Raw genomic sequence first — 63,544 nt, forward strand, 5'->3', positions numbered from 1 at the left:
TTGTACACACAAAAACTTTTAAAAATCTATTACCTCTGCCAAGGAGGTTATATTTGTGGTTTGGTTTGTCAGTTTGTTTATATGTTTGTTTGTTTGTCTATTAGCAGGAAGACTAGGCTACTGGGCTAAGTTTCATGAAACTTGGAGTTGGCCATGGAAAAACCCGTTGAATTTTGAGCAGATCTGAATCACAGGGCGGGTATACAAATTATGTCTCACTTTCATTTACATTGCGAGATAGGGCTTTGGTGCTGCATACATGTGGTGTCAGAATAATCGGGAAAATGAATTCCCGACTGGGAAAATTCACACTGCATTAATATTGTAAGAAAGGTCATGCTTAGGCATAGCATTTAGGTTCAGTAGTTATTGATTATTGGACAAAGTTGTTAATATATAAGTTTTATTTAATAAAAATGTCAACATTCACAATAATAGCTATAGGTAATTTACACATTGTGGCATACTCGGAGTTGTGTTTCTGGCCACCTGAGGAATGTAAGTCCAATAGTCACTCCTTTAAGCTCTGTTTTTGGTCTCTACCAAGGGTAAATATCTGTCTCTTTCGCTGCTCAATGCTCAACTATGCTTTACTTATAACAGCTTTACTTATAACAGCTGACTGCTGCGGGTGAAAACTACACTGATGGAGCGTTGAGCGTGTATCTTTGAGTATCATTGAGTTTACAAACTTTGATTAAATTAATACATCAGATTTGCTTAATCTAAACTGGCATTCCCATCCAAAATCAATACACTGAATCAGCGTGACGTCGCGCTAACATAAAACTGGATTTCGGAAAGATGAATGAAATCGACAAACTTGTTTATTTCTGTGGTCATTTTCAGCTGTAGCTTTAATGTTTTAAGATAAATAGTTGAACGCGGTGGTCTGTTAAATTGTATCTACGGAACACAGTTTTGTTTTGTTTTTTGCCTGGAAGTTATTGTAAACATTGTGAATGGGTCTATAGCAATTTGATTTCCCTAAGCTTTTCTAATTCTTAACTTTGGAAACACCCATACACAGAGAAAAAAAGATTATGTATCTTGTTCTTACACCTTGTTTTATAGCAACGAGTCATATGTATGCACTATGTTAAATAATTCACATATCAAACTCTCAATCGGAGCTGTGTGGGTTCTTTTAAATGGCCCTTGTGAGAAGCCCTCCATTAAAGAGCAGTTGGAACAAGCCAGGGGTGATGCTGCATGATTTATGGGACACCTTCATCTGGATAGGGACATCAACAGAATTACATTTGTCTTTATTCTCTGCTTGAAAGGAAGCATATGGTAATACTAACATCCCTTCAGTGTAGCATGTAAAATAGTGTTAGTAGAGTTTCAGATGATGCTCAGATTTGTGTGTCGTGATATTGCTTTAGGTTAGATGTAGTCAATAGAGGAGTATTTGTGTAAGGTGAAAATAACGAGTGCTCTAATCCACCCAGGCTGTAAGGCCATTCATTTTATTGATTTTTCTTTACCAGTATGAGACTCTGAGCAAGTAGATCAGCGGGGTACTATGCTTTTTGTTGTAAAAACATGTAAACAAAATTATATACAATTGCTTTACAAAATAATGTTCATGTACCTGTTGCATCCATTAAAACACCATGTATAAGATGGAAGAGAAGAGATACTTATAATAGATACCCACATTTTAGATAACATTTAGAACGATTGATATTGATATCATCACATTTATGAGCCCCACTGTTATTTGTAACAATACAATACAAGGTTGATTATAATTGTTTGGATGTAGCCTGAATAATTATGAAATGATCTCCAATTGCAGCATTGCAACACATTTCAGTTTGCCTTAGACCGGATAGAACAGTTAGAACAAGCTTCTGTAAACAGCACACCATGACCTATGTTAGACCACTCCATTCTGCTCAGATAATACAACATTAAAACTGCTAATGATTACACTAGAATGGTGCCCATCCCTTTAATAAAATATTCACATTTGAATGGTACTGATCCAAATCTTCTGTCTGCCAGTTGAAGGGCCAAATAACCCCTGCACAAGCAAAAAAAGGCATCTCATGAATAACAGACAAGTGTATGAGCCATGGCATATGTGGTGCTCTGATCTAATTATTTTGATTTCCCTACCTCTGCCAAGACTCTGAAGCAATCACCAGCAGAGCAAAGATTGTGGACCAAGAATGGTGCATCACGTCAAATAAGTTATTCATGCTTACTACTTAGATTGTGTTTGTTGTTTTCTGTTGTGGCACTGTCCAGTTTAGGGTAAAATCAATTTGGCTTAACTGATCAACGTGTCCCAATGCTACTTCAACATCAAATTGCAAATATATGCTGTGCATGTTCAAGGATACAATTCACATTTGTCAATTGATAATGTACAAATCAAAATAAACATTCACATGGGAAACACTACTTAAACTGACTGAGCTTTCAATACTGACAATGTCATGCCTTTTAAAGGAAGAAAAATCACTATGAATTATGGGGATGAAAATTCATTCAACTATTCAAATTGTGTCTCCGTCCACCAGGCAGTATGGATTACGTGTGAGGTCCTTAATGGTGAGTCTTCAAACCAGCCGAGCTTGGTAAGAAAGTCTGTTATTAGCCTGAGTTCCTGTAACATATATTGTTTGCCTGATAGCTGTGCAAACAATAAGAAATGTTACACTACAATAAAACTGGACAATGGCTACTTTTATTCAGGTCCTCTTTTTAATTCTGTGAAAACAACTACATAACATCTGCTAGCAGTGAAACATTTCTGTGATGATATCGTATTTGAAAAACATTTCAAACCACAGAGTTCAGCTGAAAACAGTCCACAGTGAAAAGTACAACAGCAAAGTGACTCAGCTTCAGTATTGCTCGGATACTAGTTATAGTATACTACACTTCAGTCCATTGTAAGTCATGGCTCCAGACAGTGAAAAAGTGAAAGTGGTCCTTATATTAGCATGTCACATATCAATGTTCAAGGGTTATAACAGAGATTTTACATTCTTTATTCATTCACATTCAATTTTAAAAGTCTGCTGCAGGCTGCTCGGTGATGGTTTGACATTTATTCTTGTGCCGTGGTGTGTTCAGGTGCTGTCAGAACTTCTGATCTCCCGTTCTTGGTAGATGACTGATGAAAAGCAGTGTTTTTACTAGAAGAAATTACTAAATTCACATAAACATTTCCATAATGGCCATGTTTACTAATTTTATTATTAGACTAAAGAAAGACTAGAAAATCCTGTTGATATTTTCAAGTTCACCCCACTTTTTAAACAGATCAAAATGCCATGCTTTTAGTATTTGAGTTCTTCCCCCCATGATAGCGTCACTTTTTATAAATCCTGTCTGGATTTATATGTTATATCATGTTAGGGGATTGCATTTTCCCTGTGTACACATTGTTCTTTTTTGCAAAGTGGTTTGTGATTTTAAAGGAGAATTTGACCTCCCGAAGCACGCAGTTCCTTCCTCTCTACAGTAGTTTCCTGTTGTTCTGCAATGGTTGAATACTGCCATCTAAGGATAGTCTGTAATCGGTTCCCACTGTGCTACAGACAGGCAGACTTGATCCTGCTTTTCTTTTCTTTTTCGTTGAGCTTGAAAACAATGATATGAAATGGATTAAAACAACAGAAATAATAAGAGAGGTATAGGGATTTGAGTGCAGGGATTTAATTCCAGTAACCTGGAGAAAAAAAAAGAATTGCTAAAAAAGAACACTAGGGAATCTTGGTTTTCTGTATTCACGACAGCATGTAACATATTGAACCAGAATGGTTTTCTGACAGTTGTCATTCACATTTCAGGATCTCCAGTAACCTGGAGAAAAAAAAAGAATTGCTAAAAAAGAACACTAGGGAATCTTGGTTTTCTGTATTCACGACAGCATGTAACATATTGAACCAGAATGGTTTTCTGACAGTTGTCATTCACATTTCAGGATCTTCGAGCCTATAGAGTGAATTGTGCTGCTTGTTATTCATTCAAGCATGTAAATTTGTTTTAGCTTTTGACTCTATGTATTCCAATACAACTTGACTTATGGAGACCCCTGAAGCAGTGTAAACTGTGGCAAGGGGGATCTTGCTGTTAGCCAATTTGCAGCTTAATTATGACAGTTGGTGTGGTGGATATGAAAAGACTTTGGGCTGCTGGCATTGCTGCTGGCTGAAACAAAGAGCAGGTCTGTGTGCCAGGATGTGCACAGAAAGCCACAGCCATTTAGTCCCGCTCTCTCCATCCGACCATCCTCACAGGGGAGTGATTGACAGGGGCTTTACCAAGACAATCTCACTCAGAAATCCACCTCATCCTCAAAGGGTCTTGAGCAGTTCCAATCAAGGTTGAGTGCTGTTTTTTTTACGAAAGGTATTTGCATTCTGGGCCAGCATTTGCTTGTGCTTTGTGGGTCTCTGCACTGAGCCCTTAGCTAGGAATGTCAGACTTTGAAAGCTCTTGCTAAGATTTGTGGAAACAGTGTTTGTTTTTTCCTTTTTTTTTTTTTTCACAGCGCTGGGGTCTTATGATTCCAAGAGTCAATGAACATGAAACTGACTCAACTAATGTTCAGGAAGAAATTGAACATTATAAACCATGCCAGGCAAATGTAACAGAAGGTTCTGTTATCAGCGTGGTCCAAAGGAAAATTGCAAACATCAAACATCACCTCACAGGCATCCAAAATACTTTCGCACTATGAAATATTTCCTTAAAAAGCCAGTGAGGAAGAATTAACTAATTTGTTTTTTTGTGTGAGGTTCAAAGAAGAATCAGGCAGAATAACATGTTCTTGAAAATAATGTCAAGTGCCAGATAATCCCTGATTAAAGATCAGTTCTAAGTGTCAGCGAATGATTTGCTGGTGCTGTGCTGGTGCTATAATGAGGAGAAAAGCCACTCCACCTGAGGTGCTGCTGTTATAATCTTCACAGTAAACACTTATCATGCATTCACCATTGATTAGGATGTGCCTCTCATCAATCAGCAGAGGCTCGTCTTAACAGATTAATAATTATGACATCTGCACTCAGTCAAGAGCGCTGATTAGAGGGAGGAGGGAGGCAAAAGCATCTGATAATAGTGAGCAGCGAGGTGTTCAGGAACTTCATCATATCGTCTGGTTCATTTGGTGCTCATAAGTTTGCTTGCTGACATTTCTATTAGCTGTATACAATAATACGCTGTAATCAGACCGACTGCAATACAATGTGACGTGCTGACAGAGAATATGACTATAGATACAGTACAGATTAGTGCCTGACTGCATTTTTTAGGCAGATGCCAAAATCAGTATTTAAAAAAATCTGATTAATATAGCAGCTAATATTCAATTGTTATACTTAACAGATCAAATATGTTTTTGCAATTAGCCCGTTTGTTATTTTTGGGGTCAAGGGCCCCTTACAACAGCTCAAAGACATACTTACTATTGATTTATCAGCTTGATACTTCATGACTTTTTCCTAATCATAATAGAATAGCTTATAATCATAATTACATTCTGTTTGGGGGTTTGAAGTATCCAACTGTAAAACATGGTTGAATACAATGGGCTTTTATTTGCTCTATGTCTGTAGCCTTTGAGTTAAATGTAGCCACACATCAAATGAGATGTCACATCAAGATGCTACGTCAATCATCAGCTGGAGGTTGACAGTATTCCTTTCTAATTCTCTGTGTTTTTGTGCCATATATTATCTCCTCCACCTGCCAATATCCATGTTGTCATAACCGTGCAAGTGAAATAAAGGTAAATACAAAAGACTTGGATACATTTAGTGCCTGGGACCACTGTACTACCTTTAAGAGAACATATGTCTCTTTTTCTTTTTTTCTCTTTAGTGACTTATGGTCAAAAGTGTGGCCTTTCCTTGAAGAATGTCTGTGAGTGCACTTATCTGGCAAATATTAAAAATAGATTACGGGGCCATTGGGAGGTAAGTGGTTCCATAAGCAGAATTGATGGTGCTAAGGAGTATCATGGAGACTGCCTACATCACCTTGAGGGTCTCATCCGCTTAATGATGCCATGTGCCTCATACTTTCCTCCTGAAGAATGGCAACCATTTTGCTGTGGGCTCTGACACTCCACTTAAACTGATATTCCAAGCAGTTAACAGGAGCACCAGGGCCCACATACCAGACAGCTGGAAGATGGACAACAGGGGGTAACGTGGTCGAAGAGTAAAAATGCTCAGCTTTTGCGCTCAATCAAGAACTCCAAGGGCAAATGAAATGGCTTTATTTTCCTTGAAAAGGTATACTTTGTTGTCAGTAACATTATAGATATGGGAAATCAGAGGCCAGTTGTAAAAGTTTATATATTTGAACAGGGAATACTGATTTGGAAAGTGTGCATCTTAAATACACCTTCATTAACTTCAACTGAATCATTCACATTGAATTCTCTACATAATCTCTGACATGACCTTTTATTTTTTAATGAACCTTTTTTAAACATATTTCTGTGAGTGTTTCCATTGGCAGGCAGTTTGCAAAGGAAACTGGAGTTAGCATGGAGAAAAAGAGACCATTTACAGAATCAAACTTCAGGTGAAGTTTTCTAAAACCCTTGGTTTGTGCTTCCAGCATGATTTTCATACGAGTGATGCACTCCTCTAAGCCAGCTCAAGGGAAAGGTGTGGACAGCTGCCAGTTCCGTGGGGTTTGGAGATGCCTTTTACAATTAGGTTCTTCCACCGTAAAAGACTGCCGTGCTGGTGTTGCCAGCCCCTTCCCCTGGACCCTGAGCCCCTTCTCCCAGCCAGCCCGTCAGCAGACGGGTTGAAAGGTGCCATTTGACCATGGAGATGGGGCTCCCTTCCCTGCCAGCAAGCTTCTGAGCCGATTTGAAGGTGTGTGTCCCTGGACTGGAAAATCTTCCCTATCCGAAAAGTCGATTAAAGCCAACAGCTGCGTTTCAGGCTCTGCCAGGCAACCCTACAATAGACACACACACACACACACACACACACACACACACACACACACACACACACACACACACACACACACACACACACACACACACACACATGCACACACTTTAATATCAAGAAGCATTTGGAGCTGTCAGCTGTATGCATCAACATAGCCCAAACATGAAGACAACTTTACTTGCTCAGCCTTTAAACTTTATCACTTTGTCCCATCAATTAGTGTTCTCTTGTCAGCAAGTTGTGTTCACTTTATTAACACACTTCATTGGATTCATCAGTGAGACACAACTGGCACTAGATGAAACTGCAAACATGAAATCAGCAAGCAAACACAGTGGTCAGCCATTTTTATATTGTTTTTCCTCTGCATTGTGCACTTATGAGCCCTTCTGGTGTTTAAATGGAGAAAAAGAGAGTGAAGTGAAGGGGGCAGGAATGCTTGATGACTTAGGCAAACATTTTGAAAGCATAACAAGAGAAAAGGTGTGTTTTGCTTTATTTTCTCTGTGCAGAATGAGACAGAACAATTTAGTATGCTTCAGACTTCTGTGTGAAAGATTAAAAATATTCTAAAAACAATGCAGCCATAACTGATGACTAAATGGCCTGGAGCTTAAGAGTTTGTTCTATTTTATAAAACAAAAAAAATCATGTCACATTTTCTGCAGAGCACTCACTTGCTCTGTCGAGTTTCAAGTGTTTGTGTCGGTAAATTGAGCACTGCAATGGCCCTCATTGCTCAGCAGCCACCAAATAAATTTCCATTGGGGCAAGGGAAATCAATACGCGCATTCTGCCTCTTTTAGGGTCCTTGTAGACTCTCCCTTGTGATTTTAAAAGTATGTTGATGTAATTTATTGAACCTCTTACCCTAATCACACACATTGCCTATAATTACATACCTTGACAGCTGCTGGACGTCTAATTGCTAATGCTTTTCCTGGAATTTGTCCTCTAATCCTTGTATGTAAGGACTCTTAGAAGAAAGAAAAGTGCTTTGCTGCCACTTTTAGCTGCTTCCCGACCTGCAAGGGCACCGTGGTTCAAGATGTCTCTGATGTTCCTCTAAAGAAGTGTTGGTCAGCAGGATGGAGAGCAGATATTAATAATTGCATATTACTTGTCTGATTATCAGAGGTAAACTAATTTGGATTGAAGATAACCAATCTTGAAAGATTAGATTACAGGATTACAAGTCTATATCTAGTAATGCAAAATTAAGACTTAATCTGTGCAGATAAACAGATTTTGAAATCACCTACTTTCCTTTGTTTTCCTATGACTATGAATGCCCATGAAAATTAAAAACCCAATAACACATTAGCCACAGAAAGATGTTGATATTGTGTTTTTTGCTGCAGGTTTGCCTACCAGTGGGAAGTCAAAGGCTCCCACTGTTTTTAAAATCCATTAAACAACCCTAAACTTATATGTATGTATGAGGCACAGTCCACCACTATGGAAATGCAACAAAGCGCCAGAGGCTAAAAACAACAAAACACTTTTGTCTCTCTGAGTTAGTTAGCTAAAAATGCAGTAAATACCAGATTGCCCATTATCCTTATCTGCACAATCAATACATGTTATTGTTTCATACAGAAACAAAACACTGAACCACCGCATAGCTAAGGAATTAATCCAGAATGAAGAAGGTTAATTGATTCTGGTTTATTGACTACTGTACACATGGTATTTAACAACTTCTTTAAAGATAACTAACTTACTTGTTCATTAGTGACAGACACTTAAATGTACTAAATTAATGTGAAAGAAAGTGGCTGTCAAACCGTGCTTTGAATTGCACATGTCAAAAATAGTCTATAGGAAATGTTTTACAATGTATTGTGACCTAAATTCTACACTGGGAGTTGGAAAGCCAGATTCTGAATACAATTTGTGACAGTAAGTCATGTGGTTATGACACAATCGACACAATTATAAAAACGTCTTCTACGGAGCCATAACGTGAGGTACAAGGTAATGGAGCCTTTTATAAATTGTCGTGTTTCTTTAGAAATAAACAATGGACAAATAGTCTTTAAATGCTTCAGATGTAAAGTTATTCGCTGTCAAAGTGGCGCCAAAATGAATGGCGGTCAATGGAATGCTAATGTCGGGTGATCGTTTGGTAGCATCAAAATGGCGCCATAGGAGGTTCGAGTTGTGAAGCGAAGCTTACCCCTTGCCAGCAGCTAGCTATTGCTAGCATCTCAGCGACTAGTGTTAGCATTATTTAGTTGCAGTGCATTCCATTAACAATCCTCTCCCTACTTCACACAGAAGGCCCAGTTAGTGGAGCTGGCCTCGGAGAGAAACTTAACCAGCGAGTCCATGAATGACTATTACAAATGAGACTAGTCTCTATCCACCACGTTCTGCTTCCGGGATTGCTCTGGTGCCGGCGGAAATTCCGCCTGATGTCCTTCTTTTCGGCTGGATGTCCGTAACCTTTCTGCTTTCTTTGTGTTGGAATTTAAAACTCTGGTCGATTTATGAGGACTATGGTTAACTGCTCCTCAGATCTCTGCAGGGTAAATCCAGACAGCTAGCTAGACTATCTGTCCAATCAGAGTTTTCTGTTGCATGACTAAAACAACTTTTGAACATACACACGTTCCACCAAAACAAGTTCCTTCCTGAGGCTATTTTGCAGCGGCACCTTGGCTCCGTCCGACGCTTAACGCCGCCCAAGACAATTGTGATTGGTTTAAAGAAATGCCAATAAACCAGAGCACGTTTTTCTAACAATCCCAGAATGCTGTGTGGACTAGCCAGACCCTCCGCAGCGTTGTGAAGGAAGGTCTGGCAATGCGAGACTACCATGAGGCGGTTCACACCTTTAACCACTGGTATTCCTGTGCTTTGTTGTGCTCTTGAACTATTTTTTACATCATGCATCTGTGCGTTTGGGTACTCAAGGAAAAAGTGCCTGTTGCTCTATTCAGTGTGTCTTGATGCTCATCTTGTATTCAGTTCTGGTTGGATCACCAAGCTATCTGGCAAGTCTGTTATTCAGTTTTGTGCGCATCCCTAGTGGAAGTTGAAGTTGAAGTTCATTTATTTATATAGCACATTTAAACAGCCGCTAGACAGACCAAAGTGCTTTACAGAGCAAGCATGTAAAAACATAAAACCAGCAAGACAAAGCAAAAACACGGAATAAAAACAACAAAACTAAGAGCAACCTCTCAGAAGTCTCTCAGACGTGCTGTAACACCAACACGGGTGCTTATGATTCAACCAGGAGCTGTTCCAACAGCTAATGTAATTGAATGTGGAGGAAAAAAATGAATGAGACTTTTAATTATTGAACCCCAGGCAACCGATATACTGTATCTCTGGACATTGCTCTACTCTGTTGCGTCCAGTAGTTTTTCTTTTGGGGGGGGGGGGGGGTTGTTACAGCGTTTCCTTTTAAAGGGAAACATTTTGACTTTGTCAGAGTAGGAAAAGCACAGGTGCTAAAAAATAATAATGAATTAATTGAACTGCTTCAGTTTCAGGGTCATGGTATTGTCCGTGCTGGCTCTCTGTCACTACTTACTGGGACATTGTTTATGTAGTAACACCTGTGCCTTTTCTACTATGAAAAGGCATGTGAATATTTTAACTTGAATGAGTCTTCTTATAACAGGCAAATAGTAGGATCCCCACATTATTACTGTAATGTATAGGCCTACAAAGGGAAATACATGAGATTAAGAAGATTTAAGACTACATATTTGTTTGACTAATTATATCTTACAGTCATAAAATCATTTATTTTTAACCATGGAGCAGAGAACTTTTTTTTGGTTGTAGTTGATTAAAACACTTATTTTTAAATTTATGCAATTTATGCCTATGTTACACACATGAGAATGATGAAAATACCAATGCAACTAATGATTTTTTTTGTTAATCTTCTGATTGTTTCTTAATAACTATTGTTCTAAATATCACAAAATAGTCAAACATGGCCATCGCAACTACCCTGAGCCAAGTTGACGTGTTTAAATGTCTTGTTTAGTCTGACCAACAGTCCAAAACTCAAAGATATTCAAAACTAACAGCAAATATTCAGTGTTGAGAAGCTGGAACCAGTGAATTGTTGTTGGACTATCAATTATCAAAATGATCATTATTCAAATGATCAATCCATCAACAAATTGTTTCAGCCGTAAATAAAAGCTGTCTTTTGCGAAAGCCATCCCTTATTGGTTCATGTTGAAAGTCTAGCAGCAAATCTTACTTTCAAGTTAGTCCAGATGACAAACTGATAAATGTATATTTCTAGAAAAATCTGTTGGCTGTCTGGTTTCCTAAAATCGACTTTTAGAAATCTGACTGTAACAACGACAAGACATAAACATTTGATGTTGATAATAAGCAAGTTGTCACTCGCGCTGACAAAGCCAGTCGGTTGAATATGGATTTACTGTATGTTTGACATAACTGATGGGACTGCTACGCATCACTGTGCAGGAACAGCATTCATTCATCCGCAACATTGATGAAAACAATATCCTGATTGGTGAGGATGTTTCACAACACAAAAGATACATGATAAAAAAAGACATTTTCTTCCTTCTTGAAATCTCCCCCTCAGTCCACTCACCCATGCTGAGAGGCTAATGTCATCCTCTCTGCTTTCCAAGTCTCCTCTCCCTATGTGGCCCAAAATGATCCAGCTACACAATGAAAATGATCCAATGTGAGGAACAAAAGGCTTATTTTCTCTCATAAAAACAGCAATTACACTAATTTTGCAGTACACTTTTGTGATTTGCACTCTAATACCATTATGTATATATACAGTAAGAGTACATATGTATTATCCCCAGCATTTGCATTTTTGTACATTCATTTTACTGTAAATATTCTGTTTCTGAGATGTGGTCTTTGGCAGAATTGGATGTTTGGTTTGACTCAGCAACTATTTATACCAGGTCATATTATTTGTGAATATATATTTTTGTATTCAATGTTAATTAATCTTAATGATCACTAGACCTTGGCACTTATCTGTGGAATGCAAGGAGTATGATAACTAGCGTAGTTGCAGCATTTTTTATGTACTGTTTTGTTCAGTGGAGGGAAGAAGTCACTTGAAGTGCAGAAGCCAAGCATGTAAAAAGAAAATGATAAAAAAAAAAAGAAAATCAACAAATGGCAGTTGGAAAAGTGTGTATTTTATTTATTCTTTTAATTCTGGCAAATCTTTTGTAGATTTGTCAAGCTAAAATAAATGATTTTTACCTCCAAAAAGGCAGGGAATCAACTTATCATATTGTCAGCCTGAAAAATGTAACTATAATATTACAAGCTTTGAATGTGAATGCTCAAATGCAGCATGCATGTAAATAATTGTTTGGGGACATCAGGTTGACTATAGCAGGAACAGGCAGCCCTGTGTCACTGAATGTGGAGTCAGCAGATTTCATTTGAAAATTTTTTTTTCCTTGGTTTAAAGTGGGCTGGTCAGAAAATATAACAAAGCAATGCAAAAGATTTCTCATAATTTGTATAATTAATTAGAAGTATTGATATGCAGACTTTTAATGAGCATTTAGAATTATTTCTTTGTCAAGCTGGTAGAATAATTGAGAAAAAAGCCAGAATTTTTAACAACCATCATTGAATATATGACTCTATCTCTATTGTCTGTACTTTATTGTTTTTCTGTGTCCTCTAGCCTTATTTAGGATTTCTAAGTGCAGTCTCAATCGCCTGCACATGCCCCTTTGTTAAAATTTCACAAATTGACCACTGTCATTTGCCACATCTCATGCTCCAAGCCTGTAGACATGACACAGATCGATGGTACTCTCCCATCAGTGTCTCCAGCCTGCCAGATGGCTGGTGGGCTTCTGTCCCCTGACATTCATCAGTGTCTTGCAGTCAGATGCTCCCACAGCAGTGTTCTGACCCTGGGACTGGTCCAGCAGACTAGTCTCTCTTGCTCCTCCATGGGGGCTACGAGGGCTTGGTCTAATGATGCCACCAAATGAGGTACCATCGCCTGGGAGCTGTTGGAAATTTGGCCAATATGGCACAGCTATCCCACACATCTGTGCAACTCTGTTCCCCTAGTTGGCGTGGTGAATGCATTTCACGGACAGGAAGAAATGTGTGGCCTAATGCGGATATGCTGCAAGTATTTTCAAGGCTTGCACAAACCCCATTAAGCGATTATTCTTTGTGCTCTCAGCTGCCTCGTAGCCTCAGTTGCATCACCCTTCCTATGTTATCATCATGTCATAGGTGTAAAAATGCAACAAAATATGACCACATCTTTATGACCTGGCTTGTGCGTTACCTGTAAGTGTCATGGAATATCATGTTCTTCCACCTACCACCTCTGTCCATGAGTGCTCCTTTTGAAAGGGAAAAGCAATCATCCCGCTAACTGATTTTCTATGACTCCCCGGGGTGATATAGTACACTTTGAAGCCACCCACAGGCTTGGCCCTAAAACACCCAGCAATTCACAACTGTGGCTTTGGCAAGCCAGCTTTTTTCTCAATAAGTAAGTGAAGTAAAGTCTTTTCTAATGGACCCAACACCACTACTGTAGAAACCAACAAGCCCCACGGCACCAACAAATGAGCCTTGTGCAACACTGGAGAGGGAAATAATTGTCACAAAAATGTAATTTCACCTCTCAAGTAAAGGGCTCTCCTGGCTCCCACTCTTGATACCTACTGGCATGTTATTTGTAGTGGTACAATTCCATAAAGGTTCCACATAAAATGTTAGTTCTGTTAGTTGCGCTTCAGTGCTCTGCCCAGATTGCTTGATTTGCAAATTGACTTAATACCATATTCCTTTGTTTTATATTACCAAGGATGAAATGAACATTAAAGTACTTCAGGTCTCCATAAGAGAGCTGCAGTTATTATTTTCATAATTTAGTATTCTACAGATTATTCTGATAGTCAAACAAGTAATAAGATAGAATACTGTTTTCTCTACATCTCTCTCAGCTTTAAAATAAGCATTAAAACATTTTATAGCTGTAGTGCGTAGTTTCCATGAGGAATTCTAAGTAATGACAACAAAACTGTCGGCGCGTCCACATGGTACAATCCTTCCTTGATCACGTAGGCGCCCCCACACCTCCTCCACACAGTTGCTAGTAGCCAAGGAGGATTGAGGAGAACACAGGAATAAAAAACATGATAGACTCTTCAGAAGAGGTAATTATCTTCACTCGAGTTTCTGCGCGGACAAGTCGCCGGACAACACAATCTTCTGAACATAGTCATACTGAGAAATACAGAGAGAGTTGTGAGAGCAGAGAATCAGAGAGCTGATAGTCTTAATTAGCTTTGTATCAACTCATTTAGCAATGGCTTGAATGTGACGGACGTTCATTAATATCAAAACGTTATGCACTAAAACTACTGTATAATATGATAATATTTGTTTATGTTCCTTTGCAATTGAAGGATAAGATGAAGAAAATAGTACTTCATTTAATTAAAACACAAACATGAGAACTAGGGTTGCAGTAATCCTACCTTTTCTCTCCCAGTACCTATTACAACACCCAAAATTCTGCAACTTCGGGGGAACCGATTCGATACTAGTGCTCCTCTTTTGTGGAACTCATTCAAATATGTATTAGTTAACATGAGGCCAGGTCTATCATGACTACATCAATTTAACTGATAGATGATGAGTTTTATCATGACTTGGCATCGTCGATCGGTCATTTTATGGCCAATACCGGCTACACTTCATAAGGTCAATGTTGGTGTCGATACTGTTCTGCCGTATCACATACAAGATTATAACTAATTTTTTAAAAAGCTGCAACATGTTTGTTGTTTCAGTGGCCTCTGCTATTATACTGGCATGATATTATCCCACAGCATGACACTGTGATGCATTGACACCTACCCCTAATCATTGGCAGACACCCATGCTCGTAGGCAGCTGTCATTTAGGCTCTACGGTGTCTAAGCGGACTAGCCATAGCTAAATACTACCTCTTTATATACAAATTAGCACCATGAGATAAAAGATTGCCACAGTATGGAAAACTAGAGGCCTCAATTACCGCGCTAAGAACATTTCAGTCCATAGCAGGTGCAGTAGCAGGTTTCTATCTCTCCTCACATAATTAGGAAACAGCTTACCTTGGTACTGATAATGCCAGTGCCAAGCTAATCTATAATTATCAACCAGACAGGATGTGCTGCTGTTACACTCAAAAGTGCAGGACCCATTATTTTTACCCAAAGCATCAAATAAGCTAAACAGAGGGAGAGAAAGGGGAGATATGTATTTGGTTCAAATTGATTTCATTCTTTTGTATGAATATCAAGGATTCATTCTTTCCCGTTTCTCCCCTCATTCCCCATGGTAGCGTGTATTCATTGGGACTGCTGTTCCGACCAGATAAACAGGTTTTTTTTGTTTATGGCAATTATTGCCTGAGGATTGTTTCAAATGTGACTTGACTGTCAATGAGGAGGCTGGCAAGAGGGAGGGGAGATGTGATGAGAGGGAATTTAGACCAACCACCAGAGTGCATTCTGTTGCAGCTCTATGGAACATCTGCCATGGATCTGGCTACTACATATGGAAGTTTTATAGAATGTAGAAATATACATGTTGCTTTTGTGCAGTGTGGTTCTGGTTTAATTAAAATATATCTTTAAAGAGCACAAAAAGAACTGCTTTGGAAGACCATTACCCATGGTGCAGGGCTGCTGATAAATACTATAACAAAGCAGCTTGTGTGAACAGACAGAAAGTATGTGTTAAAAATATATATACTGTATACATAAATAAAATTACCTTTTATTATGCCAACAGGAATATGTGAGACATATTGCAACGTAAAGGTTCAAGCAGAGAACACACTGAGTGTTTTATTTCTTTCCCATTAATGTCGCAAGCTTGAACTGTCAACAAAATCACTGGCGTGAGACCATCTAAATGGGATTCAGGAATTATGTTTTTTCAGCACGACAGCTTACTCACCATGATCCAACAATGGTGACTTTGTAATTTCACCACACTATTACCACGTGCTCTCATAGAGAAACCTATATAGAGGACCAAACCATCATCTAAAGGTATTGCTATTTTTTGGCCATGCAGTGCAAAGATACAATGTTTAAAAAGTAATCTTGAGTTTCTATTTGTATATTATAAAATAAATACTTTATTTAAAAAGTTATGGATGGTGGGCACTAATGCTAAAAGAGAGACAAATAATGATAAAAACATTGAAAAAGATATGCTCTATAGTGTTACTTTTCTGTAAACAGCCAGGTAATTGTCCCAAAAAGCCAGTAATTACCTTTTTATTTTTAAACATGAATGACCAGGTCCTTGTTTTGGAGAAAAATCATTAAATGAGAGTAGTAAACAGTTGTTTTCCCTGGCCATCAAAGTGGTTTTCTGCGGGCTGTATATTATCACTTCTGCAGGGAAAGGGATTGGACATTGCGAGAAGGCAGCGGCGGCCTCACCAAGGTCATGAGAGAAAGACTTCCCCCAGAGATAGAGCTGGAAGGCGTTTATGGGCCGTATTTGCATATATTAGCTTCAACATTGTGTGTGTAATTTCAGCAGCGTGGTTGTCCACTGTTTCATGTTGTAGTAAAGAGGTGGAAATGATTATGATACATTCATCTTGGTGCAGCTTTAGGATTATTTTGAGCACCATATGTCCCTATCTGTGTAAACAGGCTCAATTTTTTTTTACTTTCAATTTTTTAACTGGTGGTTTCGCCATTAAATGACCACTGACAATGCAAATGTAAGTCCCTTGATGCTCATGAGAATAACTGTGAATTCAAATTCCTAAAATAGGTCATAGGTCATTCACTGGTAGATATCATTTATATATGTCAGCGCTTGTAAGTGGAGGGTTAGGGTTAAACCAATCTAAGAGTGTAAGGGAATATAGACCTAACCTGACACGTCACATGGTTTGTTACACAGAACCATCTGAGAAACCGTCATTGTAAACTGTTTGGAAAAGGGCCGGCACTTTCAAAAAGTACTTGGCAGGTGATTGGATGAACAATGTGTGCATCAAACCCTTGTCGAAGCCAGTCGGATGAATTCTAACTGATGCTATTTCAGCATCTACGCTAATCTCTTTAGGAGCCGCCATTGTTTGGTTTCTTAACCAACAGTTGCCCAGCACAGACACCTAAACCACGGTCGTAGATTCTTGGTTTGAATAGACATGCATGCCAAAGTAAAGTCAGTCTGATGGCTGTATGTTGAATTCGAATGAGGAACCTTTGGACAGAAGTATCTTTAGTAAAACAGTCAGTGAGGTGGTGGGCTGCTATCAAAATCCTTTCTGTGGAAGGAAATATTTAGAGGCCTGACTTCTATGTCTGGGTTCTACTAGCTTCCCTGAATCTCTCCATTAATTGGACTGTTGCACTCATTCATCACCTTAAACTATTTGACCTGGCCCAAATAACACAATAGCTGATTACCACTCTACCTCCAAGGTGTGGCACTGTGCACAGTGCAGGTAAATAGAAAAAAAGACAGCATACTTTGCTTTCTCACTTTGTTTTCAAACCAGTGCATGCTCTCTTTTGGTTAGTCAAAAAAACCTTTTTAATTAGTTTTTACTTTAATTATAATAACATTTTGAAAAATGTAGCCTTTAGAGTAGCTTCCCTGACTCGTCAGCGCTGAGATCAAGACTTGTATTTATTAAATATGAATAGCTGACATTTGAAAAGTAATTTCTCAAAGCCTGTATGACATACATTAATAAATCCTTGTTATCTGGGTGCTTGTAAAGGGTTTTACACGTTTGACAAATGATCAGGAAGAGCCTTTAAACTAATTCCTGACACTCTGCAATGATTAGATAGAAAACATGTCATTAAATCAGCGTGTTTCCCCGACATTTGTCAACCTGTCAGGACACAGCGAGTGCTGTCCTAATATGCATAATGTAGAAGCCACAAACCTGCATGAGCCAATCCTGCAATCAGATGAAAAAGAAACATACTTGATGTTTTAGTTCATAATAATATTTTAAAATACCCATTCTGGAGCGTTAAGTCCTTTGTTTAAATATTTTTTTGTGTTAAAAAATCATCAATGGTTTGCATGAAACGTCCTAAAAGAAAGCAATGGAATATATGCAATAACATAATTCACTAAAAACATTGATTTGCTATTCAAATAATTGAACTGTATGTACCACAGAAGAAGACTCAAGCCACATGAATTTCCAATTGATTGCATTAAATGCAGTACTGATTCATATTCCAACACAATTACTGGTAAACTGAGTACAGAATTGCGTATTACTTTTCCCTCCATTTTTCCCCAATCTGAATGAACATAATAATGTTACATTAATGCTGTGACATTTAATCAACAAGGGGCACTTGGATAACCAGTTGCATTTCCTATTCCCCATAAAGCTGCCTGCACACCACACAAACAGTCTTGCCAATTTATATTTACAAGAACCAGTTCAATAAAGGCTGGGTAGGGAGGAGACTTGTGTTCATATTTAAACCCATTCATCTACCTCTTTGCACTCTCAGCACTCAAACACTGCTCTTATATTACTTACAGACATGTGGCCTGCTGGTTTTGCTGGTACTAGAGGAGTAGCTAACATTATTTCCTCAATCCCAAGTTTCTGGGATGCTTTGCTGGGCTTTGTGGCTGTAATGCCAGGAAGCTGAATGTGAGGCTATAGCACTCACTACTGGTTGCATTTCACCACAAGCCAGAGGCAGACCACAGGCTTTCCTTAGGGGACTTGCATCGGAAAGAATGAGTCAGGCTGGTTTGCAACCCCTGGAAGTGGCAGTAGAACAGAGAAGAAAAAGTGAAACGCTGCCATGAAAAATCTCTCACCTTACACGTTCCAATGCATGTCATACAGTTGTGCAGAAATTGCTTGTGGTCAGGAAATAGTGGCTTGCATAATGATTCCCTCTCTTTTTCTCTCGCTGCCTTATTTTCCTTTTCGTCATTCAGTCTTGCTTTCTCTCTGACTTGCTCTCCCTCTCTTCTTTTGACACACACACACACACACACACACACACACACACACACACACACACACAAACACATTTTATTTATTTTCAATGTCAGTGAAAAACAGTGTTTTTTATTAATATTATATTCCATCTTCCTGCAAAGCTGATAAAGACTGTTGACAGAGCTGCTGTTGTTGACATTTGGTGAGCAGCACAGTCCTCACTTTAATTCTGTATGTCTTTATAATGACAGTGGCAATATCACCACCAGAATGCTGACTGGTTGGTGTATGTCCACTGAGGGTGGAGGGGCATGCTATATCACCAGGAGACAGGCCAGGATCGCAGCTGCTGAGCTGCCCAGATTGCATCAGCATAGAGCGGACTAAATCCTATCAGACAAGTCAGTGAAGGGAGAGGAGTCTCCCGTCGCAGTGCTGAAGGAAGGGAAAGTGAAAGCTAATGAACAGAAATCAGGTCACAATGGTGCAGAGACAATTTACAACAGATGTGTCGAGGAAAAGGCACAGGCGAGGGTGATAGATAGGAGGAAGCAGAGAGAAGGTACACAGAGGTCAACCAGTTATTCACTGATATTGCAAAAAGTGTAGACCATTAACATTGGCAAACATTAGTCGGTTATAATGTTAATGTAACCCTTATTGATAATGTCAAACTACATTGTGTGGATGAATACTGTACACTTCTAGCACAGGATTCAACACACAGCCTGCTGCTCTGCCATGTAACATAGATACGATAACTAAGCATTCTCCTCAAAATGTCAATAAAGTGCATTCCAATTTTGGAGAGCAGAATTCAGTCAGTCATTGGTGAGTGCAATTCATTTGAATCCTGTTTTTTTTTTTATTATTATTATGGGTAATCAACACAGCAATCGTCTCAGTCAATGAGACAGGAGCAGAACCACCAACTAACTGCAGCTGTCAGTGCCAAACTGCTCAGCGGGTGCCGATTAAAACTGGCCAGGTTAATGAATGGCATTGATCAATTATGCGCTTCTCTCCTTCGCTGCACTCTCTGATGGACTAGAATACTAGTGAAAGCTCAATTTTGCTCTCTGCAACAAAAAGAAAATCAGCAGTAAAAACGACTACAATGTCATGTTGAGAAATGTGTCGGTGCAGCGAGCTTTTATTGTATTTCATTTTATTTTAAAATCAATTGGCAGTATTGAGTGTAATAATACATTGTAGTGTGCGTTTGGTCTTTCCTTCATTTGGTAAAGGCCACGACATGCTGTGCAATCGGGGACTGTCCCGCACGGAAGTGGAAAATTTTTGGTCGAAAATCCCAAATGGTGCAAAACTATCATGAACTGCAAAAATTCAGTCGAACTTGTAAGAGTATCAGAAATTAAGAACCAAATTCTCACAATATGATTGCTGCTATGTAGCCTCGTGAGACCGTCCTGATCTTGCGAGCTCCAGTTTTCCACTCGCAGATCAGTCTGGCATCTTGAGAGAGAGAAAATTTGGAGCCTTTCGCCAAACGACTGACCAATCAGCGTTGGTTTTGAGGCGGGTTTAGGTGTGACGCAATGAGAAGTGTCTATCACCAACATAGGTGGTGATAGACAGATGGTTTATCCAATCAGCTAACCAGTATTTTCAGACAGTGGTAGCCCTAATTCTGTTAGTCGCTCGCTAACGCTTTTTTCTCTTGGATCCTTCTTTTGGAATATGGACCGGGAAACTGAAATGGTGCCTTTTTATCGTAAATTCTCGTTACACAAAGGGCAAATATCCTTTACCGACATGTTGCTTGCTTGCTGAGCTAACGAGCTATGCTTTGCCTGCAGCAGCAGGGGTAGCCTGGCTTGTGGTTGTATTTTCATACGCTTCGTTGATCTGATTGGTTGATTTGGCCCGTCTATCGCCAACATAGGTGGTGATAGACAGATGGTTTATTCAGTCAGATAACCAGTATTTTCACCCCTTCCCAAAAGTTCTACTCATCAAACTTGTTCAGGAGGTATAGTAATACAGTGCGTATATGTATTTTATAACTTTCATTGTGACAGGTAGTAAGCCCCACTTTTTTTTATTATTTTTTGGGCATTTTAGGCCTTTATTTGACAGAACAGCTGAAGACATGAAAGGGGAGAGAGAGAGGGGGAACGACATGCAGCAAAGGGCCGCAGGTCGGAGTCGAACCCGGGTCCGCTGCATCGAGGAGTAAACCTCTATATATGGGCGCCCGTTCTACCAACTGAGCTATCCGGGCACCCAAGTAAGCCCCACTTTTGAATAAAGTGCTAGAGTTATGGCCAAAACTCGTTTTTAGTTAGTGACAATAAATAACGAGTTGATGATGTGGGCTTTTTGAAATTTTATTTATAGTGTTACCCTGTGATTCTTTAGGTAGTCACTGCACAATCTGGCCATTTAATTTTACAGTGTGACGTGCAATAAACCTGCAAGATTGCTGATACTGCACAGTGTATAGATTCCTTAAAGTTCATATGAGTGTATTTACTAGGCTATTCTGGCACAGTTACAGCCTCCCCATACGAACCCATTATCTATTCTCAGCAGGTTAAAATGTTCAGGTCTTAAGTTGTAAAGATTACCTCAGTTCCAGAAAGTTCCCAAGTATTCTCTTGCAACTGTTTAGAGAGGAAGAAAAAAAGTTTCACATAATGTGAGGCTACCTGAACATGCCTTTGTGTTTCTGTCGGAGAGAGAAGGAGAGAGAGAGAACAAGAGTACTGCTTAAGATGCAAAGCGTCACAATGTGGCTTGTCACTCACTCACAATCTCACAAACACTTTCATTCACTCATTCATGTCAGCAGACAGCAGATTTGTCAGTTCCACACGTGTCAACATGTGCCACATGTAGGTGAGCATAGTAACAGCTGCAGCAGTTTAAACCTGACATAAAACATGTTGATGTTGCGACCTAGAAAACAAAGACAGAAATTGCTGTTAAACTTTTGTAACACGTTACATTAGTTCATTAATATTAATCAATAAAAATCTAATATTATTAAATCACTCCATTTCCAGTTGGTATACACAAAAAATATAGAAAATATAATAAAAACAACAAATGTTGGCTTCTGAAGATTTCATCATTTGATTTAAAGTGCTCATATTATGCTTTTTGGCTTTTCCCCTTTCCTTTATTGTGTTATATATCTTTTTTGCGCACATTATAGGTTTACAAAGTGAAAAAGCCCAAAGGGACTTACCATCTCCAACAGAAAACACTGTTCATAAACTGCTCCAAACAGCTCTATTGTAGTCCAGCCTTTACTGCTGTGATGAACGTGCGTCACTTTGTAACACGTTATAATGCTCGCCTAGCTGCTAGCGTGGCACGCCCTCATGCTCTGCAACTGACTAGCTAGCAGTACTTACTGCGCATGTGCGACTCCCAACAAAGATGGTACAGAAGTGAGAGGCCTCAATCTGTAGCTAAAACAGAGAGCTCAACACACAGGGTGAAAAGAGGACCTGCAGCAATGTGCAGTACAACAAAATATAATGTTTTTTGAAAATTAAACCACATAAACCTATTCTGGTACAACATCTAAATACAATTATGAACCTGAAAATGAGCATAATATGAGCATTTTAACCATTCCATTTGTCATTCATTTATTTTCCATCCTAAACATGTACTGTGTTAGCCAGGTTTACATGAACCCTTTTCAGGCACTTGAGGGTCAGACAAGAACAAGAGTTAATATTCACCTGTTCTCGCCAACAAAAAAAAACAGCGAATGTGTTAAAATGTAATGTTTGTAGTCCAAATATTCAGTACCAAAGGAGGGATTTAGTTAACTCACATTGCTAGCTTTTGTTCTTTTAGTTGTCTTTTGGCCAAGTGCATGTGCGAGGCTGCTGGCACTGCACTTGTATGATATTGGCTGAGACTGATTTCAGGTGCTTCGCATCAATGACACTGTGTGTCCTTGTTTGCTATTGCTGCACTGCACCCGCTGCTTTCTGGATCTCATTCTCAGCATGCTAATGCTACACTGACACCAATGCCTGCACTTCAACAATGTACAATTTAAATGTATTTTGTTTTGCATCAAATAGTCACACTTTTTTTTACCATCACTGCAATGCACCCACTGGTTTGATAATATCTGTTCCAAGAATGTGACTGCCACCTATTCCTGCCCGTCAGAAATGCAGGGGTGTGAGCTAATTCTATGTAAACCACCCTGAATTCAGGATTTAATCATCTGGGAACATGTTTAAAAATAGATTTAGGGAGCACACACAGATTTGATTCAACAATATACAATGAACCCTCTTGCAACACATTTTCAATCCCATCACGTAAAATACGGACGCTTGGTCAGGTGCCTTTGGCATTGTTATTGATGCTAAAAGTCTCCTTTAGCGTCATATCTAAACACACTTTGTCTAAACACGCTTGGTCGGGACTATTAGCGTCACTTTTGACGCAGTTAGGTTAAGGAAAAGATTGTGGGTGGGCCTATAAAAGGTACGTTTCCGTGACACGCGGAACAGTTGGGTTTAGGAAAAGAAGAAAGCAACAGTTTGGTTTAGGAAACGTGATAAGCGGGACACGAAGTGAAAGTCCTGTGTTGTTTGATTATAACGGAGATTGTTCACTATTTCCATGCATTTTATAGACAAAACAATGAATCGAGAAAATGATCAGCAGCTTAATTGATAATGATAATAATCCTTTGTTGCAGCCCTAATTAAGTTTGAACTAATATAATAAAAGAAAAACATTAAATGCTGACAATTTTGTTTCAAAAATGACAAGCATTTTTATTGTCATTATCTTCAAATAATGATAGTCTTTACCTGCACAAAAGCAGTTTAGCAGTTTATGGGTTGGGATGACAAAAATATTCAGTGACAAGAACAGGAGTGCAGCCGAATATGAGTAATAAATCAATTCTGCTTCTCGTGGAGAGCAGAGCCAAGTGAACGGTCTTGTGATGGGCCCCTGGGGATGTGATGTCATCACTCAATATCCAAGTCTGATGATGAACAAGGAGTTTTCTCTCATTGCCTCTTCTGTTGATTATCAAACGGGTTCACCTTGTCTTTTTCTGTGACGCAAGATCGATACAAAAACAGCATGTGCATTTTGCAATAACTCTGCTCTCAATCAAATCAATATGAGAGGTTTGGACTTAATTTCAGCATTAGCACCATGACAACCCTCAGCCTCCTGAGAAGCATATTGCAGCAATGACAAGGTGTTTCATGTAACCCTCCCCATATGTATATCATTGTGTGACAGTGCACATAATGACTTTTGCTTTTCTTCAGCACATCTCTTACTACACTGAGAGTCTGATGGAAAATCTCAGAGCAGGTGAAGAGAGCAAAATCAATAATCTATTCTATTTAATGGGCTGGAGTGTCACAGTAATGAGATAGGAGTGGATGAGTCGAATCGTCCATTGCCAAATCTTAACAGAAGGTTGCACACAGAGTCCCTTTCCATCCCATCTCTCTGCCTCTTTGCCTCCTTCCTGCTATGTGCACAGTTACACATATGTACAATCTCTCTCTCTCTCTCTCTCTCTCTCTCTCTCTCTCTCTCTCTCTCTCTCTCTCACACTCACACACACACACACACACACACTTGAACAGACACATATGTACACACACATGCATAGAACACTACTCTTAGAATAATTATTCCATAATTAATTTGTCTTTTGTTTTTATTTATGATTCATTGTGGTCAGGTGTTAAGAAATGTTATGCTTGCTGTGCTTCTGCAGTCAGTGTGTAAAATGGTCATCATTCACCAAATATTTTCGAGTTTTGAGACACATTATTAACTTGCACTCATGCCACAGAAGCACCCTCGTAATATTTAAAAAGGACCGTCAGTTTCTATTTACCTCCTTTGTACCACTGAGTTGAAATAGTAACACTGGCTGTTCTACTTTGTGCTGACTTGCATTGCCAAACTCATGCATAGGAAATTATTTGAAAGACATTCGACTTTGATGCCTGTTTTCCCCACGCTGTGCTCTACTCTACCCATCGACGTTTCAGTATCGACTTCTAAATTAATCTCTGTGATTAAGCTATACAGGAAGGTGACGGTTTCATTCCTTGTACTACAAACACAAGATTCAGATGTAATAATTCTCGGTCTCTCTAACTTGGCAGGCAATACTGGCAGCGCAATGATTTCATACATGGCTGATGGAAATTGGAAAATCATGTTCTGAAACAACGGTACTGTCTGCTGTCTTATCTGAATGCAGTCGCCTATCGAGCAGCGTGACATGAGTTTTTAAACACCTTCTCCTACCACACATATCCTGTTAGTACAACTTATGGACACTTTGACCTTTAAAATATATTTCTGTCTTGTAACATGTGAATTACAGTGTCATATAGCCACTGCTGGATGATATGACATTTTATTAAGAACTACTCCATAATTCCCAACAATTTTATTCATTTTGAAATTGAAGAGGATTCATTGGAAAAACCAAAAATAGCACATTTAACTTTTTACTTTAATATTTACCATTGCTTTACTATTGTAGATACAATTGCAAAATCATAAGTAGTTACCAAGGAATAAACCCAGAACTAATTGCTATGTAATGAGTTGTTAACAAGTTGTATCCGAAGAACTCTCAAGGACAAGAAAGTGATAAGTTACTTGAGAACAGAATGCTAGATATATGCTAGTGATTAGATTCTATATGTGAATCTGCATACTGATCCCTTTCTTAATAAGGATTTATAGAGGACTCTTTAAAAAACACCAAGTGGTTACGAAAGACTCCCCCCCACTGCTGAAAGGTCCATAGTTTAAGTCCGTTTTTTTTTTTTGTTAACTCGTTTTTTGGTTGTCTTTTAAAATAACGACAGACAACAATTCAAATCCCCCTAAAATAAAAATGATCTAACCCAAACCGAAGCCCTAATCTTGTTAAAAGCACCACTTTTGTGAATGTGTTAACTGGCATGCAACATGTAACAATCTAACATCTAATGTATCAACAATCCACGCAACTAACTTTATGCACTCATAAAATGTTTGAGGCGTGCGTACATGCGTTTTCTTTTTCCTACTCTTGTTTCCTTTTTTCTGTCATTTGTTTCCTTGTTTCCTGTTTTTCCTTTTTTCCAACGAAAGAACACCTCATTTACATTAAAAGTGACATCCGTATGTCACCTGAGCCTACTTGGTCCCCCAGACATTACCTGAAGAAGGTAGAAGAGATGGGAGAGGTCTGCACAGAATTGAATAAAGGAGGGAGGATGAGAGGATGGATGGATGGATGGATGGGTGTGCAGATTGTCGGGGGGTGGATTAAGGATAAAGAGGCATGGATGATGGAGAGCGTGGGTTGACAAAGCTGAGAAAAACAGAAGATGGGTTTAGCAAGAAGGTTTGACAGGTTACCCACAGTGCAGATCATAACATAACATTTCAACAACAAAAAAACATCCAGCATCTTAATTATTCAAAACTCAGCTTGTGAACAAATGTGTGAATGGGTTGGTCACAGTGCCAAACCCCAAACTTTTCAGTCTCCCAGTTTTGATTACAGAATAACCCCCTTTAAATAGCATCAACATTTACAGTGATATAAACTAAGCTAGGGTGCATTCAACATGGTCTATCAAGTTTTTTATAGACAGTATTTTATCTCCTCCACTTTAGTTTGAATGTGGAATTAATGGCTTCAGATCTAATGTGATGCAATACATCTGCAGTGTTGAAATCATTCACTCCAAAAGTTCAGCTACATCAAAGAAGCCTATACTTTGATTGAAAGTAATACAGTGCTACCCAAGGTCTTTGTTTTTTTTTGCATCAAATACTTTCCTCCTGTTGACTTGAAGGTGGATGAGGTAGTAACAGTTTGGAAGTTTCCTCCTGCAGAGAACTGCCGTTAATGGAGAAAGGTATCGACACATCCCCGGAAACTTCACAAAACCCTCCTACAGGGTAATTCACTTTTCTACAGTGTTGAAATAAATCTGGAAATATAATAATAACATTGCATAATTAACTGTGTGAATATGGTTGTAAATTCATGTTATGGTCAAATCATAAAGGGTCAACTTTGTTGCGTTTTTGGTACATCAGAGAAAACAAAAGTAATGCAGAAGTAATGTAAACAGTATAATCCCTGTTCCCACTTAAACATTGGCAGCAGAGAATCTTCTGTTATTGTGGCCTCCATGTTTTCACACTCCTGATGCTCTAGGCTACGCCCAACCGTTGGTGGCAGTCATGCATAAAGTTGTTATGCCAAACGGCAATATAACAGAAGAAGAAGAACACGCATCCCGACCATGTGAACACTGCCAGTTGGAAAAACAACATAACCAGGGGGGGCGGTGCCTGTTATTCCGAGGTGGCATTTCCCATGTTTTTTTTTTATACATGGGCCTATTTATGAATAATTTGAAACATATTATGTCTGTGTATGTTTCTTGGCAGAGGCATTTGTCCACAATAACAGTTTATTGTCATTAAAATATGTTCAGTGAACCAAAGTCGCCTCCATCAAACGTCAGTTGTCAACAACGCGTCACCAACTGGGAAACTCGGTTATCAAAATCCAGCCCGAGTTTCCCACTTCTGATTCCCACAGGACGTTACATGAATGGTGACGTTTTCACTCGGAAAAACTTTTTCCGATGTCCATGAACGCACGGTAAGACTGCACTCCATCTCAGTCAGTGTCTTTTCCACCTTCATGTGGGGTGGCAGCTGGTCAGATGAGTTTTACTTGTTTATCTGTGTTTTTTGCCTTCCAGGCAACGCTGGCAACGCTGCACTGGTTATGGTTAGGGTTAAGGTTAGGGTTAGGTGCCTTGAAGGCAGCGTTCGCTGCGCTGCCTGGAAGGAGCAGTTGGGGGCAAAAAACACTATTGAGCGTTTTACTTTTTTCTTGATAAAATGTCTGATATTTGAATGACAGCTTTTATATTTTATTATATATATTATATATGTATCTATTTACTTTATGATGACCATGTTGGAATATTGACTTTGTTCTCTTTTCTATTTGTTTCTTCCACATTCTCCAACCCATGTGTGTCTGTCATGTTATCCATTATCATTTGCTCACCCTTTTGTTAAATAAACCTTTGTTGAATGGACTGAACTTCTCTGTGGCTCACTCCTGCATTCTGACCGATGCCCTGTGACGATGACAATCAATCTCTAAAACTGAACCCTCCTCTTTAACAATACCATTGCTTTAGCTTGTTTGATAGATTCAGTACAATATCTCGGCACACAGTTTTCGTCCGTTTCACTCTCTGTTCACAGGAACATACTGGGAAATTCTAACGCTTCCAAACGATAGATCAAGGTAACATTGGAGGCCCCTCTAGCTATGATTTCCAATTAGTGTGCGCCATGTAACCTATACATCTAGGGCCTTACCCAACAGCTAACAGACTGTCTCACTGCCATAGCGTCCAGGTGGAACTTCGGAATTTATATTGCCCGTGCTAAGACGTAGACGTAATTACACAGTATTAGTTAGTTATTTTATCAGTTCTTTTGTTAATAGGCAACACCGAATCAAATGTCCTGTACCAAACATTTTGGGACAAATACATGTCCCATTACACCTCTAGAGAATTGTTACGTGGATACATGTATGTGGCATTACACTGTAATATCAAAATGAGCATTCTTGAATATGCTAATCCATGACAATCATATCACAACAAAGCCATCATAGTGCCAACTAGACCTGCTTTTCGTCTAAAAGTATCTAGTAACTGAGTAACTAGGTGATTTCAAGGAAAAGGAAGCTTCTCTTACTGTCCACCTGCTTACCTGAAACCCCTGTAAATTCTGGTTTCCCTGGTAACAGTGGTTGCCATAAGGCTGAAGAACTGACAAATGTGCTTTAGCATAAGGAGTTCAATTACTACTATCTTTGAGTGAAGTCAACTCAAAGTATGTTGACATTACAAATTTATGTAAGTGGAACTATATCTGGTATCAAATTATGAGATGTGTATCCAAACACACTCAGTTTAAGAATCACACTGGCACAGATAGTCAGTTAGATATTAACTCATGCTAAAAAAAAAAAAAAAACTACCTTTGGAAACAGACATACACAGACCATACCAGTTTCTGCTCTGGTGTCCAGCTCTGTAGGCAGTGGATAGTACGGTTTGGTGAGAATCTGTGGTGATTGGCAGCTTCTATTTATTTGGACCTGTATAACTTGCCATCATGAGGTCTCTGGGCTCTCGCCTGTGGAGTGTTCTGGACGAGGAGGTAGAGCAGCTCCAAGGGCAGCTTGGCTCAGTGCCACACTTTTTAACTTCTGAAACTGCACAGGAAAGCGCATAAGCGCGCCACACACACACACACACACACACACTGCCCACACTTCACTTATGGCTTGGGCAGTCTCTCCTAATGAATATTATTTTAACACAGTTTAGGAAGTAAGTATTTCTATGCCTGAGGAAAATGATATTTGCGATATAATGATGACATTTTTTCACTTTTGCTATATTTTAGGCAGTGTAGAAGTGCAGCTCCATGAAATGAAACCCTGCACTCTCCTCTTACTAATTTTGCCTGTTGGTTATGAGATTTCCAGCATTGCTTATTGGAAGAGGGAAGGTTATACTCTGGGTGCTGGGATATAAAATGTATAATTCTGAAATGAATCTGTCTTGAAATCTAATGTTCAAAATCCAGTTGCATCTCAGTGCTCTTGGCTCTGATTTAGCCAAGCAGCACTCATCACATAATGACTTACATTCCCTTCTGAACTAAAAGGAAAAGAACATTGAGTTGATATTTAAGCACTATTACTCCATTACTCCACTGACACTCCAATCTAATGTGACTTACATTGTGAGCCAGTGCCCATTGCCAGAGTCAGTCGGTTGTTATTAGCCCAAAGATTAGTCCAAAGCAGTCAGTAATGGGATTTTAGTGTTAGTATTACAGCACACCCTGTTTAATGTTTGCAGAGAAAAGTGAGTGACTTGATGCATAGCTGTCAGGCTGTCAAAGGGCAGAGTGCAGAGCAGCTGCAGACAGCTGTCTGGAGGCTTGGAGTGGCCAAAGGCTGAGGACACAAATGCTCGACACAGTAAAGAGGAAATCAGCACATTTCATCAGAAAGACAGCAGCTGAATGGCCTGTGATAAAAGCTGTTATTGAGTCATCAGTGATATTCAAGAACTGGTAGCAATGGTGCAAACTGATTGCATGCATTCACTATTTACGTCTAATTTCCTGCTCTTTATTTCTGACAAAAGGTCACATTTCCAAGATTTTGAGAGCAGGACAAAGGGTATTTTTTTGCAAAGCTAGATTTATATGCTAAATGCACCCATCTGAGTTGCAAGGCTGCGGGAGAAAATAGCATGCTATGCTGTGATTGAGATGCTGCAGTTCTGCAGTATTTTCCCTATTATTGTAAAAACTGTTACTACAACTAGTAATAGTATGTTCGCATCCCATCATCAAATGAAGGAGATACAGATAACTAAATTGTTTTCATTAAGTTTTTAGGTATTTGTCTAAAAAGTGAAAGTGACATCTTGAGGTGATGTCTTTTGTCAGTGCAACAGTCCAATACCCAAACATATTCAGTTTAAAATGATACATAACACAACAAGGGAGCAAATCCTCACATTTGAGAAGGTCCAACTAGAAAATATTTAGCATTTTTGGTTGATAAGACAAACAACAAACAATGTATCTATTATCAGAGTAGCTCCCAATTGATTTTGTGTTACTTTAAATGTGGTTGTAAGATTGAAGAAGTAACATTTTGTATATTGCCCTGAATATATACCTACCAGCCAATGAAAATAGAAATAGTAAATGGCATCCGCCCCACCCAGAAAAATAAATACAGAAATCCTGAAGCAATACTCATTAGGAAAAAAGCCATCCTGCTAATTTGAACCCGTCCAAGGAGTATTACAAATACAGTATATAAATGAAATATAAATATCATCCTCAAAGAATGTAGCATCAAAGCCTGTGCATCTTTCAGTTACAAGAAAGAGACGGATTGAAATAGTCCTTTGTATGTTAGTAAAAAGAGTTTCTACAGGGAAAAATTTAAGAAAAGAAGCCATAAAAGCACATTCACCACCATCACTTCCTTATCTTATGCCTTCTGCTTAACGTTACACAAAACTAACTGGGTGGCAATGAGGGGCATCCTCACACAAGTATGCCACTTCATTTAATTAAAATGGTTTAATATTTTAACTGGGACATTTAAAGGTCCCATGACATGGTGCTCTTTGGATGCTTTTATATAGACCTTAGTGGTCCCCTAATACTGTATCTGAAGTCTCTTTCCCGAAATTCAGCCTTGGTGCAGAATTACAGCCACTAGAGCCAGTCCCACAATGAGCTTTCCTTAGGATGCGCCATTTCTGTGTCTGTAGCTATTGAGGAGGGGGGGGCAAGGTGGAGGGTGGGGGTGTAGCCTTGACCAACTGCCACTTTGCTCGTTTGAAAGCCATGATGTCTCTCTCTCATGGGTGGGCCAAATTTCCTGGGTGGGCAAAGCAGAGAAAGGGGAGGTAACCTTGCTCCTTATGACCTCATAAGGAGAAGATTCCAGATCGGCCCATCTGAGCTTTCATTTTCTCAAAGGCAGAGCAGGATACCCAGGGCTCGGTTTATACCATCGCCATTTCTAGCCACTGGGGGACCATAGGCAGGCTGGGGGAATGCATATTATTGTTTATAAACCTCATAAAGTGAAAGTTTCATGCTATGGGACCTTTAAGGCAGATTTTGAGGAAAAGTTTATTTGAATAGACTCTCATGATCTATATAAAACAATATCTCTTTGAGTTTTAATAATTTGTTGAACATCAGAAATTCAAGACAATGTGAAAACGCAGCAACCTAAATGTATCTTGTATCTGTTTATTATTGTTATAGACAGTAATAAATAACTATTTTCTGGTTTTACCCTGGTTATGCTATTACTGTGATTTCTAAATGCAGATTTAATTAGGTTGTTGATTGGGGGAAGGAGGGTATCCTCAGGTATATAATGACACTCCAGCCCACATTTCTTTTTTGTTTTGTTTTTAAGAAATTGTTTTGGACCTGCTGGAGAATGGGTCGGGACTCAGAGGCATACATGAGGTGCACAGTCCAGCGGTTGAGCTAGAGGTCTCCCCATGACTGCAAGCCACAGTTGCTCAGTTTAGCTCATAGTGCATTATATTTATGGTCTAATGTTCACCTCGGCAGGGGCTTTTTTCCATTCAAACGAGCCTAGTTTTGAATTCCCCAGCATGCTTTTAAAAGGAGATGGCAGAATTACCCTAACACTCTGCCATGGATTACACAAGGGAATTTAGGCCTATAGCACTTTACAGTGTGTGGAGAGCATGCTGATTTTTTTTCCTTTAAAAAACATTATTATATGTGATTAACCCAGCATGGAATTCAGTTAAATTTGCTCTAATTCATGTCATATTCACTTAAACATTGAACCTAGATTTATTTCTGATGTTAAGGCCATTTTCCCCTCAAATGGCTTAATGTTAGAAATCAAAAATATTCCACATTGTATAATTAAAACCATATTTTCTGTCTGCATATTATTTAAGAAACTTTTTTATGACCAGCTGAGCAAACTCCATCCACCGATGAAGACTGTGACGTGTAGTTTTATATTGTATGTATCGATATATATGATATTTTTGGAAACTTTGGGCATCTTCCTTCAAATTTGTCCCCATATCATGAGTTTGCATTGACCCACCAGCAAGTCATAGGGGTGCATTTATTTCAAGTACTTAATTAATATAAGGGAAACAGAATGATTAACAATAACAGGAATATTACAGGTGTTTACATAACCATTTATGTTGAAAGAAAAAAATTGTTTACTTATTTGTCCTTTCAGAGACTCTAGTAATGACAAAATGTGTAAAAATGTTGCAACCATTAGAGATTAAAGAAACTGTAAGTGAGCTCTTTGGTGAGTAACAGTGGTGTTTCTGATACATTTTAAAGAAACATTTGGAAGACGGTCGGTGGCTAAATACTGTAATTTCTTTTAATATTTAAAGACATCAGCAGCATTCTGAATAATTTAGATGTACAATAGTTTCTGCGGTGGTGTTATAACACTCTTTAAAAAATGTATTTTTAATCAGTTACCCATCTGCCTGTATGTTTGTAATTTGTAACAGAATAATTATAGTAAGTAATTAGTAAGTGCTGTGCGGGTGTGGGAGTACTCACCAGCCCCCAGATGAGCACTGCTGTGAGAACATGAGGGTCGCCTCTATGCTCCAGCATGTTGCACGGAGAAGTGCTGTGGCTGTTGTTTTTGCCTATGGGCTTAAAAGCAATTTTGAGTATCTGGTCTCCTGAGACTCTCTGGGTGGGGTCGTGGAGAAGGCACTGCCTGAGGACTTCATGCTTGGATGCTGGAAAACTCAATGTCTCTAGGACACTCAGGTGAAGAGAAATGAGAGATGTTACTGTAACTAATAATGAACATGTGATGATGACTTGGATCATGTAGTGGAGAAAGCTGAGGCTGAACTGGGAGCGTTTGGTTTGAGGCCCATGTCTGCAGGGTCTAAAACACCTGTCTCTGAAGGAATTTTCCCTTCCACCTGGGGGAGGCTACATGGAATTGGAGTGGGCCATGTTCAAAGCCAGAGAGAGGCACTCAGAGTTTTGGCCAGAGTGCAGTTGGTGCCTGTTGTGATGCAACCGAAGAATCCACTGGTGGCCAAGGAAGCTGCCAAGAAGGAGGCTTTTCAAGCACAGTTAGCCCAAGCCCCCTGAATCTGCAGACAGGCCATGAGGGACCAGAAGTGGTTATAGGGCCAAAATACAGTGTGTGAGGAGGTGGAGGTCGGCCTCAAAGAGTTTCCGGCAAATGGTGGAGCCTTGCCCATAATGTTTTCATCAGGGGAGGAGAAATGATGTTTAAAATTGGAAGAAACGCTTCCTGACCTCCTGAACAAGCAACACGCCCTCTGTGAAGGAGACAGAATCAAGAGATCTGGGGGAGGCCTTGCACATCTCTCTGGTGGAGGTCACAAGAAATCAGAAAGCTCTCGCGGATGTTGGGCTATGCCAAGGTTATGTGGTATCTGTCACACACTTGGATGTGTGGAAGGATTTTCCAGGTGTGCATGGTTTTTAAGAGCCTATTATTCTTTTCTTCCTTCTGTAATTGTCATATAATATAAAACAAGTGGAGCAGTGTGATTGATGGTTAACCTTACTTTATTTTGGAAATTGTTATTGATTGATATAGCGATTTTTGCCTTAAAACTTTTATATTGTTTGCTTTGATTTTCCCTTGTTTGCTGTGATGGTGCTGGACAATTGATAGTATTCTTTCACGAACTGCAACAACAAACACTAATTCAATGCAATACTACTCATGAAGTGTAGGAAAGGAAAGTTGTCACTCTAGTCACCCGAGACTGTTTTAAAGTTGCTGGGCTACGAGCAGGCTGCCCATTGATTTTACGATTTCTCCACTGACAGAAGCAGAACGGCACCTGGTTCTGGATTTCTGGATTGGAATAGGCTATTCGAAGCCCCGCTGAAGCAGACATTCTGTGCCGGCGCCAGGAGAAACACGGAGCTGACTCCAGGCTGGACTGGACTTGGGTATTATTGCATAATCCACGGTTTTATTGTCTCCCTGGGTTTTTGAGGAGATGTCATTTTAATATTGTCATCAAACTTAACCTTTAAAATAAAATACAATTTTTTATATATTTCTTGTGTCTTTCTCTCTGTGTTGGTGTGGCCGGGAATCTAAATCTAGATTCATTTAAAATTAACAGACTTCCAATCTGTTACATAATCACAAAACACACACATATCCAACCCGTTCTCACTCCGAACTCGTAAAATATGGACGTTTGGACAGTGGCTGTCAGCATCTGAAGCAACGAAAAAAGCGCCCTTCAGTGTGTTTGTATAACGTACCGGGGAGAGCAACAGCTACACGGGGTTTAGCGAGTAGTATGTAAGGACGACATTCCGCGTAAGGAGGTTGGTTGTGGTGGCAGATGGGTCAAACACAGGACTTTCACCCAGGAGACCAAGGATCGTGTCCCGCGTGTTTCCTAAAGTCGCTTTCTTCTTTAACCGTCCCGTTATTCCTGCGTGTCACGGAAGCGTAAACCCACCCACGACCTGTTCCTAAAACTCAAGCATCCCGTTATTCCTGCATAAATATCCCACATATTCCATCGCATTTTTTAAGAAAACGTGCCGCATAATCAAGGATTTTTGCCCGCAACAATCACAAAAAAACTCAGCATTTTTGTGGAAGTACTGACATTACATTACTACCCACACTCATATACTCTCTAGCACAATACATACACACAGTCCATACACACGAGGCCGCCATCAGCTACAAAGAATTCCTCTTAGCTGCTTAGCTAACATGAGCCGAGTGCCCTTTTCAGAGATGTACACATATATGTTGTATGTCACATTAACTCACATTTCATTATTGATACCCACTATCACATGTATGTTTGTTTCACATCTGTATTAGTACACTATAACAACTTAGCAACTATGAACACACACTCAGGATTTACTGCAGTGTCTGAATTGTGCTGGACCCCTAATAGCTGCCCACAGTGCCTGTGCTTTTGTACTCACCCCTATGTCATGCATACTGTCCCAGTGTTATTGAATAAATATATATTGTGCTAGTTAATGAAGGAGTAGCACAACACATTGACATAATTAAGCAAAGTAACAAAAGAGAAAGGGAGGGTGTCCGTTTACATAGCCAATATTACTATAAGTCCCACATATCACTGACTCTGTTTGTGATTTTTATGGACTCTCTAGGTGCAGTCAAAGAGTGTCCTGTCAGTGACCTCAGAATCTGATCTTTTCTCTCTGCTTACTATGTTTTTGGCTTTTGTATTTATCAGATGTGACCTTTAGCCTGAATTTGGTTTGCAGCTGCACCTCTCAGTCTGAGGCCATGGCAGAAAACAGTGAATTGCCCCCTTCCCCTTGAGGTGTTCTTGTTGCAGTGTTTGTGAAGATACAGACTTTGTGCCAGACTAGATTGGGCTGCTCATTCTGATGGTGAAGCTTTTGATTTACCAGTTAATCTACATTCCAACCCTCACCTATGGTCACAAGCTCTTGGTACACACAAAAAGATTGAGATTGTAGATACAGTAAAAGCATCTGTGACGGAGCATCTGCTGCTTACCAAGGACACAATTAGCAATCCATCAATCAACGGTCTCTCTTGCTGCTAACTCAGATGATGCTCTGCCAAAAAGCATGGGCATTAACAAGCAACTGTTGGCCGTCATGTCCTGGGCCAAGCTGTGCTTTGGCTTTACGGTGAGGAAAATGTGATGTTGAGAAATGATATGGAAGGTTTCTTGTCTGAAATTGTCTATCAGGACATACAACCAAATTAACTGTGTTGCCTACAGTCTGTTATCCTAAAGAGGGGCGCTACTGAATGCCAACATTCATGTTAGTACTGAGCTCTGCTGGTGAACATGCTACACCACCATCTGCTGTCAAAACCAATTCTTTAATCTACAAAGGATGGATTCAAGTAGAAAACCTGATTTGTGACATGGTGATTGTGATGCTAACAAGTAGTTATTTTGTAGCTGTTAAGAGCTTTGCTCCTGGTTAATAACTCACAGCCCTGTTGTTAAGCGTACTAATTATTTGGACAAATGTCAGAATGTGACTTTAGGCAGCTTTTAGTTTCGATCCCAACGTTTGAGTTTTAGCAGTGTATTATTTAGCATTTGGCTTTATTGGTAGATGTGTTGCATGTTTTAACAGTTGTTATTTGCATGCTTTTGTGGATTTTCTGTGTTTTCTTATACCCCGTTTACACGTACATGGTTATTTTGAAAAACGGAGACATTTCCCTTTGTTTGTGCCCTTCGTTTACACACAAACAGAGAATTTGCCTCTGAAAAAGATTCTTTCTAAAAACTCCGGCCAGAATGGAGATTTTGGAAACCTTTGCATGTAAACTGAGACAAACAGAGGTTTAGGCAGCCGAGGAAGTGATTAAGAGAAGAGAGAGGAAGTGATTCGTTGCTGTTGTTGCTATTTTCGGGATTCTGATTGGCTAACGTGGACTTGAGCTTCTCGATACACTGCCACCTACAGGTTTGGCATGCTCTTGACGGCATTGAAATGGTTGAAATGTCCGTTTATGAAAATAGCCGGCCACGTGTAAACGTAGCATTAATTGTTTGTTGGACTGGGAATCAAGGTTATGAGAAGCAGCTGTGATTGCCTGGACCACACCCCCTACACAGCTCAGGATTGGCCACAGGATAGTATGATGTGCTTGTTAAAGATGGATGTGAAACAGGTGCGGAGGACAAGAGGGACAAAGAAAAAGAATCACGGGTGTGACCTGCTGGAGGAGAGTTTAGTTTTTTTAGTACTTTTTATGCTGTGCAGAAGTTAGCTGTTTAATTTGAAATTAATTCTATAAGGATCTTCCTCATGACCTTGAAGTTTTTTTTTAACAGTGGAAACACTTTTTTCCTGGTAAAACAGGACCTCACACAACCGTGTATCCAAATCGATACCACAGTTGCCGAGTTTTGGTTTCCTGTGTTCTTGCTTTACAAATTACAGATGTAATCGCAAATAATAATTCAACATTCCCAACCCATGAAAATAAACATTAATTTTCTTATCTGCTTCAAACCTTTCAGGAGGTGGCTCAAGTTTCCCAAAATACCACACATGAAAGGCAGTAGATGTCACCAGTTCATAATGGGGCCAATCCAGATAAACGGTAATTCAAACCAAAGGGCAATTTCCTCTCCAATCAACCTGCACGTTTTGGACTATGGAAGGACACTGGAAAGAATAAATATAAAGGTATGCAAGTAATTACACTCTTTACTGTGTGTATGTTTACATTTTGATTGTGATTTATTCTGTTATCAGTATGGTTTGTAAATCATTTAAAACACATGTATGTTATATATACTGTGGAGTAGGTTCATTCTGCAGGTATAGACACCAATAAAGTAACTGAGACATGAGACATAGAATAAGACTGAGGGCAGAGACAAACACACAGTCAAATGAACAGTAGAAGAAATCCAGTGTTTTCAACTGTCAGCAGCCCTGCACTACCTCAGGAGTTTGACTGCTGCTGTGAACTGTTCTTGCTGTTGAGAGTGCCCCGTGGTGACAGAGCGAGGTCAAATCCTTCTGTCCATCACTTGCTTTTGACTGGAGCGCAGCATTCCTCCTCTATCACCATCAGGCAATCCGACGCACCCCTAATGAGCTCTCCAACCAATTATGATCCTCCGGAGACTACCAGGCCCCTTATTTGAACCTGCTGCCATGTAAATACAATAAATAGCAATGGAGCACATTCTTGCGTGAATGCATAAAATTGCTCTGGGGACAGAAAGATGGATTTCCTATGACTGGGTATTATTTCTCTGGTATATCCCCTTCAAATAAGAACGTCTGCAACTCTCCCTACTGGGACATTCTGCAGCATGACGAAGTGCAATTATGTGCTGCATAATAGCCAGTTCTAACCCTAACCCTGTTTAAGACACGAAGGGCAAAGTAAAACCCTGCGGGACATGCTGTGACTGTGGAGAATTGGGAAGGAGAGTATGTGTGACACATTGACTGAAAAAGCCAGCGACAATAGACTAATAATGGAAGGTCACGCCTCTGCCTGACATCACCAAGAAGAGGCAGCTCATTCAGGATTTCTGGCATAGCTTGTGATGAGATGCACACAGGCATTAGGATGTGCTACGACTGTCTCCCACTTCACTTCAACATAAGTGCTGTGCAAGTGGCTTCAGCTAGATAAAACAGATGATGGTAGATCATTTAAGCGTGTTTTGAGATGTGTGTGTGGGGGGAGGAAGGTTTTAGTTGCCCTCAGATCTGTTTTATTAGGATTTGTCCTTGTGTTGTTGTGTTTTTTTGGGGTTGGGGTTCCCAATGCCATATGCTTGTAAATTTCCCCTAGGACTCAACTATTGTCAGAGGACAGCATCAGAGCTCATTTATTTCCTGCAGACAAGACAATGCAAAATGTGTTGACAGTATGACAAACCTTCCCATTGCTGATGTTAAACGAGAAGTCTATATTTCAACTTTCTCAGAAATAAGAGTTTTTTTTAAATAATCAAATTGGTGTTGACATTGTTTAGCCTACTGTAGTAGTTAGAAAATGTTCTTAAACCAAAAATGTAATCAACCAATTTATCTTTAAAGGCACAATGAATAGGGTTTTCCTAAAAAGTATAGAGTCATACACCAATAATCCCTCTCAATCATCACTAATGACCCTCTAGAAGTGTGTAGCGGTGTCTATCTGCAGAGACTCTCTGACTGTGTTTTCTTATTTTGCTGTGTTCGGGATGTTTCTGGGCGTCAACCTCTATAAAACTAGCGACCAGGTGCCAGATCGTAAGCATGCATCCAAGAGGAAATTACGAGAATGGCCGAAACAGCGTGGAAAAAACGCAAATATAGCAATGAAAAAACAGCAGGCAGACAAAGCTTGTTGCAAACAGAGTGAATTTGGGTTTAGCGAGAATTGTGATCCTCTTTGAGCTGGGGAGGAGGGGCCAACTTTAAATGTTGCATTTACAAACCACAACTGGTAAATCCTACTCATTCTACCTTTAAGTACCAAAATCGCCGAACATAGAGACGCATGCTTTTCACCCTTGGCCTTGTTCTCTCAAACTCCTTCCCATTTCTTTTTTTTTCTCTTCTGCTTTTTTATAACTTTCTTTTTACACCACTGCACATAATTTCCATCACTTCTACTTAAGTGACATTTACAAATGAGGGTAAAATCAGGAAGGCAGTGGATCTCAAATTGGAAAAGGCATTGAACTGAAGATAATGCCACAGGCTCCATAATATCAAACCAAATGATATGAAATGTCAAATGATGTGAAATGGTTGCAGAGCTGTATGTTATGCTGCCACCCTCATCAATGCAGCATTTTTTGGGGGGGAGTAACGCTCTACTTAGGCTAATAAAAAAGTAAAAACCTGATTAGATTTCTGTTATGAAGATGGTGCTGAACATCATATTCAGCTGAAATATATATATATATATATTTAAACAAATAAAAGTAAAAGGTCTAATTAGAATAAATACAAATAAAAGGTCAGTTTATGCAATGCTTACTTTAAGAAGCAATAGTCCTTACTGCACATTTCCGTGATTATTTCTTTGCCTCCAGGCCAAAAACAAAGAAAATGTATCTGGTGCAGAGGGAAAAGACATGCTGGTTTAATTTCACCTACTTACTGCATGCTGCTGTAATTTACATGCAGCTCATACACTAGATGTTGAGAAATGTCTTTACACCAGCTGCTGGATGCACTATCCTTCTCCAGTGACATCCAATCTGAAACAATGTGTTCCCTATGAATGGCCAATTTCTCAATTACTGTTATCCACGTTTCGATGATGATGGTTGTTTTTTCAGGTCTTTTTTGTCTTCTAACTGAGTCTCTCCGTTTCTGTTATTTATGGCCTGCTTTCAGGGGCTGGAAATGCAGTTAATTTAGGTTAATTTGTGAAACAGAACAGAACGAAGTGCCTGGGTCATTGTTTAATGCAAGTAGTCAATTACGCTGGCTCTAATGGGAGCTAACTGATAAAGGCCACCAAGAGCAACATAAAGCCTTATCAGTCACAGATAAATGGTGTCAGTTTGAACATTTAGGATGTTTGAACGAAATGAAGTTTAATCTCCCGTGTCTCTTCCAACAATCTTGAGGTCAGTCACTTGACCCTCAAAATCATGTTACTACAGCTCTGAAATAATGATTAATATCCAATGAAGCTTTGAAACACAGGGTTGTAAACATCGTATGGACGTGCATTATTAAAAGACTTGACCTCACAGCCTTTGATATGTGTCATGGGATGAGCAGAAAATCCCATCCTGCTCATGTATTCTTCACCTCCCTCCTGAACCCATGCCCCTTGTTCCATTACATTTGATTTGGAAACCAATTCACGGTCCAGTGACTCCCACTTTCTCACAGGATTATCGACAGTGCGCCTCCATTTGTTCTAATCCATCTCTTTGTCATTCAAGAGACGATGTGGATCCCATAATTATATTTCTATCTTCCAGTCCGATCTGCCTGAACAATTTGTATCTAAAAAACTAGAAATCAAAATATTCCAACACAAATCTAATAGAGTACATGTTGGTACCTACCATGTGGACTGTTTTCTTTTTATACTCTCTCCACTGATTTGGACTCAGAGGCATCTGATTCACGCCACGTCTTCCTCGCCAGATGTGCAACACCCACAGCTCTGGATGAGCGTCTGTTTTGTGATAAGAAGAGAGGTGAAGGCAGCTCATGTTTATGGCATGACAGTGATGTACTTATATGTGACCCCAAGGCAAATGAGCAGATGCTTCATTACCCTCTCCGTGCAATGCCAGGATTATAAAAACACATGGATATGGAAATAAAGGCTTACGGATGCCATAAGGGAGGAGAGATACATGGTGAACATGGATGTTCACAAGTTAAGGCAGTATTCAGAGAAGAATGTGCATGTAGATAGATGGATAGGTAAATGGATTGTTGAATAGATAGATGAAGTCTGCCATTACATACAGTATACTGTATAAATGGTGTGGACAAAATATGAATGTAAATGTTAAGCTATTGTAAAGCTATTCATTTAGACTGCAATAAATTTAGCTAGGTGGACATAATAAAGTATTTTAAAACCCCTGGTTATGTTTATAAACAAGGCATTTTTACTTTATTAAATTGTGATGTGCAGAATCAACCAATATGATTGTTATTTCTAGGAATAACTGAGTGACATACATGTAGCCAGAACTATAGACTCTCTATTCAGTGCATTGTCTTTTCAGTTATTGTCTTGCAGCTTAGTCAAGTTAAAAAAAAAACTTTTCTTTTACATTTCAGAGCTTCTTCTGGGTTGAATCTGCTGGTTAAACTGGATGTTGCGTTTATGTTTGAACACAGAAAACTTACTTGCTTTGTAATGATCTGGTAAAATTCTTCTTCTTCTTCTTCACAACGTGTCTTGCACTCCAGAGCTGTTTTGTGACTGTTTAACATGTAACTGCCTTATATAAACAATAGCTTCTCAAACACCAGCGACTGAATGGAATGTCAGTTCTATGTAGTAGTTGTAGTTAAGTCGATGTGAATATTGTGTCAGTTTGAAACTGACAGCCTTAATAGCTACTGTAAGTGAAAATGAAAGAAAATGAAAAGTCATAGAGATCTCTAAATCAGCAATGGCCAGCCATATACCATTGCCTGCAATGCATTCTCATGAACGGGTTTGTACAATATAGTACTAAAATGTGTGCACACCAATTCGTATATCCTACAAAAATAGACAACCGCCGGTTGGTCACGTGACGCAGCTACAAAGCTCCGTGAGCAGCTACAGAGCTATCCGCTACAGAGCTCCGTGAGCAGCTACAGAGCTATCCGCTACAGAGCTCTGTGACGCAGACGACGTAGTTGTGTTTAGCCGCCGATATGTGACTGTGAGCCAAGTACGGGCACCGGCAGATGACAGTCCTTTCAGGGGCCGTTGCAGTTGAGTTTAGCTGTTTAATGACTCACCCGCCCCCCCCCCGCCGACCTTCTCCTATGCCTCCTACGACCTAACGTTACGCGGCCCACAGCTTTCCTATACAGCTGCAGTCATTGTGGTGCATACAGCAATAAATCCGTGGAATGCTTACGAATTACAGTGCTTTACTTTTTCGTAGCTATATGCACGAATGGTTCATGAGAACAGCTAAAAGTCTTTTTGTTTGCATTCCAATTGATCACCTCAGTACATTATTTTACTGAAGATGAGTTCTTCTCCTCACTAGAAGGGGTAATAATCAGTGGACTGAGTCTTTAGTTGAAATGTAAATCTACCTAACCTTGGCTCTCTATTGCACAAGGTTGGCCATGTCTGGCCTAAATGAGGCATAGGATGGTTTTATTATTGTTCAGAGAACCTGTTGAAGGCTTTTTTTTAACCTGTTGGCCCCACTGGATACTTTTCTAAAGCTGTTTCCAGCGGAGCGCTTCAGTCCACAATTTCTACCATGGTGGTGCTGGATGGAGTGTTACTGTATGCATTGCTTACTTTACCTTAATGTCAAGCCAACACTTTGACAATAAGGCCCTGGTAGAAAAAATAGCCTTTTTGTTTAAGAAGGCTAGCCAGTGCAATCAGCAATAATATAACTGATCCCTTGATTATCTAACAAATAACTCACTACACATGCTATACCAGTGAATCGTCTACAGAGATGGACTTTACATTTTGCCCCAGATCATTCATTTATGCTACAAAGGGTTCAATTCCTGCCAGCATGATAGATGCAACACCGATGAAATCAACTAAGAGTGAATCCTTAAGAGGATCAGGTATTTCTACACAACTGGTACATGTGTACACTAGTGGGATCAATATGTGTCTTTGCCTACTAACTTGTACTATGTTTGCTATATTAAACTTTGCTGTTACTGTTGCTGTTAGTTCTTGATTTCATGATCTCCATGTCTTCGAGTTTATTCGTCTTTGCTTTTCTCTTCTGTCAGTTTTCATTAAGCCCAGCAGCACATGCAGAGAGGCCTGTATCCAATAGACCTTGTATTTTATTTTCCAGTTTCAGCTCAGAGTTTTCACCTGACTAACTTTATTATGTGCCTAGCAGTTCCTAAGCATTTGATCTCTGAACCCATAGTCCAAAGAGATCTCTATCCCAAAGGCGTAGAAACAGACTCCAGAGAAACCAGAGGGCAAACGACCAAAATCAAAAGCACTTTTAAATCCACAGACTGAAAATAAAGCCTTGGAGGGCATGTTTATTAGACTTTGAGGAGGCTGTGATGAATGGGATGCACTGTAAACATGTTCACAGGGGAACACTGTTAATGGTGGCGCATATGACACGAGGAAGCACAGACAAATGCAGGAGGTGTTGTGGAGGGAGATTTTTGTGTTGAAGGTTTTTTTTCTCTGCTTTTGAAGGTGCAGTTTCAGCTCCCTTCATATGAGTTTTGCTTACAGAGCCAGAAAGACTGGGTCACCTGGTAGGTCACAGCAAGGCACAGATTCCCTCAGTTGCATAGCGACTGCTTTCAATGTCATTCTGGCGCTTTTGGAATCTCAACCTTGTATATCCCTGTAAAGAAGACTCTCCAATGATGACCCATGGGGTAACGAAGTAAAATAATTTCATGTTATCAAAGGGACTCTCAATTGAAACATTATGTCTAAACCGCGGAGCCTGTCTGTACAGAGTATTGCACACTTGATCTACGAGATTAGCTGCTTCGATAGAATAACACATGAAGGCAACAACTTTTTGGTAAACATCAAAACGACCAACAAGTCCTCCAAACCATACGACGATATAGGTCATTTATTCCTACCCTCTAATACAACGTTTCATAAATTAGAACCCCAGGTGGCAGAAAATACAACCCACAGGAGTGTTTCTGTCCTCATATCAGTCGTAGTTTGGTTAAGTTTTGCCACAAAAATTACTGTTACGAAACGTAGCTTGACCTCTGAGTTGATTCTGAAAGCAATTACGAGACCTCGGAGAACAAAGCGACACAAAGCAGGGTTCAGTTTACAATGTTTTAACGGTTTAATGAGAGAAACACGAATATATACTGTAAAAGTTTTTTAAATTGCTCCATTCTCTACGATGACGTGTGAGTAGAGGAATAAGAAAGAGAGGCTCCATAGAAAAGGAGGATTGGTTCAAGGTAGGTTCACGCAGGTACATCTTTAGAAATGAAAACAGTGTAACAATTTATGATACAAATCTATGGTATCAATTAAAACAGATGAGAGAGCCTTTGTTCAGAGGTTTTACAGAATGTAATGTAACAGATTCCCAACAACTACTTAGTTAAGTTTGGATAAAGATTGTGGTTTGGGTTCAAATCTGTTACATTACTTCATCACCACCAGGTTACACACGTGAAGTAGAACGTGATGTAATTCTGTTTGTTCTGTAAAGTAAAAAAGAAAAACTTTTTAGTTTATCTTTAGTTAATCTTTTCGTTTACTTTTATTTTCCAAGAGACACGAATCCCTGGTGAAAGTCCTGTGTTTGTTCTTATACTTTGTCACCTTACTTCCTGCTTTGCTCCGTCATAATTACTTTGGCCACTACAGGGAGCTGCCACTCTTTAGGTAAATATAAGTTGCAATTGCTGATTGAACAAACAACTTCTGGGGGCATTTTTAAAGGTCCCATGACATGGTGCTCTTTGGATGCTTTTATATAGACCTTAGCGGTCCCCTAATACTGTATCTGACGTCTCTTTCCCAAAATTCAGCCTTGGCGCAGAATTACAGCCACTAGAGCCAGTCCCACAATGAGCTTTCCTTAGTACGTGCCATTTCTGTGTCTGTAGCTATTGAGGAGGAGAGAGGGGGGCAAGGTGGAGGGTGGGGCTGTGGCCTTGACCAACTGTCACTTTGCTCGTTTGAGCCATGATGTCTCTCTCTCATGGGTGGGCCAAATTTTCTGGGAGGGCAAAGCAGAGAAAGGGGAGGTAACCTTGCTCCTTATGACCTCATAAGGAGCAGATTCCAGATCGGCCCATCTGAGCTTTCATTTTCTCAAAGGCAGAGCAGGATACCCAGGGCTCGGTTTACACCTATCGCCATTTCTAGCCACTGGGGGACCATAGGCAGGCTGGGGGAACGCATATTAATGTTAAAAAACCTCATAAAGTGAAATGTTCATGCCATGGGACCTTTATGGGGAAAACGCCACAATCTACTGTACATACATAGTTGCTGCATTGGGTATCTGTGTCCTCAGTGGCCCATTTCTTCAGAAAGCGCACTTAATTTGAAAGTGAAAAATCAGTGAAGAGGCATGACGGTGAGATAAGCGCGCCTCTTTAGTCTAAACATTGCCTTTTTATGATTATTTATACTGCCTGGAGGACAAAAGTGATGGCCTCAGCTACATGACAACAGGCTGATGCAGAAATTGGGATTGGGAAGTATAGCTGTTTCCAGACAGGTTTGCTTCCCCTATACAGGGGAAAGTGCAAATTCAATTACTTATTTGTGCATGTACTAGCCTGCAGTCCAGGCTTCACAATCTAAATGGTAATCACAAGGCTATTTATTTTTGCTGTGTTTTGTAACAGTAGTGTTATATTGGTACCTTGTGAGGATGCTCACATATCTTCATTACCTCATTGACATAATGATTATGTTTGATCCCAGGTAAAGCTGCCACCACATGTAGCATAAATAAAACGCAACATTTGGAGATAGATGAAGAAAGAAACTTATATTTATGCTACTGTTAACTAATTCATAATTTATGTCAAATGGACTCACTGTTTTGTTACATTACTTATCTATCAGTTATCTTCTGCCCTCAAATCTAACATTACGTTTTTTGGTCATGTTTTGGGATTCATTCGACATTCGTCCTCACAACCTAACTGAATAACTGCATTCATGGGTGACTTTAAGATGGACAAGTGGTTGAAGTGTTTGTTTGCCCACAGCTTCACCCTGCCAGGCTGAATACGCTGAGACATTGTTTTGATTTCATTCCGAGCTCCACTACTGCCTGTATCAGATTGTCTATGAAGGGAGGAGAAAACTACTACACCCTGCCCTGCAATCTTCACTTGCTGAAGTAAATTGCTTTCATTTTGGCTAGGCTCTCCTTTGTTATAATGTGACAAGGCTACTGATTAGACGAGAGGGAGATCAATAAACTGTCAAGCTTGTGGCTCAAAAGCAGTACAGGGAAATCAAGAGAGAGACTTTCTTCACCCTGTCACTGGCTGGATTTTACATCGAGCCTCCAGTCTTGAGGGTTAACACCCGCTTCTGAATTGACTCTTGGGAGTTTAATCTCAGGACTAACCTGTTAGCCTTGGATAACAATGTCGCCGCTACTTACTCCTATCTTTAACATGGTATTTTATCATCATCATGACTTCACCACAAGATAATGCTTGTGGTGCACTCTTATTATTGTTCAAACTCATTTACCGGGGCAATTCTATTCAGGTATCATCCTACACAAGAACAATTGATCAAAACGTATCAATCATCATATACAACAATCATACAACAAAGATATTTATCCTACAGGATGTAAATGCATTTTGTGGATTGTTTTAATCCAAACCACTATATTTTGCTAGTCACTTTGGTGTCGTCGCCACATGACGCTCAGTAATGTTTTATCTGTAGCCGGCGTCACGTGACCAGCTGGCGGTCGCCTAATTTTTGTGTGCATACATTTCCGTGCGATATCGTACAAACCCGCTAATGAGAATACGTTGCACAGTTACTAGACTTCAAGAAGTCCCCGCCTCTGGCTGTGAAATAGTTGCCTTCTTAATGGACACAATGTGGATCATAAGCATGAAGCTGCTATTCATCTGTTCATATAAGTGTGTTGGCAATGCTGCAGTCAGTTAACACATGTTTGCCTCCAGTCGTGAGCCTCCTCTAGCCATCTATGATGCAATGACATATTTTTTTTCGCTCTTCTTTTGCTGTAGGGACTGATGCTCATTGACAGTGAGGCTGATAGGATGGGGCAGGTGTTCTTTTGATGTCCTCAGCACAGTTATTAACAATTCATATTGTATGTAAAAACCAATCATAAAGGATAACAGGCGGTAATAGCTGTTGTCTCAGCATAATTGTTTAGAACTCAGGATGCACAGAGAGAGGTGTGGGGAATGACATGCACGGCGGAGACACAGTTGCAGATTGCCCTTGTCCAGGAAGGGAAATGGAGCAGCAGGTAGCAATTTGCCATCCAATTTGAATTATTTGTGGATATCAACAAAAATACACCTTTTTTTCATAAATGTCCTTTAATGACAAAGATAGTGGGATGCTACAGTAATGAATGCCGCAGACTCAGACACATCCCTCCAGGAAGCAGCAGCCAATCACTTTTCAGATCTGTTTATCTATTAATGAGTAGATAAGAGTCTCAGCAATGCCTGCAGTGCTATAAGCTCGCTATGAAGTAATCGCTTTGTTTAGTTTATTAAGGCCAAAGCGTGGCGAAGCCCTTTCACACATCTGACGCCATCCACCACAGTGCTGTTACAGTAAATGTGCGACAGCTCTGGGTTTGATACAAGGGGACGTTACTGTTGTTGTTGATGCACAACAGGGATATACTTCTGTTAAACCTACCCAGGGAACAACGTTTAATACCTGGATACTGTGATAGAACATGTCACGCTTACCCGTAGTTGTCAGTTTAGAGTAAAATATGTTAAACCACATCAGGTAAACATGCCTGATATAGGTTACTGTGGAGCGTTGTTGTTGTTGAACATGCCACGGTTTGTTATGTGGAGATCTTTAATTATGAGATTCACATGTAGCTTTTCAAAGGCTTTCACAGAAAATTACGCCACAAGAGTGAAATGGCTTTGCGTACATAATAGCTACATTTTGGATTATCCCCTTTGAGACTTAAAGAGTTGTTGATGGAAAAGCCCAGGGGGCAGAAGGCACATCCACTTCCCTTTGATCCTGACAGAAAGATGGCTGTCTCCCAAAAATATCATCTCTTCTCAGCTTGACCCACTTGTTTGCTCTTATCTTCAGCATGTTGAGGGGGAAGTGAAATGATATGCTGTTGCTGGTAGAAATTGATTTTTTAACCTTTTTCTCTGTAACAGTGCATTTAGTAGATTCTAAGTGAATCATGATATATGCCATTTTGTGGATGCTTTTATCCAAAGGGACTTACTGCAAGTGCATGCATTATTAGCATGAGTGGACCCAGAGAATGTATGAGCTATAATGTACTTAATGAGCTATACAGGATTTGGACAGAACTTTCATACTGAAGGCTGGTAGCAGAAAAGAGCAGGTCACCCTGTTTAAACTGCCTTTGTTTACAATAGAGTCACAGGATATACAGTATATGACTACAGGTCCTTGCAGTGTCACGAGTGCAGCTAGATCACTGAGCCAGACAAATTCAGGTCCCCAGCGAGGTGACTCATCATGTGTGCATGGATCGTGTATAACCCCCATTAAATCCCATGTGTGAGACGAAGCCCTCAGATCAGATGGTAGAAAGAGACCCTTACCTATGTTTACAACCACTAACTTTGTCATTGTCACCCTCCCAGCTGTGCTGTTTCTCACAAGTTCAGCTTCATACCCTGGTGGGCTTAATGACCCTCAACGCAAGCCTGTAAAATCCAAAGGACACCATTATTAGCCTTCCTTAATAAAGTCAGATTGTTTTAGAAAGATGTCAGAATGTGTTTCTAAATATGGTGTCTATTCTGCCATTTGTCAGCCTGATGCAGATGCTCTTATCATCAGCAGCAGAAACAGTTGGTTATGATCTCCGATAATTGATTTTGCAATGACTGTACGCCTTCAAAAGATGCGGGAGGAAAAACACTGAGAGACATCATTAAAAAATATTAAAAAATGTAAACGAGGAAATCTCTCCCCACCCCGTTTTGGTAATCATCACTGTCATTGTCAAACAAAGTGTTTTCTTTTTCAGTATTAACTGGATTGTCTTGGTTCTTACAATAAGAAAGTGTTATATTAATTAAAGAAAAAGAAGAAATGTGTTTTGTTTTGTTTTTCACGTACAGCTAGGGAGGAATCTGAGTGAACAAGGACTGTGCCAGTGAGATAAGGTGTAGAGTCTCTTTTGCCGTCTTATCAGTATCCTCTGCAGTCTTAGTACTGCCACTGCTCCAGTGGGAATTGACAATAACAACCGGAATTTTTTTGACTCTTGCTTTTTCTGCAGATGGATTTGCGGGATCTTAAAGTATGAAATCTGTTGCAAAGCCCCAGTATTAAACACTATCTTCCCTCATTTAGTCGGAGAGAACTCCAGAAAACTCAAATACATTTACTCAACTTTACAGGTGTTATTGACATGGACACGCGAGAAGGGCATTCCATATTTTTATTAGTCTCCATACTGGCTTTTGTACCATTTTGAACAATTCAAATGTTAGCTAAATTAAGAGCTGAGATTGAAAAATTTTGTCATACAGTAGTTGAGTGAAGTGAAGGTATTTCTCGAGGAGTCGCTGGCACTGATGGATATCTGTATAGCTAGACATTTTACTGCATTTGACTCTTATAGCATGAAATAATTTGACATACTACTGTATGTTCATATTTTTGTTACGTGGCACTGAAATGTGCATTCAGATGATAATGTTAACATTTCAATGCAGTGCTGATCCAGCAGGGGCCATTATCTCTTTCCCTTCACACATACAGTGTGTACACATACAGCTTATATGTAGATTTCATACACAGTCTGCCCAAAAACGAAGAATATGGCAACACAACATTTTGGAAAACATTGACTAAAAAAACAAGAATACAGCACAATAATTCACAACTGCTCTATGACAAGTAAAAGTCAGCAAAGAAGAAGAAATATCAGCAAAATGTACGTAAAGTATCAAAAGTATATATCTACTGGTGATAACTAACAAATTAACTGCTTTTTGATGTTGTAGCTGGTTGAAAGGAAGCCAATTGGATTCCTTCAGTAAAGGAGAAGTGTCTTGAATTTGTACTCAAGTAAAGCACTTGAATAAAGATAAGTAAGAAGTTAGAGCAGCGAAGAGTTTGATTTTGCCTTGAAGGGCAAATGAGGCAACAAAACTGTCCAGAGAAACTGTAAAAAGTAGACACTATATCTCCTCCTGTCCAGTTTGTTTATGAAACTCTGCTTTATTGTTTTACACTGGGATATAAAGAAATGCCATACATTTAACAGACTTCCTCACACATCCCCTAAACTTTAACAAGCACCAGAGATATTAAATGATTAATTTCACTAAGGGAGTTAATACGGTGGCTCAGGCATCCCCTCTGCTTGCATGGCTCCTTTGTGTCCTTTATGTGACATATAGAGCAGGACAGAGGGGATGCAGAGAGGTGACTAATGTATCCAGGTGGGGTCATATCTAGCTGGCTGTATAATAGGAAGAATGGGATCAAATTTTGAAAGTGGAAACCAATCAGGAACGGTATCCCATATGTGAAAGTAATGTAGTGACCTTGACCAGACTTGGAGCTTGGCTAAGTGTATTTGGCCAGAGGTTGCTCCAATGTTCTTTAGCTTAAGCTTTTCGGTGTCCCTGTCAGTCATTGTGAAGTTGAGTGTTGTGAAAATCAAGACAAGCTTTAGTCATTTTTAACAAAATTTACAAAGGCAAACTATTTAGAGACACGGCTATTCAAGCTGAAAATTCTCACTGAGCAATGCTTTATCTGTTGTTGACCTACTGACTGACAAGTATAATTTTTTTCCTTAGGACAATTGGCTGTGAAAAACAAAAATAACCCCAAAAAAAGAGGGTGCGAGTGAAATGAGGCATTCAAATGCCCCTCCGAATACAGCAGTGGATCGAGAAAGACTGCCCCAAAGACAGAAGAGCAACATTTTACAAACAGCTGCACAGTGCCATCTAGAGGTCCCTCAGGCAACAGTGGAGGGGATAAAAGTGAAGAGAGGCAGCCCGAAACTGAGTCTCGCGCAGGTGTCGTCCACATTTCTGCAGGTGTGCATTCTGGGTATCAGATGGTGAGAGGTGATATCTGTCTCCAGCACATGCACACGCTCTGATCCTCTGCAGCTGAAAAGAAGGCAACATGTCACTGTGTTTGCTGATTCTGTTCTCCCCACATAACTAATCCCTTACTGATCCTATTTAGTGGGGGGCGGGGAGGGGGGTTGACGTGGTGCAACCAAAACCAGAGCAGTAAGGTCTTTACCAGGGCAGACCCAGCCTGTTAGGAAGCAAAGAGAGCAAAAACCGAAAGATAAGGAGTACCGTGAAATGTGACGAGGTTGTGGAGCTGTGCTCACCAGTGCTCAACTGGCCCCAGTAGCAGTGTGACATCTTTAACACTGCAGGTATGCAGCCTCCAGATATATGCTGTCATCAATTTCCCTGCCCACTGAGCACACATTGTTCATTTTCAGTGCACCCTTGTCACAAAAGTCAAACCTTGCTGTTCTGATTTTCTCTCGCGGTTAAAATTTACCAATTCACTTGACCAGGCATTTGAGAAGATACTCGTATCCTACAAGCATTACACATGATTGCAAAAAACAACAGGATAAGAGGTGATATTTGTCTTGAAATAAAAGAGATAAGTGGATAGATAAATGCAAAGTAAATGTGTAAGTAAATTTGTTTGTAATTAAGAGTCTGTATTCTGAAATGCTAAAGGTCTGTTCCTGTTGTGATGGTGGCATTTTAGAGAAAGATTTGTCTCCATGACATGAGTTCAGTCGCAGATGGGCAACACTGACAGAACTGAAGAAATGCAAGCTGATTATATGAGTGGAGGAAGCTTTCCCCTCAGACCTTGGTCAGGTTTACTCAGTTATCTTTGCTGAGTAAAACCAAGAACACCATTAAATTGGTGTTTTACTACAAAATTATGCAAATAATAAAATAGAATTGACATATAATAATAATAATTATAATAGTTCTGCTTTGTGATACCTTGCACCCAGCAGGGATCTATTCAAATGCTGTGCTTGTGGATTCTGAAAGTGAGAGGGACAGATAGGTAAAGGTGTTTGAGTGCAAGCACTTGAGTTCGTGTTCATGCAATTGTTGTGAGTATGTACTGTATTTGTGTGGAAGCTGAGTGAGTGGGTGGGTGAGGTAAGGTGAGGAGCAACATATTCTCGAGGAAAAATGGGGACAAAAGTCTGGACTGGGCCCCAGTCTGAATTAATTGCCAACACCTAAAGCAAATGTAACCTCAATTTAACCACCCGATGATTACAGAGGTCACTGGGGCTCTAGGAGCTCTTGTCCTAATTTTCATCTAAAAAAAAAATAATTGTTCCTTGAGGGCTTTTTGTGACTTTTACCAATGTCACAGTTGAAATATTCCAAATGTGGGATCCTAGAGGACCTTTACATCTGTTGTGAAATAATTATGTATGCATATGAACATGTTTCGGGGGCTTAAACCTATTTCTGTTCAATTCTTTCTTCATCTGTGAAATACCATAATTAATTACTGAACTGGATCCAGTGTCCATATATGGGGTCATTGGTGACATCACAATACAAAACAAGGATTTAGGACAAAGAAATCACACAATTACATAACCTAGTCAAAATCTCGCAATGGACATTTTGATTTGTCATAGCAGGAAAAGTACATGTGTAAGTGAGCCCAAATGCCCAATACTAGGACCAAAATCTTAATGGAATGCAGCCATTATCAGTGTCACGTTGACAATCCCTTAGCATCAGCCTTTTAGCATTGTCAATGTGATCATGTTAGCATGCATGTTAGCTTTTAGCTCAAAGCGTCATTTCGCTGAAAATACACTCTCACAGATCCGCTAGCATGGCTGTAGACTCTCACTCTCATGTTGCAGTCTTTTTATATTCCTGTCATCACAGGAATATTCAGTCAGTAGACATATCAGCACGTGTGTGCAGTGAGACACGACTGGCAAAATTCAATGGGTCTCATTTGTATGCCATTTCGCAAGAAATATTTAAAATATTACCTCAAACCTATTGGAGTAATTAGATGTGAAGTAAAGGTGCACATTAGCTTTGATGTTAATAGCACTGCTGCTGTTGCAGGGGTTTTATGGTCTACGTGTGTATGTGTTTGACAGTTGATAAAACACAGTAAACAGGATCTGATGTTCATGGTTAGAGAAGGGACTGGACAGCGTTCTAGTCGGATAACATAGCTTGACGTTGGATAAGTTTGTAGAATAACTGGCTGGACAGATGACCTGGATAATGTGTCAAATCGTCTTCTCCGACCAACATGTCTTAAATATTTTGCATCAAAGGCATAATAGAGACTGTAGGTTTGGTTTTATTTGCTATATTGTATAGAATATACTGCAGAACTGGCCAAACTTTAAAGACCAGACTTTTAGTTTTCACTTAACACCATCTATACAGGGAGAAATCATAAATGTGCCAATTTCAAGTTGTTGATTTCATTTTTAGTTCGTTTTAACCCCAAATGAGTGAGTGAAATGAGTGAAGCATCATGACAGAAATGTAAGAACTGTCTAGAAGTTTAGAGCAGAGGAATTGTTTTCATGTGTGCTACACATTGCTTTACACATCCAAATAATTAACCTTTACACCTTCATTTTCTGAAGGGGGCGAATTCAAACTTTGAGGAAGCGGGTATGTGACGGAGTCGAGTGTCACGCCCTCTCTGGGGCATACTATGGACGTCCTGCTTCTGCTGTGTATGCACCTCGATGCAGGGGATGTTTTCATTGATACTGTTAGCCCATTTGTGTTTCATCTGAAACATTATTGAAGTCCATTCGCAGCATTCTCCTGGCAATTCCGTAAGAATAGCCTTGTTCTTTGTCTCCCATGTCACTATCTCAGCCTGCAGGCAGCATATCGATCCGTCTTGCATATCCCTCATGCTAAAACTTCCCTTCAAATAGAATCCAGGCCCACAGATGTTCCTGCTGCATGTTACTGTTGTCAGGTAAAAAAAATAAAAAGTTTACTGCTATTTTGGTATTTCTATTTATCTTACCTTAAAAAAGGAATGTTTGATTTGGCCATGTTGGAATGAGTTCATAGAATCTGTCAGCAATCCTTTACTTGTGTATAACTTTAACAACGAAAGTATTTCGCCCGACAGTCATGTTCATTGATGATTGAAAACAACTTAAACGGTTATTCGTAGAGAGCCAGGTGGGAGAAATGTAACAAAAAAAAACATTGCTTGTAAAATGTTAGGTTAGATTCTTCTTCTGGGAAGCATTAATGCGTTCATCACATGTCATGGCATCAGGCTATAACAGTTTGGTGGGTGGTGGCACTAGATACAAAGCCACAGATTTAACAAAATGAACAGGACTCGTGCTCTGAATCAAACAATCTGCTCTGAAACGAAGAGTTGGACGGACAAACACTCCCAATGACAGACGCACATTGGCATCTTTAGAACTAGCAGATCAAACATGCATATTCATTCATGACTAAAACACTTCTGAAAAGATATTTAAGAATTCCCAGCATAAGGAAGCTGATGATCACTATCATCTAACTTAGGCTATGTTGGTGCAAGCTATGGTACAGAGTGGAGGCACTATGGGTAGTCATCAAAACTCTGTTCACGGGTTTGTTTTGGATATGTTGTAAAGTGAAATGGAGAAAACTGTCTCCTAGATATGCTAGATGTTTCCTCCGGAGCTTCTCATGTCGCCCCAGGTTAGACAAAAAAGACACACAGAGTTAATTGAATCAGAATGTTGTCTCCTCTTCCTCAGCATGCCAACTTCTAGTGTTGTGTTCTTGTTGTTGTTAAACTGCCTTAGCTTCAATATATAAATTATTTGGTAGGAAACACTTTTCCAAGCAATGGAAATTGGGTTGTGGTACATGGTAAAGTAACATTTCCTGGCAAAGACTTTTGTATTGTATTATGCAGCACAAAACATGACCCTCTGCACAGATGCCTACATCTTGCATAAATGCAAATATACAGTACATACACACATGGGTTGTTTTTGTAACCAAAAGACATCCAGTTTAATGTATTCTAGTAAGGCATCAGTATGTTTTTATTTTTTTTCAGATTATTTTTTTGGGGCTTTTTTCCCTTTATTTCAGATTGAGAGGCAGTGGATAGACAGGAACGGTGGGAGAGAGACTGGGGATGACACGCAGCAAAGCAAAGGGCCGCAGGTCGGACCCGAACCCGGGCTGCTGCAAAGGCCTCAGCCCACACGGGGCGCACGCTCCCACTGGGTGAGCCAGAGGTCGCCCAAGGCATCAGTATGTTTTAAAGGTGCTTGTTGGATCGTCCGATATCATCTGAAACACCCTTCTCCCAGACCTTTCCAAAATCCCGAAAAGTGTGCAGGAAAAGTGTACGATTAATTATGATGGTTGGCTTTTCACCCCAACTATGAGTCTTTCTATTCGGAACAGTTTGTTTGACCATACTGAATGGTTTACGCTGCAACATGTGTCAGCTTATTTATTTATTTTATTTTATCTTTATTTATTTTTTTATTATACACTTAGCAACAAGAATGACTAACTTTTTACAGGAGGAGAACTAAGTACACCATATGGCTAAGGCAATGTGTGATTGCCATGCAACAGTAAGCTCAATTGTGTTCTGTTGATATAGATGGATGGATGAATGGATGGTCTCTGCTGAGGGTTGTTCTTTACCTCAACTTCTGAAGCTTTACCTGATATGCCTGCAACAATAATAACAGAGTTGAACTAAACCTACACGTTCAAGAAGTCCGATTTACAAACAACAAATGCATGTATCGACTAGGTCAGAACAATGTGCTCCTCTTCACTCCCTAACCATATATATGTACACCATTGACATTTTATAGCATACCAGTACATCATCGCACTCATTGTCACACATATACTATAACATGATGCATGCAGTGTGAATCAAAGCAGCAGTTCAGATCAGATAACCCCGACTTCTTGTGCTTAGGGGAACTTGTGGGTTGACACAGTGCAGGTAAGCAGACTTGAGGCACATCATCCCGTTTCACTCTGCAACTACCTCCTTATAAATATACCATCAATAGAGAGTCTGTCTGGTGTTTTGGATGAGGAGAATGAAGCAACTCTACCTGAAGCCTCAGTGATCTTAGATGAATAAAGGGGTGTCATTCAGGGAATTATAAGGGCAGGGAGGGTGGATCTGATGCCAGGCGCTGCAGCTGCTGGTGAAGGCCGTTCCTCTCAGCCTCAATCACCTTTCTTAAGCTTAACCTATCTCTGCGCTTCTTTGCACAGCTGTGTGGTGGAGCCTTTTCATGAGCTCCTCTGGTCCTATAGAAAAAATGTTTTAACCTCTTTTGCAATGAGGACTTAATGTCCGGCCAGAAATACCTGCAGTCTTCAATTATGAAAAAATCTCACAACGTTGTGGAAATAAAGTTTGCTTCAGTGAAATTCAACCAAAATCTTAAAAAAAAAAAATGACATACCTTGATTGATAAAAAAAATAATAATAATAGATTGAAAATTCGAAGAGTTGTACGTAATATAGTTACAAGTAGACTGGAGAAACCGCTTCTCATAGAGTTGCCTGGCCATAACCTTTTTTCATTTTTCAACCACTAATCACCTCTGACTACTTCAAAACAGGGACAGTTAAACTATTATGAAGGTTAACAGCAAATACAGCATAAATGTGAACTTGAAAACTTAAAGATGTTTTGGGTGAATAACAGCACATGGCATTTTGTTGAAAAAAAAAAAAACTAACAGCCAGTATCATGCCAGCTAGTTTCACAGGAAAAGCTGTTGAAGTCTAGCTAATGTTTTCCTAAGAGAATTATTTTTGACTGTGCACAGGTGGACCTATCAATCTAGTGTCTGTTTACATGGCTGCCAGATGTTAGCCACCGTGACCAAGAGCAATCCACGACTTAGCTGTTTAGTTTTTTACTTTTATTGAGAGAACTGTCATATTATTTGATTGAAGCCCCAAATCCAACATTCTGCCGTCTTAGACAGCTTTAAATATTCTTCTTTTTTTTTTTAATTGCCTTTTGTGAATAAAACATGTTTAGTTTTTTGTTGAAGCTGTTTTATGTAAATGGTCTGTTTTTATACAGCGCTTTTCTAGTCTTAACGACTACTCAAAGCGCTTTAACATAGTACAGGAACCACTCACCATTTGCACATTCATATAGTGTGGCCGAGGCTGCCGTACAAGGTGCCACCTGCTCATCAGATAAACATTCACACACATTTACACTCCGATGGCGCAGCATCGGGGGCAACTCGGGGTCAACTCGGGGTTCAGTGTCTTGTGTTGATTCAACTATATGGTAATTTTGGAGGATGTAGTTTTTGTGGTACTGTTAAACTGTATTGCATTATATAGAGAGGTGTGTTATTTAGCTCAGTAATTCCCATGGTGCCTGGGGAACCCAAAGGGGTAATTCCCAGCAAAAAAGAGGAATCATTTATTTTCACTATAATTCCATCCATAAGTAGAACAAAGACATAATATATGACTACTGTATTTTGGTCATGTGGTTGGTACTCTGTAGTAAAACATCTAAAAGCTAAAATCCTATCAGATGGGGGGCCTGTGACGAAATATTATCCAATGGGGGGCCAAGTTCTAATTTGTGTCATTTCAGGGGTCCTTTACGTTAAAAAGTTTGGGAACCACTGATTTAACCTACTCTCATTGGTATTAATGCAGTGGACAACATAATAGAAACATCTGTCAGTATAATCCTAATGAAGGTAGGATTTATTCCAGGACTGTTGTATTAGACTGCATTATTTTTAGCTAGGTGTATCTACTATACTATTTCCCCCAAAATAATTAAGTCAAACCCTCACGGTGCTTTAGAGTTGGTGAATTATTATTATCATGCTTTGGTAACCATTCAATAAGTAAATGGGCTCTTAACATTAGATTTGATTTTTATCCAACATACTGTATATGTCTGGAATTGATACAGAATTAGGTTTCATTTGTTTGTTTTAAGCCCCACCCTTTTTTTTTTTTTTTTTTTTTTTTTTTTTTTTTTTTTTTTTTTCTCTCTCTCTCTCTCTCTCTTTTCTCTCTCTCTCTCAAAAGTCACATAATTCTAGGCAGTCCCAAAACGTGTGCAAATTCCCCACAACATCCACCACAACTGAGCTTTTTTTTTCAATTTCATGGAAATGGTAATACAGACAATACATCACCATTGCAGATAAAGCAACACTCGTGTTAGAGATCAGGCCAGGTTAATTCACACAGCAGCAGGGCACAGGACAGGACATGACAGGACGAGACAAGTAAACAACAGGTCAAACACACTGCATCACTGAGCAGGACAGGACAAGACAAGCTGGGATGCCACAGGACAGGACTGGGACCATTGCACATTTTAATGTGCTTGTTTCCTTGGATTGCTGACCGTGGACGCTGTCAGTTGCAGCTATCACAGCTTAACAAACATGAGCCATTCCGGTTTCCGCTGTTTCTTACATCACTCAAAATGAATACAAATTTTAGTAATAGTTTTGTAGGATAAAACAACAACAGTTTGAGAAAGGTTTCAGTACTGGGTTGTTTTTCTCTGGGGTGTTCTCCAGTCTGTGTTTCTTTAGCTGCCATGTGGTGCTTGCTGATTTGTCTCTCTGCCTCCTGGAGGAGGACACACCTGGGAAACTCAAACAAGTTCTGTGTCCGACTATTAGTAACATACGTTTTAGTTAATTTTATTTGGCATTTTTTTTTCATTTGTTTTAATCACCAATTTCTTCCATATTCAAGAGAGAAAAAAGTTGTTTTGATAGTCTTTATTTAACCCCTCATTGTGCAAGTATCACTCCAGACATGAAATTCATGCTAACATAAAACAGAGATATTATTTCATACACCCACTTTTTTTTTTTTTTTGCATTATGGGGACCACTCTGTTCCCACTTGGTGTAATTTAATTACAGTGGACCTTGGCATACCCAGGTTGTGCCCACGCAGAGCGGTGCAGAACGCCAGCTGGGAACATCCTGTCTTAGGCGACAGGAACATCAGACGCGACAGATGGCTCATAAATCATGGAAGTGCGTGCACAGTGTCGATGGGAGGCCTTCCTCTGGAGAGCACACTGTGAGCAGGTGGGCAGAGGGAGCATCAGCTCAGCAACATGAGCCCTGGACGCATTACCACTCTGACTGGGAAACTGCCTAGTGTCACAGAGGCAGAATCAGGAGGGAAAACACGGAGGACTGCTTCCGCAGTGTCACAATGTTCGCTCTCAGCCAGCTCGTGTCTCAACACTTTAAGGTGTGATTTCATAGTGTGCAAGAACTTGTATTTTGATTGTGTCTTATTAGGATGTATCAGTTTAGAACTAGGCATGCATAAAGGTAAAAAAAATTAAATAAATGTATAGTCTCACTTGCAATGAGCACCATATGGCAGTTCTCACCTAACAAACTGCAACAATTGTTGTACATTAAAACTGATGTAGGATTTAGTTTTCCTATGAATCTAACAAGGATAAGATCCAGAATAAGACAGGTTGAACTTCATGCATAGGGCTCATTATTTTCTGTTTTGTTGTGTGTGGTATTAAAAAAAAACAGGTTAAAAAAAGGGTTAAAAAGTATTCAGCAACAAATATCTAGTCAAAAAAAACTTTTTAAAAATCACCATTTAAAGAGAAAACACTCCATCCATTGTTTCTTTACACTTACTTAAAGTGACACATAATCAACCGCGCATTCATATTTTCACATTCTTCTATTTAAAAGTTACTTTGTGCCCTGTTTTTCCTTCCCTAACTGTGTTAACTCTTAACTGTAACTACTTGCATCAGTAAACATTTTGGTGCATAAAGACATAAAATCTCCTTTAACCAATCTGCTCCTTTAAGAAATGTGTTTATTGTTCAGTAAAAAAAAACAGAATATTGTTAATTAATACTCTAAATTGAAAGTTACATGTTTTACTATTCATTAACATGAATCCAGTTTAAAAAAAAATGTAGACAAAGGTCATATTTATGTGATTAAGCTCACTTCACTGTATTCTACATCCATTCTCCAGCCATGCTTGGTAAATTGCTTGACTGTGTGCATCATATTTATACTGGTGGACCAAGTTTGTTTATTTCATATCTGTTGTGAGTTAATTAAAACACCAGCGCATTAATTGATCCTGATATGTTATTCATTCATAGGAAAAGTCATTTTCCTCTTTGATGGCTAACTGCCTTTTCTTTTAATCGATGTTTTACTTTGCATTCACTCACATGAAAGAGTTGCTGCTCACAAGGCATAGTGCAGCAGGTGACAATATGCTACATAAATAAATAACAATCCTCTGTTGAATTGGAGCTTATTTCTCATTTTAGTCCACTTGTAAGATGTGTATGACTAACAGCTGTTCAAGTGTATCATTAAGGCAAGGCCAGGCAGCTTTATTTATATAGCACATTTCAGCAACAAGGCAATTCAAAGTGCTTTACATAAAACATGAAAGAGCATTCAGAAAACAATTTAAAACAATTTAAAATCATTCAAAGTCAAGAATAAAATTAATAGTGTGGTATAAGAATTAAAAAAAACAAAAAAAACAGAGAAACATAAAAGACAAGAATAAAATTTACAGTGCAGTTTAAGCACTGTTAGGTAGGCACTGCTATGCACTGTTAGGCACTGTTCTAGGTATACTGCTGGCTCCTCTTTTCTTTTTTTGTTATATTGATTCAAAAAGTATAACTTTAACCACCTTAATGTCACATATGCTTTTTCATTCATTTAACTTTCATAATAAACTAGTGAAAAAAGCTTACAACAATTAGAATTCAAGACAAATATATAGTACTATAGGTCAAAGTTAAACATACTCCTCAGAATAATACTGCCCTCAAATAAATAATGTAGTTTTCTTTTATGGTTTGAGAACATGTGTTGCTATGCAGGTCATTCATTTGTAGCCCAGCATCATTGAGCAGATGAAAACATGAGCGCCAGAAGTGGTGTTTTTGTTCCAAAACAAATAAGGTTTAAAAGCCAGACATCACCAGATGGCAAAGAACCAGCCGTGCAGATATATTATGGTCATTTGATTCTATCAGACAATAAATATCTTAGTTATTGCCCCTTTAAGCAAGGAGGACTTAATGAATGTGTATGCAGCGTGGCATAGTAATTACACCTGGGTCAAATTGCATTTGCATATTATTAGGGTTTTCTAGGTTTGGACCTGCTAGGAGTGTGAGATGAGTGGGATTTACTGCAACAGTTTTTAGTGTCAAATGACTTGAAAGTAGAGAGGAATATATAAAAGATTTTAAATACTACCACAGCAGTAGTGAAAAATATAGGGAACAAATTGTGAATGTAGGTGTAATCATTCTAGGTAAAATATATTAAAAGATTTTTTTTCTTTTTGTTCATAAAAAAGGCATCAATCAATCAATAATAACAGTCAAGTCAGACCATTATGCTGGATCATCAGGACCTGGAAACCTACAGGTCAGTCATTGTATGTGTCCAGTGAACATGTTTATGATCCCTTCCTTTTGCCAAAAAGTAATTTTTCATTATCATTATCTTAAAGCCACTATTATGAGCTCAGAAAGGTTACAGCTAATTTTGCCTAAATTAGCTGTTGCCTAACAATTAGAACCCTCAGCAAAGGTTATCATATCTGTGCATTACAGCTGCTTTAAAGTGGGGTCACCAAACAAGAATGGCAACAGTGAATGAAAAATTCAAGATGATTTCAATTGGTGACAGGGAGAAGCCTTTGATAACAGGATATATATACAGTATATATAAAGATAAACAGACTGACAGATGAATTGATGAATAATACACTAACGGACTTCATAAGTGAGATTGATTCCTTTTCAGATCAATGCTTCTCATACTTACCTTGATGTGAAAGTATCGCCATTCTGAATCAGAGCACATCACAGGCTCTCTCCAGGGAACGCCCCTCTTCAGTGCAAAAAGACTAGCTGAAATATTCAGCATTAACTCCACTTGAAGCCAATGTCACTGGTTCTCCCTTCTCCAGCTGGCAGGCAACGCACACACACATACACCTACACTCCTGTGTTTGCATACTAATGCCTGTGTGCTAAACACCTTTCCATCATTCCTCTGATGAACTCTCTGGGCGCACAGATCCACAGTTGCTTGACTTGTTTGCTTAGAGTTTATTATTCATTTGTGAAACACAAATGCACACAGCATCTTGAAGTGAAGTGTGGCATGCTGTCACAGTCTGTAACCCAGAATTGTGACATAAAAACTGTAAAATCTCCAGTGGCAACTTCTATCACTTTGAAAGATGAATGTGGATTGAAATTCTGCAAAAGAAAGAATGATTTTTTTTTTTGCACTGATTTTAAAGGAACAATCAATTTGTAGGGTGGCAATGGTCCAGACTAAAATATCTCAACCACTATTGGAATGGATTGCAGTGACGTTTTCTACAGACACCTGGCTTTCCGTGTAGCGCCACCATGAGGTAGACAATTGTGGTTTTAAGTGAAATATCTCAACAACTTTTGGATGGATTGCCATTAAATTTGATACAGTCATTCATTCATCTAGTGCCATCATCAGGTCAAAATGTCAACTTGTCCATTCATTTATTTATTTTTTTTGGTTAAAACTAATGAGATTCCCATCATCCTCAGCTGTACTTTGTGTTTAGTGGCATGAGGTGGGTGATTTGATGGTTTTAGCTCTGTTTTTCCTTTCAAAATAAATGTTGATCTTTTATGTCCAATGACCCCATGTCTCAATGATTAAGTAGATAAAAGGTAAACCTAAAAAAAAATATTCAAGGTAGGATGGTGAGACAGAAAAGCAAAACCTCCCTAAACTTAAACCTTATACTTAGGTTCCTCCTGAAGTCTTTTCATGGGTTGTTAAATTCAGGAAGGAATAACATGCAGCACATATCAGTCCATTTAAAGTACCCAGTATATGGTTTGCTTTGCTTGTGCAGCTTGCAATCTGTTAAATGATGAAAAGCAATTGACATCCTTTTTTGTAAATGTGGGGGTAATTT

The 63,544-nt window shown here is 39.4% G+C and overlaps 1 long non-coding RNA gene across 3 annotated transcripts; it reads left to right on the plus strand.

Annotated features, from left to right (window-relative positions):
- Positions 1-37,311: 37,311 nt before the first annotated feature.
- Positions 37,312-60,711, plus strand: LOC120562862. 3 transcript variants are annotated; one of them, XR_005639860.1, is made up of 3 exons: positions 37,312-37,461; positions 37,632-37,800; positions 59,474-60,711. It is a non-coding gene; the product is annotated as an uncharacterized LOC120562862 (long non-coding RNA). The 3 variants fall into 3 exon arrangements; XR_005639858.1 differs by lacking the exon at positions 59,474-60,711 and adding an exon at positions 51,295-51,623; XR_005639859.1 differs by lacking the exon at positions 59,474-60,711 and adding an exon at positions 41,890-41,978.
- The last annotated feature ends 2,833 nt before the right edge of the window (positions 60,712-63,544 follow it).

The sequence above is a fragment of the Perca fluviatilis genome, chromosome 7, assembly GCF_010015445.1.
Source record: "Perca fluviatilis chromosome 7, GENO_Pfluv_1.0, whole genome shotgun sequence".
Classification (NCBI taxonomy): Eukaryota; Metazoa; Chordata; class Actinopteri; order Perciformes; family Percidae; genus Perca; species Perca fluviatilis.